Source organism: Cryptomeria japonica, chromosome 2, assembly GCF_030272615.1.
Source record: "Cryptomeria japonica chromosome 2, Sugi_1.0, whole genome shotgun sequence".
Taxonomy (NCBI): domain Eukaryota; kingdom Viridiplantae; phylum Streptophyta; class Pinopsida; order Cupressales; family Cupressaceae; genus Cryptomeria; species Cryptomeria japonica.
Genome location: NC_081406.1, coordinates 94353895 through 94425983, shown reverse-complemented (window position 1 = coordinate 94425983; position 72089 = coordinate 94353895). Strand labels below are relative to the sequence as shown.

Sequence of the window (72089 nt, the reverse complement as noted above, 5' to 3'; positions counted from 1 at the left end):
TTTTAAGAGTGGTCTGGATTTTTGATCACCCAGTTAAGGGGAGAGCATATTCCTTCCACTTTCGAGACAAGGCAAACAATTTTTCTTTTTAGCCTTTTAAGATAAATGATTTGCTAACCTCTATTGGGAGATGTTGCTCCAAAAAAGCATGGTGTTAATTTTACTTCCCCAATCTAAGAAAATAACCGAGTCAACAAAGCAAAAGGTTCGATTTGGTCAACTAAAGAAAAATCGGTAAACAAAAGGGGAATAACTTCCCTCTTTGATTGCAACAAAACTTTTTAGGTGAGGTTCTTTCTTTTGCACCAAAATTGAAGATGAATCCTTTTATACACCAAAGGATGGTGAGGTTCCTTTTATAGCTTTATTTTTGCAAAAAAAGAAATGTTTGTCTTGTTATTTTAGAGCCCAAAAATAGGTTTTCTCTTATGAAAGCAAGAAATGTTCGGTTTAGTGATTCTTTTTATAGCCCAAAAGAAATAAGTGAGTTCAATTTTTAAGAATAGAAGAAGTTTAAAAATTTAAACTAACTTAACTAAGTTAGTGAAAATCCTAACTATCTTAATATTTTTAAAATTTTAAGCTCCCATCTGCAACAGATTTGTTAGAATCCTGTAAGAAAACAAGTTGAAAATGTTAGATGGTTGGTGGACTTCAACAAGTCTATTTTTTTATTCTCGGTTACAGATTTTGAAACTTTGATTTCTGTCTGTTTTTTATGCACTACAGAACAAACTGTACGCGCTACACAATAGTCGTCATGCGCTAAAAGAAGGTGGTGACGCGCTACACTGTTGTTGGGATGCGCTACTCTTTGTGCCAAAAGCGCTGCTCTGTTTTTCTCCCACGCCAAGACCTACAGGAAAATTTTAATATTCTTATGTGCTAATAAACGGACTTTACGCGCTAGATGATAGACCCCACGCGCTGAACAGTGAACTGGATGTGCTAGGTTGTTGACCAGATGCGCTAGGGAATGATTCCCACGGTTGATTATCGTTTTTCACGGACCTGCAAAAGTGGTTATAATTCAAAACCGATTAGATATATGGGGTAATGCCCCACGGTGGGCGCCAGAAATGTATGCGGGAAGAGCGGGACGATAGAACTCGAAATGTGAAAAACGAAGCTCTATGGAGCCTTGCTCACACACCCACAGGACTTCTTGGTGCAAGCTATAGAGTTATGAAGTATAACTCAACTTCCCAAGGATGGTTCCATGGTTCTCTATCTTGCATGGTCCCTCAAACCAATGTTTTTGCTCTTAGATCACTGAGCAAAATGGTTTAGGGATGGAAAATGCAAGAACGAGGGATTTTTTTGTTGATTTAATATGAGATGCCTCCTAAGCTATGCATGATGCTACAAATGCAATAAACTAACTATAAGATGACAAGGTTAGTAAACAAAACTATCCTAGCATACTATACTAGTTCATGATTTAAGCTATATGATAAGGAACATACTCTAAATTAGCATATTTAGATTAATTCCTGATTTAAAAGAGAAGCTAAATGATGAGCATATAAAATATGAAAGCTTGAATGGATTTGAGTATAAGTGAGATGCTAAAGTCTTGGATCCTTTTTAAAATGGAGGAATGAGAGCTCTATTTATAGCAAAAATAGGGCAATGGATGGTTAGGATTGAAAGGTTCAATCAAGGGTTGAGTTTGAAAGTTGTCAATCCATGTTTGCAATTTGCACCAATGAAATGGTGACAATTGTCAACATAAGGTTGGTTCAGAGGAGATGTAAGAAGCATTAAATGTTTGAGAAGACCTCATGGTTACCCTAGGGGTTAAGGGTTAAGGTTAGGTTAAGTTTATCCATTGGATAAAGCTTTTACCCAAAGGATAAACTCTTGTGCAAAGGTTTAAGGATAACCATGGTCAAAGCAATAAATACTGGATGAGACCCTTGGGTTAGATGGAGGTTGAGTTTATGGAAATTCTTTAACCATGTAAGAGGGTTTGAGTTAACCATTAATGGTTATGAAGACTTTGTGGACAACTTTGTAAGAGTCCTTCCAAATTTGGGGGCATTAAAGGCTTTAATGCATTTTGAAGACTTTACTCCAAATTTGAGAAGTGACCTCCTCAAATTTAGGGGAAAGGGATAATGGATGGGTTTTGGGTTAATTGATTAGGTTTAGAAGAATTAGGAATAGGATTTAGGATGCAATTGGGAGGTGTAGGATTTTGCAAGTGGGTGAGGGAAAACAGGTTTTATTAAAATAAATTGCTTTATTTTAATTTGGTTGTAATTAAATAAATTAGATTTATTTAATTATTTTAATTAAATTTGAATTTAATTAAAAAGTGGATAGGGGCTTTAATTGAATAAAATGAATTATCCTATTAAATGGTATAGTGAATTTAATTGAGTAATTTACTTAATTAAATAAAGGAATGCGGATAATTTAATTAAATTGGATTTAATTAAACATAGAAATGAACATAAAATATTCATTTAGGAATATGGTCATTTTTATACGTCTACAGAAGCTATTGGTGATGTGAATGTTCCTAATGGGAAATTACATGATGTTCTTTATGTTCCTGAATTAAAATCAAATTTGATTTTAGTTCCTAAACTTTGTCAAGATTATAAGATAAACTTTTATAGGGGCATGTGTTCTATCATTGATCCAAAAACTAATCATGTTATTGCTACTACTAAAATGGATAGTGATAACTTATTCAAGTTCTATGAATTTGCTCCTCCAAAGTATTCTTTGCTTACTACCGTTGATTTTACTATATGGCATGAAAGACTTGGCCATCTCAATTCTGATTATATTTCATTGATGCAAAATGCAAATATGGTTGATGGGTTGCCTACTATTGTTCCTTCTCAAATTGTTTGCAATGGTTGCATGAGTGGTAAGATGCATAGGGAACCCTTTCCTCATGATCAATCTTGGAGGGCATATACTAAATTGCATTTAGTTCATAGTGATCTCTTCGGTCCCATGGAGAATCCCTCCATCCAAGTTTCAAGGTATGCACTTACCTTTGTTGATGATTTTTCAAGGAGAACATGGATATATTTCCTTCATAGTAAGGATCAAGTGCTTGATGTGTTTACTGAATTTCATATGTTTGTAGAAAGGCAATCTGGTTCTAAAATTAAGATTCTTCGTACTGACAATGGAAGAGAATATGTCAATAATGCATTTAATGCTTATTTGAAATCTTTTGGAATTAAACATGAGCTTACCGTTCCTTATACACCACAACAAAATGGTGTGGTGGAATGGAAGCATAGGACAATTGTTGCAATGGCTAGATGTTTATTCATGCAAAAAATATGGATTACAAGTTTTGGGTTGAAGCTATGGCTTGTGCAACTTATTTAATTAATAGAACACCTACCAAAGCCTTAAAGGATAAAACTCCTGAAGAAGCTTGGTCTGGTAGAAAGCCCAATTTGCAGAATTTAAGAATTTTTGGTTCCATAGCTTATGTTCACAAACCTAAGGAGAAAAGAAAAAAATTAGATGCTAAATCTTCTCATTTTATTTTTGTTGGTTATGATGAAAATACTAAAGGTTATAAAGTTTACAATCCTATTACTAACAAGGTAAAAGTTGCAAGAGAGGTTTGTATTGCAGAAAAAGGCATTCATGATTGTTCTAAATTGGAGGATGATGAACTTGCTCAAAGCAAAGTTGTGCTTGTGGAGGACCAACCTCCTTCTCTTAACCCTACTCCTAATGCATCTCTTTCTATTCCTTCTAGTGATAGTGATGACGATAATAATAACTCTACTCCTCATGACTCTTCTTCTAGTGATGAATCCATTACTTCTAAAAGAAGACCTAAATGGTTTAAATCTTTAATTCAAGATAGTGTTGAATACTTAGCTAGAATGGATAGACTTCAAGCTAGAAGAGTTAATTATTGTAATTATGCTTTAATGACTACTATTATGAATTCTAATGATCCTAAGACATTTGATCAAGATAAAAATCAACCACATTGGCAAAAAGCAATGAAGGAAGAATATGATACTTTAATTTCTAACCAAACTTGAGATTTAGGTTCCTTGCCTCATGGTAAAAATCTTGTTTCTTGCAAGTGGCTTTATAAAACTAAATTGAATGCTAATAATCAAGTTAGTAAATTTAAAGCTAGATTAGTTGCTAGAGGTTTTTCTCAAATTGAAGGCTTAGATTATACTGAAACTTTTGCTCCTGTTGCTAAAATGCCTACAATTAAACTTGTGCTTGCTTTAGCTTCTAGAATGAATTGGCCTATTCACCAAATGGATGTTAAAAGTGCTTTTCTTAATGGTGATTTACATGAGGAAATTTATATGTCTCAACCTCCTGGTGTTATTAAAGAAGGTAATGCACACTTAGTTTGTAAATTAAAGAAATCAATCTATGGATTAAAGCAATCTCCTAGGGAGTGGTATTCAAAGATTAATGCATTATTTCTTTCTCAAGGCTTTATTAGAAGTAAAAATGATCCTAACTTGTATATTAAACATAGTGAAGATGATATTATCATTATTATCTTGTATGTAGATGATTTGATTCTTACTTCAAGTTCCAGTACTTTGATTTTTGATATTAAGTTTCAACTTAATCAAAAATTTCAAATGACTGATTTAGGTCTTTTACATTATTTCTTAGGAATGCAAATTTGGCAAACCTCTAAAGGAATTTTCTTATCTCAAAGTAAATATGCTCAAGATCTCATAGATAAGTTTAACATGAATGATGCTCACCATGTTTCAATTCCTATTGAATTAGGCACTAAGTTAATGCTTGATATGCAAACTCCTCTTGTTGATCCTACTTTGTATAGACAATTAGTTGGAAGTTTGAATTATTTAACTCTTACTAGGCCAGATATTGCTTATAGTGTTGGTTTGGTTTCAAGATTCATGTTTAAACCTCAACAAACACACTTTAAAGTTGCTAAGAGAATTTTAAGATATATTAAAGGAACTATTAATGTAGGTTTGTTTTATGATGCAAATTCTGATTTTACTTTAAAAGGTTTTACTGGTTCCGATCTAGGTGGAGATCCCAATGATGGGAAATCTACTTGTGGTTATTGTTTTTTTGTTGGTTCGGGAGCAATTTCCTGGAATAGTAAAAAGCAACAATCTACCTCTCTTGGATCCACTAAAGCTGAGTACAAAGGATGCACTAATGCTTCCAAAGAAGTCTTGTGGCTTAGAAGACTACTTGAAGATTTGGGTCTACCTCAACACGAACCAATTCAATTGTATTGTGACAACCAAAGTGTCATTGCCTTGGCTAAAAATCCAGTTTTTCATGCAAGAACAAAACACATTTCTCTCCAACACCACTTTATAAGAGAACAAATTGAAGACAAGCAAGTTTCACTCCTCTATTGCAAGGGGGAAGACCAAGTTGCAGATATTTTTACCAAGCCACTTTGTAAAGAAAAGTTCCAATTTCAGTGTAAAAATCTTGGATTGCAACCCATTGAAGGGTTTGATGTAAACTCCCCAAGTAAAGCTTAAGGGGGGGTGTTAGAATATATAATATTTACTTAGCTTAGGTTTATTTGTATTTAGTTTAGGATATTCCTTTGGAATTCCTACATGTAATTTGTCCTCTAGTACATGTGTGAAGACAAGTCATTTCTTTTTATTTTCCTTTATTAAGGAATATTAGATTTCCTCCATAAGAGGATGTGGACACATGGCACACACATTTTATGAATGGTGGGATTCATAGATTTGGAAGTTACCTTGTAACTTTTCTCCTCATCTCTATTTAAAAGATGTCTCCTCTCTCATTTCTCCTTAATGACAATATTGTAAAGAGCCTCTCTCTCTCTCTCTCTCTCTCTCTCTCTCTCTCTCTCTAGGCATTGCCTCATTCATAATATCACAAGGGGTTTTTCTTTGTTTTTCCCCTTTCAAAAGTTCTTGTGCCTCCTTCTTCACATTTGGATGATTGCTCCAAGGTTTTTGCATTTCTCTTGGTAACATTTACTTCATCAATAAACTTACTTGGATTTCATTTTTCTTTCCTTGCTCTTGTATTTCCTTTCATAATGTGTCTTCTTTAAAATAGATCTATGTACTTTGTTTCATTCATAGATGACTATTCTAGAAGGACATTTGTTTATTTCCTCAAAAGTAAATTTGAAGTTTTCAGTCGATTTAAGGAATTTAAGTCCTTGGTTGAAAATCAAACTGGTAGGAAAACCAAGTGTTTGAGGACGGATAATGGTGGTGAGTTTTGTTTTGCTGATTTCGATAGGTTCTGTAAGGACCATGAGATTGAAAGGCATAAGACAACTTCATATACACCACAACAAAATGGATTTGCGGAGAGGATGAACAGAACGTTGATGGAGAGGGTTAGGAGCATGATGAGTGGTGTTGACCGTGAACAAAACTTTTGGGGTGAGGTGATAGCCAATTAATGTTATCTAATAAATAGATCTCCTACTTCGGCACTTGTTGAAAAGACCCCCATGGAAGTATGGTCTAGTAAAAATCCCTCGATGAGACATCTTAGAGTCTTTAGATGTGAGCCATATGTTCATGTGCCTAATGAAAAGAGATCTAAATTGGAGAACAAGGTGGTTAAGTGTATCTTCATTGGTTATGGTATCAATGTGAAGGGGTACAAGCTTTGGGATCCAGTTGTAGAGAAGGTGCTCTATAGTAGGAGTGTAATCTTTTTAAAGTTGAAACCTTCCACAGTATATTTGTAGCCAAAGAAGGAAGAGAAACAAAAGGAGGTAGTTCAAATTCCACCCACTCGAGAGAGAGTTGAACTACGTATTCATGCAGAACCTGATAATGATGAGAGCTCTAGCAGCTCAGAGAGTTTAAAAGAGGAACAAGATCCTCAACCTCATAATGTGAGGAGGTCTACGCGTGATAAGCGGCAACCTGAAAGATACGAATATTCACCATAAAGGTTTGGTTATTCATTGTTAGATTCTAGTTGTATTTTTGCTTTGATTGCTAACGTTGATGAGCCTAGGACTGTCAAAGAGGTAATGGGTATGCATGATGCAGATTCCTGGATGGAAGCCATGAATGAAGAGGGCCGCATTGAAGAAGAATGTGACATGGGATTTGGTACCTATGCCTGAGGGAAGTAAACCCGTTGGTTGTAAATGGGTGTATAAGAAGAAATTGGGTTCAGATGGCAGTGTTGAGAAGTACAAGGCATGGTTGGTCGCAAAAGGATATTCCCAGGTGGAGGGAATTGATTATGGGGAGATATTCTCTCCTGTAGCTAAACTGACATCCATTCGTCTTTTGTTATCTCTCGCAGTAGCTCATAATTTGGAAGTCAAGCAAATGGATGTGAAAACAACTTTCCTTCATGGTGATTTGGAGGAGAAGATTTACATGTCACAACCAAAGCACTTTGTGGAGAAAGGTAAAGAGAATCTAGTATGCAAGCTGAAGAAATCTCTTTATGGTCTTAAGCAATCTCTTATGATGTGGTACCAGAAATTTGACACCTATGTGTTCTCACTGGGATTTTTAAGATCTAAATCTAACCATTGTGTTTATTATAAAGCTAAGAATGGTCATATTCTCATTATTGTCCTATACGTTGATGATATGGTGTTCATTGGGAATAGGAAGAGAATGATTTCAGATTTGAAGTCTCAGTTGTCAGCACAGTTTGAGACAAAAGATCTAGGTGCAGCAAGGTATATTATGGGAATGGAGATCACAAGAGATAGAGCTCACAGAAAGCTTTGGATCAGCTAGAGAAAACATATGAACTCTGTGTTGGAGAGATTCAACATGACAGATTGCAAACAATTAGTTGTTCTTGTTCTACAAGGAAAGAAGCTTTCTATGGAAGACTGTCCAAAGTCTCCTGCTGAGATGGAGGACATGACCAAAGTTCCTTATGCAAGTGTTGTTGGTAGTCTGATGTATGCTATGGTCTGTACAAGGCCAGACATTGCACAAGCAGCGAGAGTCCTTGGTCGATTTATGGTAAATCCTGGACAAGTGAATTGGGATGCGATGAAGAGAGTGTTTAGATATTTGCGGGGTACTTCTGAGTATTCCTTATGTTTCCATGGGAATCCTACTGGACCTCGACATTCCTTGAGTATTCGTGGATATGTTGACTCTAATTGGGCTAGTGACATTGATAGTAGAAGATCCACCAGTGGATATGTTTTAACGATGTTTGGTGGTGCAGTGAGTTGGATGAGCAAGTGGTAAGTTGTGGTCGCTTTATCTATAACAGAAGCTGAGTACATGGCATCTACTCATGCTTGCAAAGAGGCCATTTGGCTTAAGAGACTATTTGGCCATTGGTTTTGATGCGGTTAAGAGCACTATCTGTTGCGACAGCCAGAGTGCCATTTGCTTGGCAAAGAATTCTACTTTCCATGCCAAAACAAAGCACATTGATGTGCAGTTCCATTTTGCTTGTGATATGGTGGAAGAAGGAAAGGTGGAATTGGAAAAGGTAGACACTTTGAAAAATGTTGTTGATGCATTGACAAGGTCAATGAGCACTGAGAAGTTCAAGTGGTGTGTCGATTCAATGGGCCTTGGGGCCTAAGTTGTGATATGATGACTCTTGTAAGGTCTTCGTCAAGTGGGAGATAGTTGGGATTAAGGTGCCTCAACCTAAGGAGTCCCATGTGGTTTTTAATTAATTATTTAATTGGTCCTATGTGTTGAAATTAATTAATTTAATGTTTTAACATAATATTTCCAAAATGCAAGCAACAAACATTGAGGAGGAAGCAGAATTGTGACACTTGTCACAAGGAGAGAACTTTGAGAAGAAAAAAAATTTGGAGCTCTTTAAACCTTTGCTCTTGCGACAAGTGGTTGCGTAGTTTTCTTTTCTTTTCTTGTGCACGTTTTTGGAAAGATTTTTAGCGGGACCAAATCTTCCACATGGATATACTCGGAGCAAAATAGAAAGTTCTTGTTTTTTGGCAGAAAGGCTTGATTTTTTTGGACACCTTGCATTTGTGAAATAAATAATGTTTGTATTAAATACTATTTATGAGAGTTGTGCAAAAAGGAAGTTTCTATAAATATGTTGTAGATACATTGAATGAGTTTCCTTTTGCATTGTAAACTCTATAAATACAATGTGTTGTAGAAGAGAAGTAGAGTGAAATATTTTTTAAAGACGTCGTTATGCTGTCGGAATTATTTTGGAATTAGATATCATAGTTAATGACACCTGCAAGAACATAGACTCTGCATATTGTTTGTAATAGCTTTTTACTATACTACAATTGATCTATGCTTTCGTGTGGTGGGTTTTTTCTGGAAAAGGTTTTCCTACGTTAAATCTTGTATCATGTGTTTATGCAAAATCTGAAATTTATTTGTGTGTTTTTCTTTAATCTGTAATGCTATTCAGAGGTTTGCAAAGAAATTTGCATTCACTCTCTTTGGGGATTTGCATTAGGAAGGTTGTTTCCACTCCTCTGCTTTCCTTTCAAAAATGATATCTGGAAAGAAATTACTTTGTATTTTTGTTTCCCCCATTTTGGCTGCTCATATCAACCAAGACCTTAATGTCTACCTTTATAATTTCTACTGCAAGTTTGATTGCCTCATTACTCTCAAATGAGCGATCAATTTGGCTCTTGAAATCAATGTTGATTATGGTCTCAACTTCAATCTCTACCTTTTCCTCCTTATCTCGTGCAAAGATGGTTCATACCGCAATATCTTTTAGCATCATTTTCAAAATTATTGACCATATATTTTTCCAACTTGTTCCTCAATCTTTTTGATGATTCATCACTTGATCTCAAGAAGAAAAGAAAAAATAGTTCTAAAATCCACAAACCTATTATTCTTGTTAGGAAATAAAGTTTACATTTAATAATCTAATTAGTTAATTAGTTGGGTGGGTGGGAAAATATTATGTAACCGAAAAATAATGACTTTGTAAAGCCAATCTATTGAATGTAAATCTTTTATTCTTCTGTTTTTGTTGCACTACAATTTCTCTAAAGGTGGTTGTCTTATCTGATTGTGACCATGTGGTGTAACTTAATCAGAAGTTGATGATTGTGTGGTTGCAAAGCCAAACAAAGATTTTACTTTAGATTCTTAAATTTGTGATTCCTTTAGGACCGCTTTGTCCATACTTCATCTATATTAATATGATGATAACAATTCCCAAAATATCTTAAAATGACTTCTCTTGTATTCCTTTCCAAAGTTATCTCCTCCACAATAGAATCACTTAACTCAATATTGTGTTGTTCCAAGTCGGGTTGAGGAATTGAAGTCTGCTTAAAGCATCCTCTAATCATCTCTTTTCAATTATGTTTGTCATTTTGCCTTCTTTGTAGGAGGATTTTGTAGGGAAGACAAAATGACACTGGAATTGATACAAGATGGCTAATTAGCTTTTCTAAATGAATTCTCCAAGAAACCTGGTACATCGTTCTTATACTAGTGAAACTTATTTATCTAAATAAGAATCTTATTACCTAGATATTGCACCTACTAATTGAGTAAGACAGATTTAATGTTGGTGAAGTGAAAATCGAAACATGATATGGGATTGTTTTGGTGTTCTAATTGATATGGTAGCATTGGTGTTAAGAGATTTGAAATTGTTTTCTATAAGGGAACTAATTATCAGGGGAGGACGAAATTTTGTTTTTCCCTTGATACAAACTTGAATCTTCTAGACCATGGAAAGTTTGGGCCATTAACCTATCTAGATCCTTCTCCTTAGTCTACTCCTTAAGACTACCTATAGACCTATCCAGATCCAAGGATTGTGTTATCAGTGGAACTAATTGAATCATAAAGTCTTGTTATGAAGAGATGTAAGTAGTTAATGAAAAATAAATTGAATGAATGATTCAATAATCGGATGATTACATTGAACGATATATACATGTATATATAGAGGTTACAAGACGAAGTTCTATAAATAGAACATAACGTTAAAGTAATTGATTAAAGAGCTAAAAGCTAAATTAAGCTTAAAAGCTAATTAACTAAAAAGAAAAAGTTAAATGCTAAATAAAGCTTAAAAGCTAATTAACTAAAAAGCTAAATGACCATTAAACAAGGAACTAAATATAGGTGACTAAAATATAATTAAATATTCTAATACCCTCGCTTAATGGTCATGCTATCTATCACACCAAGCTGCCCTCTAAATTTGAGAAACTTTGTCGGGCTCAAGGACTTGGTGAGGATATCTGCAGTCTGATCTTCTGTAGGAATGTACTGTAGTATCACTGATCCATCTTCAACATGCTGGCGGATGAAATAACAATGAAGCTCCACATGCTTTGTCCGCTCATGGAAGACTGGATTTTTGGCTAATTTTAGAACCCCTTGATTATCACAAAACAAGGGAGTAGGTCCTGGTTGAGACATTTGCATGTTTGCAAGCATCCTACGTAGCCAAATTGCCTCACATGTTGCCTTAACAGTTCCCCTATACTCTGCTTCGGTCGAGGAAAGAGCTATTGCCTGTTGCTTCTTGTTGGTCCATGTGACTGCACCTATACCCAAGTTGAAAACATACCCAGAAGTTGACTTTCTGTCATCAACACAACCTGCCCAATCTGAGTCTGTAAAACCAACCAGCCTAGGATCTTTGCTTCTGTTGTAGAGAATGCCAAAATCAGGAGTGCCCTTCACATATCTAAGCACACGCTTCGCTGCAACCCAATGTTCAACTTTTGGGGCTGACATGAAGCGAGAAATATAGCTCACAGCATAACTGATGTCAGGTCTAGTGGCGGTGAGATAGATGAGGCTGCCCACTAGTTGCCTGAATGAAGACTCATCCACTACAGGTGAATCTGATTTGGCTGACAATTTGAGCCCTATCTCCATAGGTGTAGATGCAAGTTTACAATCTTGCATTCGAAACTTATCTAGTAGGCTCTTGGCATACTTTGATTGAGAAATGAATATGTGGCTATCAATCTGCCAAACCTCTACACCGAGACAATAATGGAGAAGTCCCAAATCTGTCATATCAAAATGCTGACACAAATTCTGTTTGACTTGCATGATCAGATGTACTGCATTGCCAGTAATGATGAGATCATCAACATAGACTACTAGAAATAGAATATCATCACTATTATGTTTGACATACAAATTGGGATCTGAAGGACTCCTCTGAAAGCCTTGATCAATCAAGTACTTATCAATTTTGATGTACCATGCACGAGGAGCCTGTTTGAGGCCATAGAGTGCTTTGACTATTCTACATACCTGGTGTTCCTTACCGGCAACCTTGAAACCTGGAGGTTGCGTCATGTAGGCTTCTTCTTGCAAATCACCATTGAGAAAGGCACTCTTGACGTCCATTTGATGGACTTTCCATCCAAATTGAGCTGAGAGAGCGAGGACAAGCCTAATGGTACTCATCTTGGCTGTGGGAGCAAATGTCTCTTCATAGTCGATGCCCTCCTTCTGTGAAAACCCTTTTGCCACCAATCGAGCCTTGTACTTATCAAGACTTCCATCAGCTTTATACTTGACTTTAAACACCCATTTGCAGCCAATGGGCTTCTTTCCTGGAGGAAGATCAGACAATACCCAAGTGTTATTTTTCAGAAGACTATGTTACTCCGTTGCCATAGCCTTTTCCCATTCAGGTACAACTTTAACCTCTGTATATGTTTGAGGCTCATAAATATTGTGAATGTTGGCCATAAGAGCAAAATTAATTGTGTTGTTGGCTCTTACCTCTAACGGATCTACCCTCAATGAGTTCATCATCATGAAGATCACCAATGGTCCTGGCCCACCACTTAGGCCGAAGAGTAGAAGTACCAACATCTGCTGCAGGATGAAGAGTGCTTGGAATATCTGGAGCAAGCTCCTCTGGATGTGGATCGAGAAGATCTTGAGGAAAGTCAGGGGGTGCAATGTTATGCCTGGGAGACCCCACAACTTCAGAGTCAACTAAATCCCTCCCATCAAGTGGAGCTAAGGGAAGACGGACACCCATAGTTACAGCCTTTGGAGGGTGATCCTCAGTGCTCAAATCAGGAGAGGAAGGCTGAAAAGGCCCTCTTTCTTCATCAAATACTACATCTCGACTGAATATGAGGTGATTAGTGTCTATATCAACCAGCCGATAAGCCTTGTGGTTGTCACTGTAGCCGATGACCATCAATTTCTGACTCTTTGGATCCAGTTTGGTGCGCATGGCATCTGGAATCCAAACATAAGCTGTAAAGCCAAAAACTTTCAAATGATTGATTTTGGGCTTCCTACCAGACCAAGCTTCCTCTGGAATCATCTTCTTAACGGCCTTTGTGGGAGACCGGTTCAGAAGGTAGACTGCAGTGAAGACCGCTTCCGCCCAAAAGTGTTTTGGAACATTTCTATGCTCCAACATAGACCGAGCCATCTCAGTGACTGTACGGTTCCTGCGCTCAACAACACCGTTCTGCTGTGGGGTGTAAGGTGTGGTAAGCTGATGCTTAATGCCATGTGATGCACAAAAGTTGGTGAACTCTGTAGAACAAAATTCCCCTCCATTGTCGGACTGAAGAGTGACTATCTGACAGCTAAACTCTTTTACCACTAAGGCCTTAAACGTTTGAAACATGGTGAACACCTCTGATTTCTGCTTAAGAAAATAAACCCACATGCGTATGCTGAAATCATCAACAAATAATAGAAAATACCTACATCCAGTGACTGATGGAGTGTTCATGGGACCACAGATGTCTGCATGAACGAGTTGCAAGACCTTGGATGCTCTCCAAGCGTCTCCATCTGAAAACGGAATCCTATGTTGCTTTCCAGCTTGACACGCTCTGCAAACTCCATGATTCTGAGTTTGAATCTCAGGTAATCCTACGACTAGATCCTCTCGAACCAACTGAGAGAGATAGTGGACATTGAGATGCCCATATCGTTGATGCCAAAGAGTGCTGATGGAAGTACTCCTAGCTGCCATGGCGAGCTCCTAAGAACCAGTAGAATCAACAAGTCTATAAAGACCATTATCCTCAATACCAACTGCAACTATAGTGTGAGTCTCCCTGTCAACAATGTTGCACTTGTGCAACCCGAAGACGACATCCAGTTGTGGTGAATGCTGCATAATCTGACTGACTGACAGTAGATTGAGCTTCATACCAGGTACAAAGTATACATTGAGGAATATTAAAACCCTCCCATTAGATAAAATTTGAACGTTGCCCTTGCCGACAACAGTATATCTTCACCTCCACCAAAAATCACTGAATCAGTGAAAGGCATGTACTCTGTAAACCAATCCCGACGATGTGTGAAATGTCAAGAGGCTCCAGAGTCAATGTACCAGGCTGATGATTGAACATCATCAGAGGAGGTTTGGGCCATGAACGCATAGAAAGAAGAGTCCTTCTGATCAGGATGCGTGGCAGAATTGGCTTTCTGCTTGGACCCTCCCTGCTTGGATTGTTGGGTTGTTATCAATTTCCGGCAATCTTTCACCAAATGGCCATATATATGACAGTAGGAACACTGTAAGCTCTTCTTTTTGGAAGACTGCTGAGGTTGACCTTGACCTTGTCATTTCTGCTGGAAGGACGGAGCTTTACCCTTGTACTTATGTGAAGTTGAGGTTGTGAAAGCCTGTTCAGTGGATGAACTAGCGCTGCTTCCAAACTGTTGCTTCCATCGATCCTGTTGGAGCAACTTGTTGCAAAGATCAGGAAACTTCAAATCAACACTAGTAGAGGAATATTGAGTGTATCAATGAAATGCTCGTAGGATCTGGGAAGGCTCTTCAGCGTGATCACTACCATATCCTCTTCCACCATGGTTCAGCCTATAGCTTCTGACTGATCACAGATGTCCTTGATCTTCGTAAGATGTGCCTGGATAGATGACTTCTCATCCATCATGATAAAAAACAACATATTCTTCAGAAAGAAAGCTCTGCTCTTGTCGAACGTTTCATGAAGATCCTTCAAAAGATCCCAGATTTCTTTTGATGTTTTACCTAAAGGCACCTGTGGGAGTTGATCATTTGTGACGGAGAGTTTGATAAGCATGACAACCTCTCGATTCTTCACATCATGTTTGTCTTGATCATCGCCTGTTGTTGTAGGACGAGATTCCTTGCCCAAAACAAGTTGATCAAGGCAATGATACTCAAAGATGGTAAGCATACGTTGTTTCCAGGTATTGTAGTTGCGACCGTTGAACTTCTGACTGTGTTCCAACATGATGTTTGATGATGTCATCACGGAAATCGAGGTTGATCGAGGTCAACTAAGTGAAAGCAAGAGACAGAAGAATCTATTTTTTAAAAAAAAATCAGAATAGAAACAGCTGCTGAAAAAACTGAAACCCTATAGGAGAATTCTGGCACGAATTTCGAGGTTTGGAAGAAACCCAAAAATTAAAATTTTCTGCACTTAAAACAACATAAATGGTGCCAAAAAAACAGCAAAAATCCCAACGTCCACAGAAATAGTAGAAAACGAGGCACCCAGAAAAATCTGAGACCTACCCAGAAAAGCTCTCGAAAAACCCACCAAGAATCTAAAAACGGAATGAAATTTCGACTTGAACAGAAGGGTCAAAAACCTAGTCGAAAACTACATAAACCCTAGGAAGATTTTCAACCTACAAAAAAAAGCTGCCCAAGAAGAGAAAAAAATCTATTTTTTTTTTTTTTTTTAAATAGTTTTTAAAAAAATCTCTTCAATAAAAAACTTGGAAAAATTTTAATAACAAAAATTTTCGAAATTTTTAATTTCCATGCTCTGATACCATGAAAAATAAATTGAATGAATGATTCAATAATCGAATGATTACATTGAACGATATACACATGTATATATAGAGGTTACAAGACGATGTTCTATAAATAGAACATAACGTTAAAGTAAAAGATTAAAGAGCTAAAAGCTAAATTAAGCTTAAAAGCTAATTAACTAAAAAGAAAAAGCTAAATGTTAAATAAAGCTTAAAAGCTAATTAACTAAAAAGCTAAATGACCATTAAACAAGGAACTAAATATAGGTGACTAAAATATAATTAAATATTCTAATAGTTCCCATGTCATTATAGATCTTTTCTTTTGTGGAATATTTATTTGTATTTCCTAATCCCCACCATAATGATTTTTTCCTTTACCATCCAACTAATCTTTGAACTAAAACCCTTGTTTTCTCCTCCATTGATAAATTTGCCTTTTCAAACTAGTAGATGAACGGAAGGGCTTAGAAAACGCTCAAATTTATTCCAAAAAGAGGATTGCAGATCCTCTGTCATCCTCTAAGTCCTCGAGTACTTTGGCAATATTTAAATTAAGTATTTCTTAATTGCAATTCTCTCATTTCATATTCATCTATACAACACACACTCCTTTTGGATCATCGGAGGGACTAAGTTCAAAGAATTTTATATTAAAATTTGACAATTCTTTATCTGAAAATTTGGTATCTTCCGTTAACTTACGTGTATTATTGCTGTTGGATATGTGAAGCCCAACGGACAGCCTTTTGACTTCTCTCTTTACCTCCAATTGCTTGTCCATTCGACTTCTTTTGAAGATGGATATATTTGTGGATGATGTAATCATTTTGTATTTTATTGCTGAAGCATACTATGCTTTTGTATGTGTAAACCGAAAACAGAGACATCAATAACAAAGGTTTCCCCTTCTCCCTGTGGATGTAGCCAATTTGGCGAACCACATAAATCCTGGTGTTGTGTGTGTTCATCGATTGTTTCTCTTGCATCTTTAATTCTGCAATTATTAATTATTTATCTGCACTTCTATTCAACAATTGCCAATCCTAGTGGAAAATTTATCCCTTGCCTTATGCATTAATCAACAGCATAGATAACCACGGAGAGATGCTTGTAACACTCTTCAACGAAATTATTGTCACTGTGATATTGAGAAAGCATGCATGGTTCTCGTTCATGCCTAAGATCCAAATATTGTTGTCAGTAAAAACAATAGTTTAAATAGATGAATCAATCCTTCCATTCAATGATGATCCCTCTAGCTTCCTGTGAAATTCTCTACATAGATGTTCTGTCCATATCCTTAAACAAGCGAAATAAAAATGCATCCTCAACCCACATGACCCTCTTCATGAAGGTGAATGATACTTTATATTGCAACTCGGGAAGGTACTTATAGATTTGATAAGTTGCACCTAATTCATCTCCCTTCTAAAGATCTGGTAAGACCCTTATCTTGGCAAGGCAATATCTGCAGTACAATGTCATGTAAACTTCTCGTATCTTCCCATTCACACAATTGTTGATGTGACAATTACTGATCATGGTCCCCTAGCCAATATTCCACTTCGATAGTATAAATCAAGTTTAGAATAAAGAACATCCAAGGGTAGAATGTTCTAGCCTCAGGCTGGCCGGTTACTGTATTTAGCAGCGTAATCATGTCACCCAAAAATATGCCTAAATTTCTCTCTTTCAAAGTCCTAGGCATTCCGCTGGTTTGTTTTCTCCCCAAAAGCCAATTCCAACAGCTTTGCTTATGGCACTTTTACAATTTTCATTTCATTGTTTCATGCAATTATCAAGGTCTATCTGCACAATCGTCCAAGTCTATGGGTTAAGCAAAGGGGTCTTTTTCATAAACACTTTTAGATACAAGACATACTATGGAGAACCAAGAAAGCTATGAACACCAAAAAAACTAATATTAGCAAGTAAAATGATCCGAGTACATAATATTCCTGACAAATAGATAGGCCTTCCTTTACGTATTAAAAGAATTACCACAGGTGCTGCTCATTTTGATTTGCTATCTGGGACTCTAACAAGAAGTCTGACATTAACCTTAAGAGAATTACAAAAAAAGATCCGTTAGCTTCAAATTAAATTGCTTTACTCTTCTAGCCCAGGAAATCTTTGGGTCAGGTTTTGTAATGCCCCAACCTTAAAGAAGAAAAATAATAATAAATATAATAATTTTATGTATCGCTTAAATTTACAAGGGAAGGTACCTGCAATTTCATTGAGGAGTGATTAAGTTATAACAAATTATAAGTTTAATTTTATCAAAAGTCAAGGGGCATTGTGAAAAGTTATGTTTATAAGGAAAAGAAGATATGTAAAAGAAATCAAATGGGAGAAGGAAGAGTGTTAAATACATTTTATATATCTAATTATCGCAACTTGTGAGGCATGTTCTGTGATTCGGCAACCTGAGCACGAAAACCCTCAAGGTATGAAATTAGAGGACGAAAACCCCTGATTCATGCATGTAGAGACACTTAAAAGAAATTTTAGTGAAGATAGATCACTGCAGATTCAGGATAATTAACAGTAGACACAAAGGATAAGTTTCCTCTTTTCTGAATTATATTCTAAATATTATATCTAAATAAAAATGAGCTGTTAAAAACTGCAGTTTCTGAAGTTGACATCATATTTATAATTAAAGCTGCTGCAGTAATTGTGAGTTAAAAGTTATTATTTTAAAGAAAAATAAAGAAAATTTAAAGGGAACATTACAGGTTTTGAAAAGTTGATGGTAATACCCAATTTTTATTCAACCATTAAGCCAGGGAAATCAACCTAAAGAATTCACAGTTTCTTTGAAACAAAATGTTTCAATATTTCTTCACAAACTTTTATTGTACACAAAGATTGCCATCAATGTATAAATGATAGGCATGCAATTTTTGTTGGTATTTACAGTCATAATATGGTACTACCTAAGCTGGCAACAAGTACACATTAAAAGTTAAGGTTAGTAATAATAAAATTTATAAAGAAGGACCAATCTATCCACACTGTGGATCACCTGAACTATTGCATGATGGGGAGTCAACAGTTCATGAATCAAACAAGTTAAAGAGTTATGATAAGACACGAGCTGCTAAATGTTGCTGAACTTCTTGCCAACAATGAACTTTTTTTATCAAGGGATGTAAAGAAATGTCATCTGTTTTGCACCATGGGTAGCCATTTTGATAGTCAAAAAGAAGAACCTCAATACCATTTTCTGCACAATCCAATGCATATCTTGGATTGTCATCTATTAAAATTTGTGCTCCAAATGACCTGCATCAAGAGCAGCAAACAGATTAAGTCTAAGCACAAATAATAATGAAACATCTCGAGGACGCCCAGGCAATCAAGACCAAATTGGAATTTAAAAAATTCACTTATAACGATGTCAAACAAACTGTGAAGTAAATTATGCATAGAAGTAAAGAATCTGGTTCTGCTCCACACAAAATAAAAATGAACAGCCAAAATCAATATCTAATTAAAAGTTGACAATTAAAAAACGAGAAAAGTGCTTGGTTGTGATTACCCCACATTGTTAATCTAAGTTGCCGAATCAGGTACAGGGACGGGACGGGTACATGGGTATGAAACACAGGTATGGCAGAAACTTTTTAGGGGGTTAGGTACATCCATACAAAAATAATACACACACACGTGTGTGTGTGTGTGTGTATGTATATGTATGTAGCTAGAAATAGAATTAAGTTTAGAATACCATATACCAATAGATATGCTAAACAAAACCATTACAAATTTCAAATTTTGAAACATAACATACTAATTTAAATTCAGTTTTCAATATCAAAAAGATCAAACTAGAATCTCATGATAGATAAGTTCTGAGTACACTAATCAGCACTGTAGGTCTTAAGAATATTAAAAAGATCAAACTAGAATCACTAAACATTTTGGATATGTTTCGGCATCAAAAAACACAAACCCCGGACGCACCCACAGGAGATTTGTTTCAGAATCTGATTCCGGTATGTTTAGTACCCAGAATTGCCCAAAAATCCCACAATTGCACGAGGTCTAAGAAATTACATGCACCAAAAGTTCAGCCGATCCAGAACATGCTTTGGGCTGAAATTCCCCAGGTTAATGTGTTACTAACTTCCTTGAATCTGGTACAAACATCAACTAGAGGTCCTTATGAGCTTCGTGGGTCCCATTGGCTTGTGATTATTACAAATATTTATGACAGAAAGGTAAAACAAATGACTCGGTGTAAATGGGTCATCAAAGATAGGTGTCAATGCACAGTATAAAATCCCACAGAAATAAATATCTAACATTCATATAACAAAATTGGTCATCAACGATATATGAGCCAATACACAGAACAATATCGCACGGAAATAAATATCTAACATTCAGATCAACAAACAAATTTTGCAAATATGGTCATTAAAATCTTTAATTGTTTATCCTTAATCCTCAAGAAGTATTTGCAATAATCAAGGCAACACATCGGGTCATTTAATTGGACCCCTTTACAAGTGCAGGGATAATGACCGCCTTAATGAGTGAGAACCATAGGCAAACTCCCTCGCTACTGTCATTCAATATGAAAGATTTTAAAAAAATTTAACTATGATGCATATAATTTTCCATCTAGGCTAATGTTAGACTTTTTATTTCTACTACATTTTCACACTGAAATCATGCCTTCTAAGCCTATAGATCTAACCTGAGTTAGTAATCCTGGTAGTTGTTCATATTTATGTTCAAGGGTTCAATTCATGGATTCATTCAAAAAATAATTTGAGGTTGGGTTCGTTTCGGCTTCTTTCATAAATAAAATATATACATATTTGCAGTAGAAATTAAGTTCAGAATACCACATAGCTTTGCAGTAGAAATTAAGTTCAGAATACCACATAGCTTTATATGATAAACAAAACCACCATAAAAGTCAAAAAAATACGATGTCAATTAGTCAAACTCATATGTCATGATATATATTCATTTATCAAAGTTTCAATACTAAAATAAAAAATTAATTATGTCAACAATCAGCCATCAAGCTTCAATGACATATGGGTCTTCAAAAATATCATCACCACCATTGATATTAGATGATGTAAATATTGGTAGATTAGAAGAACCACAATCTGTGCCACTAACACTCAAATGCTCACTAATTGGCTCATCCTTAACTTCAAGTGCAGCAAGCTCAGCAAATCTTATATTGAAAATTATCTAAACATGCCCTACGACATGCAGTGGTTGGTAATGAACATTTGGATCTATTCAGCCTCAACATACACCTCTTTGATCCAATCAATTTTGGTGCCAAACTTTTGTAGCATAAAGAAGTGAACAGCACAAACTCAAAGTATCCCAAAGACATATGAATGACACTTTTCAACTAATAAACTAATTGCTCTACAATTTTTGGCAAAGTCCCCTTTGAACAATGTTTTGAGATGCCATTTCCTCAATAGCCAATTAAATGTCCCTTCCCAAATTTTTCAATGAAAACAAGTTTGCAACATAAACAACTGCCTTCACCACATTACATCCAAACAGCAGCAATTAATCATCGTTAAACAGCACCCATAATTAGCTAGACAATCACATATATTTGAACAAAATGAATTCAACTCTAGCAACAAGTTGTATTGATTTAAGTTCTGGTTTCTACAGTAGATAGGACTATTATGACAGTCATTACAACAGAGACAAAGCAAGTACACTGTGCAACAAACATTATCAAATGAACAAATTAACTTCCTTGTAACTCGTTGAAGCTGTAATGCACTCCTTGAGTGAGAATGCCCTCAAGAATCAAAGGGTTTTTGTCCTCTGATTCTAGCAGTCGAGTGGTTTTCGTCCATTGATCAGTCTTCTACGGATTTCCATCCAGAAAAGATCATTTGAACACTACATGCCAAAAAAATATAATAACATGACATGATTACAATTGAAATGTCTTCCTAGATGCTACCCACCCAAAGATCAAACTAGTCGATCTAGACCCAAATTGGTGCCACGACCCAAATTTGAAGTTTATACACTACAAATTAAGTTTATACGCTACAAATTAGGTCAACCTTATAGAATTTCAAGTTTAAGGTTCATAGTCTCTCCTTCCTTCCGACTTGGCACAAGTTAGGTGGAAGCTCTAACCCTCAATCTTGATGTGTTGTTCAGTCTGTTCCCTCACGCTCTAGTATGAGTCGGGTGGTATTACCGAAACCTGATCCTTGACAACCATCTAGCATGTGTTAAGCCTTGGCCCCGAGCTTTGATCTTCAATGTCTCCCTAGCATGAGCCAAGAAGCAATCCTGACCTTTTAATCTTTGACATCTTCCTAGCATGGTCCAAGTGGCAATCGCAACCCTTGATCTTCGACATCCCCCTAAGCAAGGAGTCATTCAACTGATTTTTGGAAAGAGGACATAATAGCCATTGTGAGGATGTTAGCAATAAACACACCATCCTTCACCTCCTCCTCACAATCCACTACTCTTAAAAATTGCCCCTTTAGGTGATATTCCAATGACATTCATCAATTGTGGTATTTTTACAACTTTCAATCCATCAAAAACAATGGACATCCCTATCTCAGCCCATAAATCCATTATGGACAATGAATTTTCTACAAAATTCACCTCCTTTTCCAAGAAGATGTTATGCATCTTCTCAAAATACAAGCCTAAACCTTTTCAAAGCCTCATCAATTGTTATCAACACTTGTTGCCAAGATGATGAGCGAACAACATAGAAAGCCAATCCATTTGCATAGATCAATCTTGCAATGCGTTTATCAACAATCTCTTGTGACTCACTATGAAATGACATTTCAACAATCACTTTGGTCTCTTATGTCTAACGACCGCAGGTTGTACTTTGCATGTAAGCAAAAATGGGTGGCTCTCTACCGCAAGTCCGGGATTAGATGGAATGGGTGGCCCTTGTACCTGCTACTTCATCTACTTTATGTTGCTCACTAATATATGCTAGGACTTGCTCTAATTGAATGGATCACCATTTGCTCATTGGAAATATTTGCTGTCCTATCCAAAAATGCCACACAAATCAAATTTCACTTAACCATATGAGCTTGAATATCTGACAACACACCCATTGCAAATCCAAACATAACCCCACAACCTAGAACCTTCTATACTATTTCAACACATTTCCAAAGGGAAGAATTCCGGTCTATTTTGAAGCAAATTTGGCCCATGGAGGTAGAATTAACTGCCATTGTAATACCTATGGCAACAAATTTGATAAACAATACAATTAAAACAAATGAAAATAAAAAATATACATATAAAACATAACTGATTTTTAAAAAATTAAGGTATGCCATAGATTTACAGAAGAATAAAAATGAAACAAGAATTACAAAACAAAACAAGAGAGCTCGTTTGTAAAACAAAAATGCAGTAAAAGGAAAACCAAGAAGACTTACCCTTCTTGCAAAATCTTCCTCTAGAATCTCCTTGGAAAAAAATCGGCTCTTGCACATGCATAGAAATAGCAAACCAACTACTTTGGAACCTTTATTGATTAATCTTCAACTCTATTTGTGTAATGGCAAGCAATGATGAATAGATTTTCTGTTTTACATTTACAATGAGGTAAACTATTTTGTTTGTCTTTCAAATGCTTTATTCCTCTTCCTTTTCAACTTCTTTCTATTTTTATTTAAATTTGTGCACTTCCTTGACAAGGTATAAAATTCTATTTTTCATAAAGGTAATCTCTACTTCCTTCTTGTTCATTCTTTGTTGAATATAAAAATTGTGCATAATTATCTTCAGTAGCTCATCATGGGGTGAGACTTTTATTCTTCAAATCGGATAGCTCAACATCTTTATTTGTCAACTTCCCATTTTAGATTTCTTCGTCTATACAGATCAAAAGATGTTAATTCCACTCTTTACAACTTCATTAAAATTAAGTACTATACTTCAAATAGGATATCTCAACTATATTTTGTAGATCTTTTGTTCCTTCTAGCATAAGAATTCTCTCATGTTCACATCCTATTTAGCTATGTAACCTTGTTCCACATCTTCCCGAGTGAAATTCATTCTCTTCCTGCAAATGCCATTTGATCAAGAAAAAGCTTCACCTCAAGTGGAGAGATACCACTAAGCATTATGAAAATACCAATTTTAAACTTAAATGGAAACCACAAATCTCTAGGACTTGTCCACAAGGAACATAGGTTATTTTTGTTGGTGATGGATTACACCAACCAAATCTCTGCGAAGGAAAGAGATAGAAAACACTTCAATGAAATGCATCAAAGTTTGCAAGAAAATCATAAATTAAGGGTGACGCACATTGGGTGTGACTAAACCATTGCATTTTTCAGCCACAACATCAAGAACATGGCTAAACTATTAATGAATCTCATTTGTCATAAAATAGCGTGCAAGTTTGTTACGTACCTAGGGATGTAAGATTATAATGTTTTTAGGTGGATGGAGATGCCAACATGTGGCAAACATCCCTTAAGTTAGTTATGTTGGGTCATGTGGACAACTTGTCTAATTAATTATAGTAGATGACAAGTAGGCCTTCATTGGGATTACCCCTCCATGTTAGTAGGAGGACGTCTATATAAGGAGGTGATTATCATGGTAAGGATATGCATTGAGTACGATATTTTATTTGGGATCTCTTGAAGATATAGCACGGAGTGGCTTCTTCCATAAGAAATATTGTATAATGTTACCTACCTCAAGGGTTTATTCTATTTTTACATGTATTGGATATTAAAGCATCCTAGGCCATGAACATCTCTTGTTGTATGTATAATCTCTATTATACATTACATTATTGCAATTATTACGCTGAAGGCATACTACAATCACTTATGGATGCGACGACCTCCATCAATAAAAACTAGAAGCATTTAATTTGACGTTTTTGTGACACTTAAATGCATGAAAAATAAAAAAGCATATTATTATTATTTTTAATTTTATATTATTTTTATTACAAGATTATTATGTTAAATTCTTAATAAATATATATAAAACAAAAAAACATTTCTACATTGTTTTAAATATATAATATACTAAAATAGTAGTATAATAAATTAAGAATAGTTTAAAAAATATATTATAAAATAACAATATAATGATATGATAATATAATAATAATGCAGTCTTAATAGATTTTTTGCTCTTGTCAAGAGTTTAATAGAAATATAAAAATAGAATAATAGAATAAGAATAATTTGGTACTTGTTGTGACGTTTCCACACATCATCCCATTGCAAATGGGTACCCCCACTTTTTCGCTTTCTAGGTTTGTTGTCTTAGCTTAGTTGTTGGTAGTTTTAGTCTTTAGCTGTTAGCCTTTCACTTGGAAGAGGTGTGGTATCTTAGGTGGCCAGGAAGTAATCAAGTCATGTCTCTCTCTTTAGGATGTGGAGAGGTCAATTAGTTCTCAAGGCTTACGAAGTGAACGATTCTTGATGATCATTCCATTTGATCATCTTTTGCTTGCAAATTCAGAGTTGAAGTGCTAAAATTTGGCTAAGGCAAATTGTTTTCAATGCTTGAAAGGTAGGCTAGAAATATAAATCATCATGAAAAGGCTCAAGGAAATGATTAAGTTAACAAAGTTGACATCTTGAAATCACTTCCAGTCGGGCCTCCAAAGTGCGACAACTTCTAGTCGGGCCTCCAATGTGCGACATAAGACTTTCAGTACCCAAGCAAAAGCATGAGATTCCTATCTCTCCCAGCATTGCTAGTAGGTGCTCAAACCCAATCACTCCCATTTCCATCCCCTGTCCTTTCCACCCTTCTATCCACCCTCACCTTTCATTTCCATTTCCTTCCATCTTTTCTTCACCTTCTTTCCTCTCATCCATCCATCCTTTGGCATTCATCCTTCCACTTCTCCCTCATTTCGCCACCTTTCCTTCCTTCCACCCTTAGCACATGCTTCCTTTTCCCTCTCTTCCACTCCCATCTCCTTCAACTACCTTTATTCACCTTCACCTACCATTACCACCTCACCTACATCTTCTATCCCTTCACCCCTCCATTACTTTATCCATCACCTTCCACCCATCCATCTATCTTTCATCCCTTATCCCTCCATCTTCCTTCATCTTTCTTCCTTTATCACCTCCTACCCATGGCCTTCATCCTCCCACTTCCTAACTGTTGATTTTAGTCTTTCAGATTAATCTAAAAGACTAAAATAATCACAGAATAAAAGCCATCTACACAACACCAAGATTTGTACATGGAAAACCCGAAACTGTACTCAGGCATAGGAGATGTTCTCTTTTGCAGTTCAACACTTCTCCGGATTGTAGTCTGGATTTGTATGTAGTCAATGAGACTCCTTTTGTGATGAGCAGTGTTCTCTACGCTATTGGCCTTCCTGCAAGTGCAGGCCCCTTCATTGTAAATTCACATACTTATTGCACTCTCTTCCACTCCCATCTCCTTCAACTACCTTTATTCACCTTCACCTACCATTACCACCTCACCTACATCTTCTATCCCTTCACCCCTCCATTACTTTATCCTTCACCTTCCACCCATCCCTCTATCTTTCATCCCTTATCCCTCCATCTTCCTTCATCTTTCTTCCTTTATCACCTCCTACCCATGGCCTTCATCCTCCCACTTTCTAACTGTTGATTTTAGTCTTTTAGATTAATCTAAAAGACTAAAATAATCACAGAATAAAAGCCATCTACACAACACCAAGATTTGTACATGGAAAACACGGAACTGAACTCAGGCATAGGAGATGGAAAACCCGGAACTATTGATTTTAGTCTTTTAGATTACAAGATTTGTACATCGAAACAAGGGACATCACACAGATAATTGTCAACGGTTGAAACATGTAATCCAATATTTGATTGATAATGAGGTAATAATTGTGGATGGACATACGACAAACAAATCTCATACAACTTTTAAAACTCTTCTTCCAAACTATGAGAAGGGTGAATCATCAACAACAAATAATGGTAAAGGTAAAGCAAAGGAAAACTACGCTCATACATATGATAATATGGTAAATGTGATTGTAGTTAAAGAAAAGCAAAATCAAGAACTTGCTCATGCTATCACAAGAAGCAAAGCTAAAGTTGTTTTGTCGGTTCCTACCACTAACATGTCATCCATTGCAAAACAATATAATCTAGTGGAGCAATCGCAGAAAACGCCCGTGCAAATATCCATCTTAGAACTTTTAAAGCTTTCACCTGCACACAAAGAAATTCTTGAATGAGCATTAGTAGATACAACAGTGTCTAAAGATCTGGATATAGATCAATTCCAAACCATGGTGGGACACCTCACAACCCCTCACTGCGGTCTGCCCTATTTTATGTTGGCGTGAGAGAGAGGGCCCAGCCCTAAGAGTGGCGTGTGGGAGGAGAAGGGCCCAGCCCTAAGAGTGGCGTGTGAGAAGGGAGAGAAGGGCCCAGCCCTTGGCGGATTCCAATGTTGCCTTAAGGCAATTGGAATCCGCATTCTACCTAGTTACAATCAACAATAACTTCCCTTCCCTACACCCTTCCTTTCATCTTTACTTTCTTCCTCTCACCCCCTTCCCCACACTTCCTACCTTTCTTCCATCCCTTGTATCTTCAATTACAAGATTTGTACATGGAAAACCCGGAACTGTACTCAAGCATAGGAGATGGAAAACCCGGAACTTCCTTTGATGCCTCCAAAGCACGAACTAAGCATTAACATTTCCGATGCCTAGCCAAATCAGCAAACTAAGCATTTCCTTTGACCTATCAAATGTGCGGACTTCCTTTGCCTAGGTGAAAGTACGATATTCCTGGGCTGACCGAATTCCATGATGGAGAGGCATGATATGAGCTAGCGCCAATAAAGAGAGGAAATGCTGACACTTAAGGAGGCATTTCATTTAAAAATGTGATCGATAAACAAAATGAAGCATTGCAATAACAAGTCGGCCCTCTTCCCCTTGCATTGAAAATTGAAATAAATAAATCAATAAAAGAAAATGGAAATCATCGAGTCGTCCCTATAATGAAGAAATACAACCTTAAATAGGAAATGCATATATAAGAGGTGGATCAAATCTCAGTTCAATAACATCAGGTTACAATTTGATTCCCAGCCGACTAAGAGCAGAGCAAACATCAGGAGCAGCATACACTGAGGCGATTTTGATTGACTTTACAAGCAGTTTCCTTACATATTCAAACCGAATTTCTTATTAGATTTGCAGTGAATTTTAGAGGCAGACTTGATGCGAGCCTAATTCTGATTTTTTTCAATGAAGACCTACAGGCGAATTTTTAATCAGACCTGATTTTGATGAATTTCCCCAGCCAAGATATTCTAATTTGAGAATAATTTGATCAGATTACAAGTTAGATGACGTCAGCTCCAGCTTTGAGATCAATGACCAGATTCGAAAACACTTTAGGAAGTAAATTTTGGGTAATATTGTTCCTATTTCTGACGTTTTGATTAAAGTTATGTTCTTTTCAGATCTGATGCAGGGAGTCAGCATGAGGAATAATGGAAGAAAGGTCTCTAAAGCATAAAGGAGAGATCACACTCAGCAATGCAAAGGAGGAGATAACATAACTTCATCATTGTATCAAGCAGAACAAGGGAGAAGGCTGCTCCACCTAATTAACACTCCCAACATTCATCAATGTTACATCCCACTTGTGCCCCAGACATTTCTATGCCATATTTACACAATGTTAGTTGTGCCCTAGATGTTCCATGTTATATTTGAGTAATGCTATTTGTGCCCAATACGATTAAATGATGATTCACAACTTTAATGTTGATGATTTGATATTATACATGAAGGTATTAAGATGTTTAATTTTGTTGCTAAATAATGCAATGACAAGATTTCAGGCTAATTACTTGAACTGGCCAAGTGTGTGTAGGAGATCGTCATCCTCCAAGAAGGGAGGGGAAATATCATCGGGTTGGGAGATAGCGAAAGAGGAACTCAATGCCATCTGAAAACCCTAATCGTAAGTTGAGTCAGGTTGTCTCATGTTGACCTTGTTTTTGTCAACCTGTTGTATCAGGTAACCCTATTTCGGTTTGAATAGGTATTTAAGGTTTCTCCGCTCTTGTTTTGGAATAGGTTTTTCAAGCTAAATTATTATTATAATTATTGATATTATTATTAGTAATAATGGTTTTTTATTCTATTTTAAAGAAAATCATAATTGGCACATGCTTATATATGTAAATATATGTAAACGAATGTTATTCCCTTGCAACATAAAGTCTATTCATGGGAATACTTAACCCGATTCTTATTATGGTTAAACTTATTATGGTTAAAATATAATAACCATATGCAGGAGGCTTTGATTTTTAACAGGAGCTTATGTTATTATTTTATCAAGCACCGAATAATGTTTATTTGGCTTGGGTATAAAGGCCATATATCGAATGGTTGTTTGTATATAAATGATTTTAAAGGCAAGTTAGAAACACGGCATGCATTTCATTTTTATTTATTTGAAATTCACTCAAATTGGAGTGAAATAAAGCGAAATGAAAACAACAGACTCTTCTGGAAGATTAAAAAGGAGAAGTCATTTGGAATGACTATTATTTTCTCCTTCACGGAAAGGGCGTTTTTGGAAGGAAGGGTTTGGCCTTAATATTTTTGGGCACGATAGCATTTAGCATGGAAAAAGAAGAATACTATCGAACCTTCTCATTCTGGCAGAAACAATTACTGAGACATATGCGTTCATTTGATGAAAGATTTCTCCTGGCTACATGAGAAGTAAACTGCAATAGGAGGAGGTGTTTGCTTAGCTTGTAGTGCAAGCTGGAATTTTTGCAAGGAAGCCATAAGAGAGTCAAATTCATCAACAATTCCAGGTCATGTTCCTTATGATTAAAACGGCAATGAACAAATTCTTGCCTTAGTTTTTTAGATTTGAAAAGGAAGAAATTATGATTCTTGTATTTTGCAAATGCCAAATGTCAGGCTTAAGTTCGTAGAAATTTAAATAGCTTAAAGAGAGAAGGAAATTTTGATGTCTTTAACCCTGAATATGTGTTTAATAAGCTGGAATTTACATTTAAACCCAAGAAATGTTAAGGGTTAATATTGCTATTCTAGCCGTAGTTTATTCCAGCCAAGCTAGAAGTTAATCTGAACAAACCCTATTAATTGGGCTAATTCGATAGTACAGAATGAAAATAAGTGAGCTATTAGGCAAGCTTTGGCAAAAATTAAAAAACTCAGTGTTAAGTACAGTTTGCTGAATATGACTGAGTCATATAATATTTGCTCAGCCAACCAAGAAATTTATACACACTCTATAGTTACACAGTATGGCTGTAGCTTATGTTAGTTTATAAGGAAAATAAAATCACACCGTACCTTATTATGTTTGGCTGTGATTATTTTCTTCTGTGGTAGAAGAATACATCACACTACACTGTGAAAATCAGAGATGATTCACTGGTAAAAACTTATTTTATTAACTGAGGGAAGAGATACATTTATAGGAATTACAAAATATCTTAGCTATTAAAGAAGTTACCTACTTCTAACCACCTGCTACTGTAGACATTTAAGATGTCTAACAGTCAGTTACATTATTGACCATTAACACTACTAATATAAAATATTATTCTAACACCCTCCCTTAATGGTCAATGATCAATCTATCAAAAACACCAAGTTGCCCCCTGAATTTTGCAAACTTATCCGGGCTCAGAGACTTGGTGAGAATATCCGCAGTCTGATCCGTTGTCAGAACATATTGGAACTGAACTGATTCGTCTTCTACCAGCTGGAGGATGTAGTGACAATGAAGTTCGACATTCTTGGTACGTTCATGGAAGACTGGATCTTTGGCCAGTTTGAGCACCCCTTGATTATCAGTATACAAGGGAGAAGGACATGCTTGTGGCATCTGCATGTCAGAAAGCATCCTTTGAAGCCAAACTGCCTCAGATGCGGCCTTGACTGTTCCCCGGTATTCAGCTTCGGTCAAGGAAAGAGCCATGGCCTGTTGCTTCTTGCTACTCCAAGTGACGGCACCAGTACCCAAAGTGAATATGTACCCAAAAGTGGATTTTTTGTCATCCACTGATCCTACCCAATCTGAGTCAGTATAACCAATCAGCTTTGGATTGTTGCACCTGCTATATAGAATGCCATAGTCGGAAGTGCTTTTCACATATCGCAGCACTCACTTCGCTACAATCCAATGATCGGCTTTTGGGGCTGTCATGAAGCGAGAGATGTAGCTAACAGCAAAACTAATGTCAGGTCTAGTGGCAGTGAGATAGATGAGGCTGCCAACTAGTTGCCTGAATTCGGTCCCATCTATGGCAGGTGAATTAGACTTGGCTGATAACTTCAGCGCTTTCTCCATAGGTGGGGAAGCAGGTTTACAATCCTGCATTCGAAACTTGTCAAGCAAACTGTGGGCATACTTGGACTGTGAAATAAAGATATTGTCATCAATCTGCCACACTTCGACACCTAAGCAATAATGGAGAAGCCCCAAATCTATCATGTCAAAAGCTTGGCACAAGTCCTGTTTGATGGCTGTAATCAAATGTGTTGAATTGCCAGTAATGATCAAGTCATCCACGTAGACAACAAGAAAAAGGATATCATCACCAGAGAGTTTGACATACAAATTAGTGTCAAAGGGACTACATTGAAAACCATGTTCAACCAAATATTGATCAATCTTGAAGTACCAAGCCCGAGGGGCTTGCTTCGGGCCATAGAGAGCTTTTACCAATCTGCAAACCTAATGTTCCTTACCAAGAACCTTGAAGCCAAGAGGTTGAGTCATATAAACTTCTTCCTGCAAGTCACCATTGAGGAATGCACTCTTCACATCCATCTGATGAAGTTTCCATCCAAACTGAGTTGCAATGGCGGGAAGAAGACGAATTGTACTCATCTTGGCAGTAGGAGCAAAAGTCTCCTCGTAGTCAATGCCCTCCCACTGTGTAAAACCTCGAGCAACCAATCTGGCCTTGTGCTTGTCCAAAGTACCATCTACATGATACTTGACTTTGTAAACCCATTTGCAGCTGATAGGTTTCTTCCCAGAAGGCAAATCAGAAAGAACCCAAGTGCTATTCTTCAGAAGACTATGGTATTCTGTCTTCATAGCCTTTTCCCACTCAGGAATGCCTTTAGCCTCAGAATATATCTGGGGCTCAGAGATGTTGTGGATGTTGGCCATAAGTGCAAGGTTGACTGTATTCTACTACTTTCTCTTGCGGCAAACTGATCTATCCTTAAGAAGCTCATCATCACGAAGATCTCCTATAGTCTTGGCCCACCATTTAGGCCTAAGGGTAGAAGTACCAACATCTGGCATTGGAGGAACAACATCCCCTAAAGTTGCTGGAACAAAGTCATCTGGATGCAAATCCTGTGAAAAATCAGGTGGTGTTGGATCAGTAGATTCCTCATCTTCAGAGTCAGAATGCTCTGAAGCCCTCCCATCATGGGAACCAAGAGGAAGACGAACACCAACATCAATAGTCTGCATAGACGGAATCGCATGACTAGGAGTAGTAGAAGGCATAAATGGACCAGTAGTCTCATCAACCACAACATCAGAGCTGAAAATGAGACGATCTGTCTCCACATCAATCAACTGTAGGACTTGTGGTTGTCCCCGTAACCTGTAAACATAAGCGTTTGTCTCTTTGAATCTAGCTTAGCACACTTAGCGTCTGGAATCCATACATGAGCCATAGAACCGAAGACTTTCAATGGCCCACTTTAGGCTTGCGTCCTGACCAGGCTTCTTCAGGAGTCATCTTCTGAACGGCATGTGTAGGTGACCGATTTAGCAGATAGACTGCAGAGTAAACTGCTTCAGCCCAATATTTCTTAGGAACATTTCTATGTTCTATGATAGAACGATCCATTTCAGTAATGGTGCGATTTCTTCGTTCAACTACACCATTCTGTTGAGAGTTGAATGGTGTGGTGAGTTGGCGCTTAATTCCATGTGTAGCACAAAAGGTAGAGAAGTCATTGGAACAAAATTCCCCCCCATTATCTGACCTTAGAGTAAATTTAAGAACCGGATTCTTTCTCAACTAAGGCCTTAAACTGCTGAAATGTACTAAACACGTCTGATTTATTTTTTAGAAAATACACCCACATTTTACGACTGAAATCATCAACAAATAACAAGAAGTACCTGCAACCAGTAACAGATGGAGTGTTCATTGGACCACATACATCAGTGTGGACCTACTGTAGTACCTTAGATGCTCACCATGAGTCACCATCCTTGAACGGTGTCCTGTGCTGCTTCCTAGCTTGACAGGTGGCACAAACTCTATGATTTTGAGGTTGGATCTCAGGTAGACCAGCAACCAAACCCTCCCAATATAACTGAGAGAGATAGTGCACGTTTCAGTGCCCATAACGTTGATGCCAAAGTGTTCTGATGGATGTACTCCTAGCAACCAAAGCATGCTCTTGAGAATCACCAGAATTAGCAAGTCTATACAAACTATGATCCTCAAGTCCCATAGCGATTGTAGTACAAGTCTCCCTATCAACAATGTTGCAGATGAAGAACTGAAGACAACATCTAATTGAGGAGAATGCCTCATTACCTGACTGACGGAGAGGAGATTATGTTCCATGCCTGGAACATAGTAGACATCAAGAAAAATTAAATTTCTACCTCCTAAGTGAATCTGGACAGTGCCCTTACCAGCAACTATGTACTCTTCTCCTCCTCCGAAGATGACTGAATCTGAGAATGGTTCAAATTTCGTAAACCAATCCTGACGATGAGTAAAATGTCGCGAAGCCCCTAAATCAATATATCAGGCAGAAGAGTGTATTGGATATGCTGGCAGAAGAGTGTATTGGATATGCTGTTCTCTTGGCCATAAAAGCATAGAAAGCAGATTCTCTCTACTCAGAGTGTTCGGCGACATTTGCTTTCTCTTGAGACCCTCCCTGCTTCTTTTGTTCAGAAGCCAATCGAATTCGACACTCGGCCTTCATGTGACCAAACTTATGACAATAATTGCACTGAACGTTCTTCTTCTTCTTGTCCTGAGAAGAACTAGAGTCTTTCGGCTGAGAAGATTGAGCCTTCCCTTTGTTCTGAGCAGAAAATTTGGTAGAGAACATTTGCTCGGTGGAGGTGGAACGGGTACTGCTAGCGCCATCAATCTTGCTGTAAAAGCTTGTTACAAAGATCGGAAAACTTCAAATCAACATCAATGGAAGTGATATTCACCGTTTCAATGAAATGCTCATAAGATTTGGGCAAAATTTTTAGTGTGATGACAACAATGTCCTCTTCCTCCATTGTACGACCAATCGCCTCAAGTTGGTCACGGATGTCCTTGATCTTGGTCAGATGCTCCTGAAGAGATGTTTTCTCATCCATCATGATCGTGAAGAGCATATTCTTGAGGAAGAATGCTCTGCTCTTGTCAAAGGTTTCATGGAGACTCTTCAAATGATCCCATATCTCCTTCGTTGTTTTGTCAGACGGTACCTGAGGTAACTGCTCATCGGTGACGAGAGTTTAATGAGCATGACAGCTTTGCGGCTGCGCTCATCCCATTTGTCCTGATCTTTTCCGGCTGTGTCTGGACGTTGAGATGTGCCTAGAACAACTGCATCAAGACATCGGTACTCAAAAATTGTCAGCATACGTTGCTTCCAGGTATTGTAGTTGCGGCCATCAAACTTTTGGCTGCTTTCAAGCATAATGTTTGCCAGAGATGCCATCACATACCCTTAGGTCGAACTAGTGAAGGCACAAATTCCAATGCACGAAAACCAGCAGATGAAAACCGAGGGTTTTTATCCAAAAATTTTGCAAGTCAAATTTTTAAGGCAGAAACTAAAACCCTAGCACAGTTTTCGAGGCAGAAATTTTTCAGAAGACCCAAAAGAGCACTCGAAAAACCCACAAGGAATCTATAATCAGAATTTTTTCTAACCAAAAACGAAGGAGATAATTACAAAACCCTAGCACAATTTTCGAGGTAAAAAATTTTGAAGACCCAAAAAAATCCATCGACAACCCAGTTCAAATCTCGAAAAACCCACCAAGAATCTGAAATTAAAAAAACATTGAGTTCAAACAGAGGGTCAAAACCCTAGGCGAATGTGCAAAAACCCTTGCCACGAAAAAAAAGGACCCAAAGAAGCTTACGAAAAACCCAGGTGATAGTTTTCTAAGAACACAAACCCGTCACGCGCAGACACACAGAGGAGTGAAAAATCGCGCGGGTCGCGACAACACAAAAAAACGTGAAAATCGCGGTTTTTTCAAACGCGAATATCGCATTAAAGCCGCCTAGCAAAGCGTCTCTGAGAAAGAAATCGCGAAATTTCCACGCAATTTTAAAAATCGCAAATTACAGAAAAGAAAAAAAAACTCAACAAACAAACACGGGCTAATAGAAACCAAATGCGAGTAGGGCAAAAAAAAAACCTCAAACAGACCCACGAAAACAAACAGCTTCCACGAAGAACAGAAACCCTAGATGGGCTTGAGGAAAAATTCAAAAAAATTAAACTACGCAAACTTTTTCGAAAAATTTCCTAACCTAGGGCTCTGATACCATGTGAAAATCAGAGATGATTCACTGGTAAAAACTTATTTTATTAACTTAGGGAAGAGATACATTTATAGGAATTACAAAATATCTTAGCTATTAAAGAAGTTACCTACTTCTAACCACCTATTACTGTAGACATTTAAGATGTCTAACAGTCAATTACATTATTGACCATTAACACTAATAATATAAAATATTATTCTAACATACACATTATAAAGTATGGTTGTGAATGATTCCTTGGAACAGTGGAAAGATTATATACACTTTGTAATTTTCAGTAGGGATGTGTTTAATTTGAAATGGGGAAAATATATGCCTGAATTGCTTACCAGTCATTATAGTCTTGTAATATAAACCCAGAGTTGGGACTGCAATTAAACCCTTATAATCCTTGAGGTGCATTTACACTTAAGTTTATTGAAGAAGAAAATAGAAGAGCTGTTGAGACTGCACTTTCAACTCAAACATTAAGATATACATGAGATGGGTACTATCTTCTAGCTGTGGAAGCTGCTCAAGTGACTTGAGATTAACCCCGTCATTCAAGATAGTTAACTTATCTTTAGTTTGATAAGAAACGACAGGCAAAGAGTAGTTTTTCAGTACTCTATAATGCGGTTTAGCATATCAAATTATCAAAACAATTAAGTACTTAGATACTATAGTGACAGTAGAATCATGTAAGTATGTTGAATACGGAAACATTATGAGTACATGAGAGCTAGCAGCTCTATCACCTGTCTTATCTTTTCAAACTAAGGCAATGAATTAAAATCAAATCCATGATACAAAGAATTTAGAGAAGAACTAGTTAGAACACCTCAATTGAGAATTATTGACTATTGTTTATTAAAATTCATTCATGTGTGAGAAAGGTCACTATGTACTTGTCTTAATGGACATCCATCAATAGGTCTTCTCAAAAATAGAACCTATGTCCTAAAAGTTCAAGATGCAGCCATGAAGGGTTAAAATCATATGCAACTCAATGGCAGATACCAGCTAATAAAGGCAAAGTATGGGCTACTTCTCATGAGTAAACAGTATTGGGACTGTGTGAAATGTGAAATATTCAATTGTTGTAATTTAGGACTGGCAAATTTGACTAGAACATTGGCTCATTACAAGAGGGACAGTGAATTTTGCATATCCATTAAGCATAGATTCATTCTTGTACTCGTGAGAGAGCAAGTTGCTAGCTCAAGGGCACAAGTATGAACTTCGTATTTAATTGATCTAGGGTTTTGTCAAAAGAAAGGTTACATTATAAGAGTATAAGTCATCTTGAGTTTGTTGACCAGCATGTGAAACTTGCGTCCAAACATAAATGACAGCCAATGAGCCTCATAGAGTCAGTATGTAGTTAGCATAGAGACAGACATGATGACTTGGACACCTTCGGGAATTTAATTCGACTGAGTAGAGTGATGAACAATGACTTCAAGAATAAGTGTGATTGCAATTATAATAAAACTTTCAGCCAAAATGATTTTACTTCTGTAAGCGTCAACTAATTTGATAATCCAGATATACAACCCGGTTAGAGGTCATACTAGTTAGGGGTAGCCTGTGGTGTATGGCTGAATAGGGATCTGTGTAGGATTATACACCAATCTCAAATGGCATGAGTTCAACTTCCTGTTACCTCCCTGCGAAGCATCAGGCCAATCCAGTTGGATATGACACCGGGGACTAGTAAGTCCGTAGTTGGGCGGAAAAGCACCCTAATGATACTTTCCCTCCTTCGAAACATTGGTAAAGTTATGTTAAATATCATAATGTACTTCAAGAAAAACTATAATCTCTGAACCTCTCTACTCTCTTAAATTGAAAAGATAGAAATTTTCATTTGTACCAAACCATATATATATTTGTAGAATAGATCACTGATTTATTTCAAGTTTTTGTTTCAGTTCAATATTCTAAAAAGAAAAGTTGTTGCAAGTTTCTATTTCCTTTTCTGTTTTCAAAAAGTTGTAATTTTAATTTGCATAGTAAGTACATGTTATAATCAACATCATAAGATGAAGACCAACCTCATCAATGAGCTAACACAAGGGAAAGAATTGTATTTCAAGGATGAATTATCAAACACGTCCAAAGATGTCGTTGAATGAAAAATGGAGAGAACTTCCATCACAACAAAATGCAATATATGACAATTAAAAGGATCAAGTATCAAAGGGAGGAACTTGTCACGATAGTGAGCATTTAAATCAAGACTAGAGTTCAAGGTGATAGAACTCGGGAGCAACACAAGTGTAATGGGTGAAATCCAAACATCCTAAGGAATGAGTTTCCACGCATGAGAAGGAAGACAAAATGGTGCAAGTTTGATAAAGGAGATAGTTTCAAAAGAGATAATCAAAGTTAGAAGATAACGCAATTTGGGAGTATCTCCCACCATCATGCCATTCTTCGCTACAAGCGCTTGGAAATGTTGAGTATCAAGAGATTGCCTCATTCATTTACAACTTGCGATGAATTACAAAGATCAATCAAGCTTAGGTGGTGTCTGGTCATCACTTATCCAATCACATCATTCCAAGTCAACATGTCCAGATTCAATTTACCTGACTCATCCATCAAAGAAGATTACTACCATATGGGCACAATATTAGAATATCTTTATTCAATTAATTTAATGGTCAATTTTGTAATATATTGTAAATATTAGCTAAGTTACCGGTCCTTCCCCTTTTGGCCTGGGTTCGGGTTCTGGTTCTTGCCCGGTCCTGGTTCTCCCCGGGTTCTCCTTGGGTTCCTCCCGGGTCCTTCCCAGGTGGCCGGGTTCCCTGTGGGTCCTGCCACAGGGAACTTGGCCACCTGAGAAGGACCCGAGTGGAACCCAAGAGGACCCTCGTGAACCCAGGCCCGTGGTTTCCAAAAGACAGGGCCACGGGTCAAAGAAACAATAAAAAAAGACTTTTTAAAATAGTTTTTTAATAATAAAACTCTAATTCGCCCCTTTATGACTTTTTAAAAAAGACTTGAAACTTGAATATTATCTTTTTTGCAAATTATGAATATGATATTAGACTTTAGTTATTAGTTTACTGATTACATTTGCGATATATGAATATTTATTGGCATTGGCAATTAATAATTATGGATTTATCATTTATGTATGGAAAGTCACATTGTATATTTTATTTTTGTATGGATTGTATATATTGAACATATATATAATATATGGGTATATATATATAATTAAAATATATATATATATATATATATGTACGAACGCACCCGCACCCGCACCCATACCCAAGATTTTTTTTTTTTTGTCGAATCCGCGAATCCGAACCCGAACCGGTAACTTAGAATATTAGGAGTTTCTATTTTTTGCATCTGTTATCAATTGTTTCTTATTAGAAACCATGATCTCTTTGTAATCTATTTAATGATCGTCTAATCATTCTTTAATTCAATTATTTTTTTACCAAATACTTTTGTATTACACAAAGTGCGATGTACCTACCCCTACCATCTATTGGTCAAATATTCAAGTAAAGACATGTGTCCCATCAAATGTAGTTTTGTCATTGGTCAAGCATTAAATGCTTTGTAATGGGTGTAACAAACCCTAATTAGGGTTTCTATCCTTCAATCTTGGCCATTGATTGTGAATCAATTTGAGCCCTTCATTGTAATGAGAGCACTATTTAAGGCTCCACTCTTTCATTTGTAGAGGTTAATAGAAAATAGTCAATAGTTAAGAGTTCAATAGCAAATAGCAATTAGAGTAGAGTAGGAGAAGGCAAAGATTGTTGCCAAGACTTTGTTGTAACAAGCATGTAAATTTCATTGAAGATATGGTGAAATTCGTATGTTGATTCAGCAATTTGCATGGTCTCCACTTCTCTTTTTATTTTCATGTTGTTTAGATGAATGGAAGAACTTTGTGTATGATCAATGGTGAAATTTGTACATCCATACTACTAACACCTTGCTGATTGTAAGGTATCTTGCATAGTCAACTGGATCGATCTTAGCCAAGCTTAACTTCAATTATCACTCCTTCACTGATTTGTTTCACCTTGAGGGTATCTATGCTTGTAGTGGTGATTTGAAAATCATAAAGCTATACCTAGAAGATCGCACTAGCCTTGTGGAGATGTTCACTGCATGTCAAAGCAAAGATTAGTTGAGTTTCAGCAAAGATTGTCCATTGCTCTTACATTCCTAAAGTTAGATCAGCTTTCTCAATCCTCATCCCTTTTTATATTTTTTAAGTTAAGTGAAATTCCACATTCCAGCAATATTCAAGCATTCGAGTTCAACGTAAGTCCACCTTGTGATTCCAGCACTATCACATCATATACACTGAGTAAGAGTTTAATGGAAATATAAAAAATATATTAAAACATAACAATATAATAATATCTTAATAATAATTTAATATTAATTACCATATCATAATATAATAACAATTTAATATTAATTACAATATAATGATATAATAATTTTTTAAGTGGAATAATGAACAATATGATATCCTTTGATGTACTTTACCTATTATCCTCTAAAGATAGGCATGCTAATCATATGTATGGATCTTATCAAGTGGCATCAGAGCTATGATTTGGGCAAAGGTAAGGATGAAACCCTAATTTTGAAGATTCGCCTATATCTTTTAAATGACTACAAATTTTTAACTTTAGTTGGAGGATGATATAAACAAGTGACAATTCAAAAAAAACACTTTTGATCATCAATATTGAGTGAGTTATTGCAATTTGATGATTTTTCATAAGCTGGCTTTCTAGGCCACAAATCAAAAAAGCATTCTAATACTTTTGCATTTCTAGAAAGCCCATGAAGATTCGTCAAGTGTCTATTATTTGTATTTTTATTTTTAAGACTGAAAACATACAAAATAATATGAACAAAGTTGGGTATGTGGTGGAAATTTAGAAATCTGGTTTCAATAGGGGTTCCTATAATTGATGGAAGTGCAATAGTAGAAAATGATGGTTCCAACTCAATAAGGCTTAATGTCATCATGAATGTTAGAGATCACTTCATTGTAAATTGATAGGTGTAGCTTATATATGGATTTTGTCATTGCGTACTATGCATAAGTTCTGAGGAGGAAATTGTAAAATGTTTTTTAGATTGACGGGCTCCAAATGAGTGTGGAAGAAGAGGGAGGGAGAAGAAGGAGAAGAAGAACAAGAAAAAGAAAAAAGAGATGGAGAAGAAGAGAAGGAGATGAACAGAAAAAGGATACAAGTATATGCACTTTAGCTCCACAAAAGGAAGACTCAATCCTTCAAGTTTATGGAAGTATTCAAAAGACAAAGGTTACTATTTCCATAAACCCTAGTGTTGAGTGGTGTTTCGTGACCACACCAACACAAAATAAAGTTTTCCAACGGCTACCTTAACTCTCTCTTGATCAAAGTCAAATCTATGTTAAGATTGCAAGAAGACCATACGATGACTCCAAGGTTCCGACTGCGTACTAGCGACTTTATGTGGATATAGGCTCGTGTGGTGATGTTGTTGGTAATCCAAGGGGACTTATGTTTGGAAAATTCTTTCACTTCTTTGTTGTGGCTGGAATTTCATCATTGGATATAGCAATTTTGTGATGCTTCTGCTTCTGACGAACTAAACTAGAATCAACTGAAATTAAAGGGGAAAGGGTTTAGGAAGACTAAGCTAAAACTAAGAACTCAATAGATAGCAATGATTCAGATGAGATCTACCACACTTCACTTCACCACTAAAAGACAACTACATGAAGCGGATGCAATCTTCAGGGGTTGAGTTTGAAAGATTTTAAATTATTGATGAACACAATCAGAGAACAATGTTCATCCAACAATTTAAATTAAGCGCACACATAAGATAGCTCAGTCCAACTTTGGACTGTCAATAAAAATCATCTATCAACAAAAGGTATGAGCAAGTGATCTTCACCTTAAAACACTGTAATCAACCTTGTACATCTAAATGCTTGAAAATAAATTTCTACTCTAAGTGAGGAAGGTGAAACCATGCAAGTTTTGAAAAATAACTTAAGTGAACACCATCAAAGAACAATGTATCATTCTTATTACCTCAATAACTTATCGCAACAATTTCATACAAATGTCTCCTTTACAAATGAAGGGGTGAACCCCTTATATAGGCCTCCAAGAGGAAAATGGACGGCCTTGATTACAAACCGATCAACAACTAAGATTCAACATGCAAACCCTAATTAGGGTTTGACCTATAAATTCCCAAATACATGATGCCAAGTAGTGGGGAGAGTCATAAATGAGGAATCTCACCCACTTTACATTAATTATCCATTACATTCAAAAAATCGCCCATTATGTAATTAATGCACATCACCTCCAAATTCACCCAATGTGCATTAAATGCACCATCACAAGTCTAAAACCACCCAATGTGCAATAAATGAGCCATCACTTCTTGGAATATGGTAGCCGAAATGCAAGTATGCCACTACTCAGTCAAGATGTCCCTAGCAATAAATGCGCCATCATGTCGCGGTGCACTCAATAGATTCTCGCCATGCGAATGGACCCTTCCATCATAGGAACCTTTATAATTTTTCGGGTTGTGCTTCATTAATACGGAATATTCTCTTTGCATGTCGCCAACTCATCCTTTACAAGAATCTTTCCATTCCGGGCTCACAAAAGACATTTTGGAAGATTTTCCTACCTTAACAATCTTTTCTACTTCTGAAGGATTCATGTACGTCTGGAATTCTAGAAGAGAGAAAATCCTCTCTTAGCCAATTTTTGCCAATTTTTCTTGTGACCTGAAATTCATCATCTTGGGTGCAATTCCACCTTGAAGAAGAATTTTTTTGAATTTTGAAACTTTTCTTCTTGAACCTTGATTTTCACATCTTGCTTCCAACCTTGGGCACATTTTGAACTGGAGAATAAAGTTTGGAAATTTTGGAAATTTGTTCCTTGAGGAAGGAATGTCTTCGTGCCTAAGACAAATTTTACATTTGTCATGAGGGAAGAAAAAAAAATTCTTGCCTGGAAATTTCTTCTGCTTGGGCGCCAATTTATGGTGAAGAATTTTTGAAAAAACTTGAAATTTCTCCTCCACCAACTTCTAGTGCCCATTCTTCTCCTTGAGCGCCATTTCTTCATGGAGGAGGAATATTTGGCATGATGGAAAATTCCTCCATAACCCTTTTCTAGTGCTCTAGCTCAACCTTGGGTGCAAATCCTAGCTAGAGGAGGAATTTTGGACGTTTGGACTTTTTCCTGCTTGACTCCATTTTGGCGCCTATCTCCTATCTTGGGTGGAATTTCTCTATGGAGGAGGAAATTCTTGCTTGGCAGGAAATTCCTTCCTTACCCTTGTTTGGCACCCTTCTTCAGTCTTGGGCACTATTTCACCATGATACAGAAATTTTCAGCATGGAAGAAAATTCCTCCACACCCCCATTTTGGCACTCCACACCTAGGTTGGGCGCTACTTTGCCTTGAGGGAGGAAATTTGCTCTTGGAAGGAAATTCCTTCCTTCCCATGTTTTGGTGCACATTCTTCAACTTGAGCGCTAATTCATCATGCAAGGGGAATTTTGAAAAAATTGATCTTTCCTCTACTTCATTATTTTGGTGCCCTCAACTCAACTTGGGCGGATTTTTATCAAGGGAGAGGAATTTTTTGACTTTGGAGGAAATCACTTCTGCTCATCATACATATGGTGCCCTCTTCCTAACTTGAGCGCCATTTTTGTTAATCACCTGGATTTGGATGTCATTTCTGGATTGAAGTGGATTTCTCTCGCCTTAGAAGGATTCTTGTGCTTTTTCCACTTCAGGAAGGAATTCCATACTTGGCCTTTTTTTTTTATTGCCGACCTACTTTTTCAACTTTTCGGATTTAGACAAGGATTTCCAGGAATGCTCTGCCTTCAGTGTTGTGACCACTGCTTGAGATGGACTTGCCAAACATAGACTTACTAAAAATAGTAAGTACCTCAAAACATCAAACAAACTAGGGTAAACTAGGATAGGGGAAAACTTACTAAAAATAGTAAGTTTGATTTTTGGCAAAATTAGACCAAGCTGGGATGTAGTGTAACTTACTAAAAATAGTAAGTGCTCAAAATTTGCTTAAATTTCACTGATAGCTTCCTTAAAGGGCTCTGATTTCATGGCAATGCTCAAATTTTTCCAAAACCCTAAGGAAAAGATTTCAAACCTAAGTTTGAAGAGCAAAACCCTAAAATAGACAAAACAAGTTCCAAACTTGGTCAAATTCACTCAAACAACTTGAACTTGCAGACCAGGGGAGACTGAAGGAATTGCTGCGAAAAGACCCAAAGTACTACAAACAAAAGACCAAGAGGACCAAAAAAGCAGGGGGTCCCCATTTGCAATGGGGCGATGTGTGAAAAGGTCACAACACCTAGCAACAAGTAACTTTGTCAACATGGAATCAGCCAAGAAACTACAAGTACAAGAAAAATGTGTCAAGAACAATCAAATATCGAGTAAGGATATTCAATTTTTTTAAGATTTGAACAATATGAATAAATATGTTTCAAATTCAAACTTTCATACATTGGATATGGATTGCCTAGTTATTATTCTTGGTTATCATTGGTTAGAATCTTTGGGAAAATAAACATCAATGTGCAAAAAATCTTCATGGAACTGTGATATAAAAGAAAAAAAGTTACATTATAGGATGAAGAGAAAATTTAGGAATTTACGGAAGATTGCATATATGAATCGAAAGGACAAACAAGAGTAAGATGTAAAGAAAAAAGTGGAGAAAAGTAATTCTCTTCATGAGCCAACAAAACAAGTGCAAAAAATGGTGAAGAACTAGAGTAGGTTCCAATGATAGCAAAAGGTGCAATGTATAGGCATCCACATCATTGTGAGAAGCAAGAATCATGGAGGCATGATAATATAGAGAATCAAAGAACCAATCACATGGATACCTTTCAGAAAATTAACACAAGTAAAAATCTTAGCTTAGTTGAATTTGATCATTAAATGTCCCCTGAAACTGACCTTGCCTCAGATCTATCAAAAAAAGGATTATAATTGAATTAGTTATCTCTATACAGGTCCTCTACAAGTATGAGTAACAACATGGTTGGATGAAATGGAAAAAAAAAGAGTAACAAAACTTAACATATCAAAAAACAGATCTTCATCATAAACATGGAGCAATACGTGATTGAAGATATTTGTTACATAAAGCCAAAACAAAATATATTTCTTTAGATATGCAAAGTCAAATAGAGATTTATAACTTAAACTACAAGCAATAGCTAGTTTGAAGGTTTCAACACATAAATCGGATATTGATGAAAAGATGAGACTTTGACGCAATTAAACACAATGCCAGTACACTTCAAGTTAAGCAAATTCCCAAGAGGCCATATAACTAAGCAGTTAAACTTAAGAAATTAACTAAAATTTGGACAAAAAACATTTTATTTTATAATCTAATTGAAAACATTTAGAGCATTCAATCTTTGCCTACAATAATATCAGGGCTACATGATACAAGCATAAAATGCACAAAAAAAGGCATTTGTTGAAATAGATGGATACTTAAACTCACTTGCAAATTTCTGATTTTGACCTTGCTACTCCATCAATGGCAAAGTGATTTCCAAAATGAATTTCTCTGAACAAACCTGGATAATGCCTCTCAATCCATTCAATTGTATGCTCCCTGATTATATTTTGTCGTGACCTGTACATACACCATTCAATATGGTGGACCTTGACAAAAATCAAATATTCAAGATATTATTCAGACACTTACGTTACAACTGAGAAATGACACAATGGTGCCAGTTGAATGAGTGTTTGGTATGCACCCGGAATCGGTTGGATCCCCTTTCTGAAATGGCCAGATTTAAAGAACTCATGTACACGAGTACTAGCTGCCAAAATTCAGTAAAGCTTTTTCAGAAGATTGCACTCAACAATAAAAACATTGAGTCTAAAAGGGTCAAAGTCTAAATAAAGTATAAACCTCACATTTGCTAAACAATGATTATCATTACTACTATCTTGAATGACCAACATGGCTGTGTTGATCTCAACTGAAAATCATTAGATCGTGATCACAGGGAAGGCATGAAAATTAAATAGACAACTTGAAGCAAACATTAGAATATGTAGCATTGCCCTCAACCCTTGATATAATAAGATGAAAGAAACAAGCATTGAACTAAAAGGCCTAGTGAAAATCCATTAAGCCACCCTGCAGCCCACAAGTGGACTTCAAGGGTCTTTAAATAAATAAAAAACTTAAATTCAGAGCAACAAAATTGGGAAAGAGTGATAGCATTAGAAAATATGTTTTGGACGGTTACATGGTTGAAATTTCTTTTAATCAGTTTTATCTTTCTGTAACATTCAGTAATGCTTCCTAGTTTTTTCTGCAATAGATAATACAGAAAACTTTAAATTACATGGGACTATTATCATGCAAAAAGGCCCAAAAATTATCTCAGCGGCACCTACTGAGTAAATTCTAAAATCTGTTGGCCCCCTTTCATGGGACCAAGGCCCCTCCACCCCAATACAACTCCACAAACACCAGAGCACTCTTGAACCAACTAGTGTTTGAGTGTTATCATGCCTCAAACCCTAGTTCTGCTCAACTACCAGTCTAGGTTTAGCATCTCCATCAGCAGCCAGACGATAAAGCCAACTAGATCCACCATCCTATCTATTTCCACTCAGCTAGGCAATTCAGAGTAGAGATACACCAGATCTGGGCAGCAACCAGAGCTTCTGAGTGATAATCTGCCATATTCAATGCAATTTAATTGCTACTGGCAGGACTGCGTTGCAACATAAACTATTTTGTAAGGAGGCTAACAACCAGATTTTTGATGGCTGGTAATTCTTCATGTATTAAAGTTATATTCTGAGTGTATTTGATAAATGATATTGCCATAGAACTAAACATTTCTTCCCAGATCTGCAATTCCTGTCATTATATGCAAGGGTTTTAACAATGGTATGTAGAACATTAAAACTTGTTCTGATTTTATTTAACTTGAAATCCTAGAACAAAACCCTAAGTACATTACAAGTAGCTCTAATTATAACCATGGACCCTTAAACATTTCACAGGTTTAGAGTAAGGATTAGGGAGCACATAACTAATAAAAAACCCTAATACTTAGCAATTGTGTATCACCATAAATGTTTATTTTGTTGTAAAGTATTAAAAGCATTTGTAGGAGATTTGATAAATGTAATTGTTGATTTTATGGTAGTGCTCATTAACCACAAGCAAACATCAGATCTGTTGCCTTCCCAACCATAGACGATAAGCTCTTATCGTCACCCCCGAGCACACTACATGTCCTTCATGTTATTGAATTCATGTCATTGATGCAATCATGACCTTGTATATATATGAATCAATACTTCCTAATAGACCTCAAGTCGGCCATATACTTTTGGCGCCAAGGATAGGGTCAGATCTATATATTACAAGTTACAAATGAGTCTCCCTTAGTTGCAAGTTACATTTAACTTAATCACAAGTTACCCATAATTGGTTTGCCCAAATAGGGCCCGCCCCAAATTAGACTCATACAACTGAGATATCCAAATGCCAAGGTCGACAGGCCACTTGGCATTTTGTGCACTAGGTCGGCCCTAGAAGGGATCCAACCTAGCTACACAACAACAATAACAACAAATATTTGGTGCTTAAGCCCCTCTATAGTGCATCGAACACAACTTTCCATAAGATTACCTCTCACACCAGAGGAAGTGATGCCCCAAAGGTGTATTTGAGGGCTAGAGAGGTTAATGTGTGATAAGGAGACTCCAGATACTTTTCCCTATAGTAATCTTCTCTCACATTATTTGGCTAAGCTAGATTCCCCATTAGGGTCTAACGAAATGAGAGGTGCTACTACTCCAATACCCGAGCCCCATACAGACCCAGGACCTTTCATACCATTTCTTCTAGTGCCACTCTACTCTTCCTTTCCACTTTGCTCTCCCATACATCTCTGCTTCCACATACCTTTGGGTATTTGGGGAGCTGTGGTATTTCAAACAGTTTAGCATGGTAAAAAAACCCATGGTTAACCGTAAGCACCAGCCACCTAACAATTGCCACCTTTCTCATGTCAATCAGAACCATTTTGCCCGAATTATTTAATAAATAGGTCGACACCAATGAAAACCAAGTCAAACTAAGTAAAAATGTCAATAAACCAAAAAAATTGAAGTGGTTTTTTTTTTCTTATAAACCACTCAAAATTCATTTTTTTTTTTGTCATTTTTCCACTTGCAGGCATCAAGTAAAATATTTTTCCTAACTTTCCAAGACGATCATAAACATCAAACTAGATCGTGCTTATGCTCATTTGGAGCAAATGGTTCCAAGCACAAGGGCATCAACTTCTACTTCACATATCTAGTCACGGTTGTCTCAGAGACCTTTTGAAATTTGTATGAGTAGAAGGTCTATCACAATATATACTCTAAGACTAGAAAATTGATACTTAAGGAGAATTCAAGACTAATTGTCACATTCCATTATTAATCACCTATTTTAGACTTTTTTTAAATTATTAAATAATTGTATAGGGTGACCAAAATCAATATTTTAAATCAATGTCAGTAGATTTCCACAATCCATTAGTCTGTCTGTATATGCTTCTGATTTGATTGTGTGAGTTTTTTTGCATCACACAATCAAATCCAGAAGCATATACAGACAATATTTTAAATGTTGCACTATGTGTTGCATAATATTGCAACAATGAATAATCCTTATCTCTACAAAACCTTGATTTGTTAGCTTGATTGATTTGGGAATTATGATTTTAATAACAGAGTAACTACCATTTGTAACAATCTGGTGTGGGTGCAGAATAGTGCTTTCTGCATCTGAAATGCTGAAGGAAAGTATCATCCAGGAGAGGATGGTAGATGGTGACGACATGGCAGTCAAACCAAGCTAACCAAGAAAACATGAAATCGCAATTTTAACAAGTTATGTGTTAAGCTGCATTTTAGTTATTTTCTAAGTGTCATAAAGAAAAATTGTTATTTGTTTGCTTGGCAGATGGTTGCAGGTGACTATCGCATTCATTTATTCAAATTAAGTTTTATCCTGATTTAAAGCTTGTATGTGTTTTTTATTTGAGAGATTAAATAAAATTCTAATTTTATTCCAAAAGACTCATTCATTTTACACTTCGCTAAATTAATATGCAAATTATTTCAATTAATAAGCAATTTTAAAAATTGATGAGGTAGAAAAATATGGAATAAGGGCAATGAAGGGCACCCTAGTTTGCAAGATTGTTTCAGTTCATGGAGGGACCATGCAAAGAGAATCTCACCACTATGCTGGATGTTGGGGTAATATGTGGGAAGAAAATGAGATTTGACAGCCATGAAGAAATTTCTGGGCTTGATAACCACCTAGTTTGGGAATTTTTATAGTTTTGATTAAAAAAAATGAAGGTATACAAAAGAAGAAGAGGGTCATGAGTAGAGCAGAAGGAAAATAGAGAAGAGTTTGAAGTGAAATGAAGAGAAAACAAGGCAAGTGGAAACACTTATCCACGGGTATGTCTGGTTAACCCTGGCAAGAAGATTGGCTCTATGCAACTGTTTAATTGTTATTGGTTGCAATAAAATATTATTTCAATATATTCTTTAACCCCTTGGACTTTAAATTTCTTTAAAGGCATTTTGTCAAGCAGATCATGATCTCTATGTATATGTTCCTCATTAGTATGAAGCATTGGAAACCATAACTTGTTATACTATACACTTGTCAAATAGGGTCATAGTTGTTTAACACGAAACCAAGTCTGTAATTGTTTTTTTGATGGTTGATATTGTTAATTTTAGACTTTCAGATTAATACAATGTTCAGAAAATAGAAATCTATCTAAATTTTTAGATTAATGTTGTATGCTGTTAGGATTTTCCAGAATTAAGCATAAGTAGAGAAATAAACAAAATGAACTCACAACACACAAGTACCCTGGGAAAACCTCCGAGGAGGAAAAACCCAGCCAGAAAGATCCTCGGATCTGATTATGTATTAAGCATAATTTTCTGATTACAACTTATCTCTTAGGGCTTTGATGAAGGAGTTCACTTAGCAAATAGGTCAGCACACAAGTTGCTTCTTAGGTTGTCTCCAATAGGTCTGTAGTCTTCTGTTCAGGTCTGCACTTCCCCTTAGTGGGTGAATCAACAATCAGATCTGTTCTTTCAATATTCACGGGTCTGCTACAGTTCTGAGATTATATGCAGGGCCAGCACCTCTACTTGAATGGAGATCACACTTTCAGCAGCAGAGATGACAATGAAGGAGGAGCTACAAAGTTCGCAGTTGACTGGAGATAAATTCGCACCTTTCTGATGTATTTCGCATTAGCTGATAGCAGACTGAATTTCACAATTGATGTGTATTTTGCAAGTGCGTAATATTTCACTTTGCATCTTTATTTATACCCATCTTATACTTAATTAGGTCGGCCTTTGAATGAGGTATTTTGGCGCCAAGGATATTAGTGTAGTGTGTCCTTTTAGGAGACTGGCCCTATTTGAGAGTGGCATGTGAGAAGGGGCTCAGCCCTATTTGAGGATGGCGTGTAGGAAAAGGGCCCAGCCCTAGAGAGTGGCGTGTGAGGAAAAGGGCCCAGCCCTAAAGGGCGGATTCCAATGTTGCCTTAGGCAAATGGAATCCGCTCTACAATTGGAATCCGCTCTTCACCCTAATTAAAAACCAACACTCCCTCTTAATTAGGGAGAAGAGAATATAATCAGAAAATCGCTATCTTCCATCTTGCACACAAGCAAAGAATGGATTACATAATCAGAACATAGTAGACTTCCATCTTGCACACAAGCATAGAATGGAATTACATAATCAAAGGTCTTCCATCTTGCACACAAGCAAAGATTTGGAATTACATAACAAAAGATCTTTTCATCTTGCACACAAGCAAAGACTGAAGCCACCTTACATTGCCCGCAAAGGGTGGTGAGGATCTTTTCTACCATCTTACATTGCCCGCAGAGGATGGTAACAATTATTCTTCTCCCTGAGAAGACTACCACCTTACATTGCCCTTAGAGGGTGGTTGATGCAACACAATGCATCACTGGGGATGAGACTCCCTCTCAACCAAGGTCTCATTTTCTGAATCCCAAGCCTATTTCTGAAGTACACAAACTTCACCTTGGATAGAGGCTTGGTGAGGATATCTGCAGTCTGATCATCAGTGCTGACATACTTCAGCTAAATAGCACCTCTTTACACCATATCTCGAATGAAGTGATAATGAGTTTCCACATGTTTTGACCTGTCATGAAACTCTAGATTGACAAATATCTTGATACAACTCTAATTATCACAATGTATAACTGTAGGTGCCCAAGGTTGTCCAAACAACCCAGCAAGAAGCTTACGAAGCCACACTGCTTCTCTAGAAGCAACCCTTGCTGCAATATACTCAGCTTCAGCAGTACTTAGTGCAACAGAGGATTGTTTTCTGCAAGCCCAAGAGATCACTGCGGATCCTAAGCTGAAACAAATACCAAAAGTGTTTTTCCTGTCTTTGACACTTCCAGCCCAATCTGCATCTGAATAACCTTCCAATGTTATTGAAATGTTAAGTGGATACTTCAGCCCATAACCAACTGTGCCTCGCAAGTATCTTAGGATGTGCTTGGCTGCAACAAGATGAACATGTTTGGGCATGCTCATGAACTGGCTGAGAGAATTCATTGCATAGCATATGTCTGGTCTAGTGTTAACTAGATACATCAATGATTCAATCAACTACTTGTACTTCGATGGATCTGCAGAATCGGAGTTAACTGCAGAAACACTCAACTTCTTTAAGTTGGATTCCATAGGGGTAGACATAGGTTTACAATCCATCATTCTAAATCTTTTCAAAATATCAATAGTATACTTTCCTTGACTTAGAAAAATTTCGTTAGATCTTTGCCATACTTCTAGACCTAGAAAATAATGCATTAGACCTAAGTCCTTCATTTCAAATTCTGAAGCTAATTCTTTCTTACATCTAATGATAAGTTCATCTTTACCAGTAAGAAATAAATCGTCCACATATAGAACTAGAATTAGCATTTCATCATTAGATATCTTAAAGTAAATGTTAGAGTCAACATCATTTTTACAAAACCCTAAACTTAACAAGTACTTATCAATTCTTTCATACCAAGCACGAGGGGCCTGTTTGAGGCCATATAGAGCTTTCTTCAATCTGCACTCATGAGTTTCTCTATCTTGAATCTCATAACCATCAAGTTGTTCAATATAGACTTCTTCCTCAATGACACCATTAAGGAAGGCAGTCTTCACATCCATTTGATGTAGCTTCCAACCTCTAGCTACAGCAATAGCTATTATAGTTCTAATAGAGGTATATCTAACAACAAGAGCAAATGTTTCTTCATAGTCTATGCCTTCCTTTTGAGAAAAACCACGAGCTACAAATCTAGCTTTATATTTTTCAATACTACCATCAGCATTGTGTTTAATTTTAAATAACAATTTAGAGGAAACAACAGATTTACCTTTGGGTCTAGGCACAATGTCCCAAACATAATTCTTGATGATTGACTGATACTCTTTATCCATAGCTAGCTTCCACGCATGATGGTTCAAGGCTTCTTCAACATTGCATGGCTTAGACTCAATGAGATTGCACATCAATGCAACGTAGTTGGAGAATACTTGAGGTCTCTTGGTTTCACGGAAAGTGCCACTGGGAGCTGCAAATCTTTCAACTTCTTGAATGGTGTTTCTCACCCAAAGTGGTCTCTTTTTGCTAACAACAATGTCACTAGGTATATCAGTGGGATTCATAGCCTCGGGTGGATCATTATGCTCTTCTTGAGGTGGCGGTTCAACAAGCTCCCTCTGAATCTCAGGGTTAGTATCAACATTCATATCTTGATTGTCATTAACTTCATCAATAACAAGAGAACCTTTTGATTTCTTAAAGGCAATATCTTCTTCAAAAGTAACATCCCTACTTACCTCAACATACCTTTGACCTGAAATATAGATCCTGAAGGCCTTGGAGGATTCACTGTATCCAACCAGCATGCCTTTCTTCCCAGAGGGCTCCAACTTGGTTCGCTTTTCCTTGGGCACATGAACATATACAGGACTTCCAAAAATTCTTAAGTGACTGATGTCAGGTTTGGATCCTATGAAGGCTTCTTCAGGAGTCATATTCTTTAGAACACAGTGAGGACATCTATTCTGAATATATATTGTTGTTCTGGAAGCCTCAGCCAATAGAAAGGTCTGCAAATCCTAATCATGAATCATAGCCTTTGCAGCCTCAACAATTGTTCTATTCTTCCTTTCAGCAACTCCATTTTGCTGAGGATTGTATGGAACACAGAACTCCCTCTTAATTCCTCTCTCAACACAAAAATCATGAAAGTTACCAGAGGTATACTCACCTCCATTGTCAGATCTTAAACATTTAATTCTTTTACCAGAGGTGTTTTCAACCAATGCCTTAAACTCGTTAAATATACTTAAAACTTCAACAAATTCTTTAGATTTCAAGAAGTAGATCCAAGTTTTCCTAGAGAAATCATCTATGAAGATTACATAATAAAGAAATCCACTAGGAGATGCTATAGATATAGAACCACATAAATCAGAGTGAACAAGTTCTAGTTTATCTTTAGCTCTATTTTCACTTTTATGAAAAGGGCTTTTAACATTTTACCTATAGCACAACCTTTGCATGTATCATCATGAATTTGACTGAGTTTAGGCATACCTTTGACCAACTTTCCAAGGGAGGGAAGTACTTGATAGTGTAAGTGTCCAAGTCTTCTATGTTATAGCTCACACGATTCAGAAGCCTCATTAATGAGGGCTTGAATAGGGTTAGCAGAAAGCTTATATAAACTATCGTATCTATTTTCAATAACACGAGCAGATTTAAAACTAGATTTCTTAGGCCAAGCAAGTACTTTACCCTCAGAAAATACAATTTGATAACCTTTATCTTCTAGAGCAGAAATGGAAATTAAGTTTCTTTTAATTCTGGAAACAAATAAGATATCACTAAGGTGAAGTGAAATACCAGAGTCTAAATTTAAAGAAGTAGTGTCAGAACCTCTTACCGAATATCGAGCATCGTCACCAATTACCACATGTAGACTGGTATCCTTTTCTACTAAGTCTGAAAGGTGATCACAGTAGCCTGTGATGTGTCTGGAAGCACCACTGTCAATCAGCCATGTGTTACTGTCTGTGGGTATGCTGCTTGACAGGGCAGAGATGAATAAGAAGTCATCATTTTGTTCTAAGACTTCATTTAGGTTGGCTTCTCTTTGCCTATGATCATTCTGACATTCTTTAGCATAGTGACCAAATTTGTCACATCTAAAACATCGAACACGAGAGATATCTCTTGGCTTCTTCCAAGAATGCTGAGAACTAGGTGGTCTGAAATCTCTATTCCTCTTGGGAGAATACTTCTTCCAATTACCACCTTTCTTGCATTGGGCTGCGAGCATGTGTTGATCATCTACTTGAGGACTTTTGAGTTGCCCCCTTGTGATAAGACGCGACTCTTCTTGAATGCAATCATTCTTAAGGCGATCAAGGGTAGGTAACTCAGTTCTTCCACTTATGGTTTGAATAAAGGACTCCCATGAGTGTGGTAGACCATTTAGGGCAATCATAAAAAGATCCTTGTCTTCCATGTTATGTCTAATTGTACTTAGCTGATTCTTTAGTTCTGAAATTCTCATAAAATAAGACATAAAAGAATCTTCTTTTGACATCTTGATATTAAATAATTGTTGTCTTAAAGTAATTGCCCTACTGAGATTGTTAATTTCATAAGTACCTTGTAGATGACTGAATATTTCTCTTGCAGTAGTGAATGAGGCAATGGAGGTGACTAGGTGGTCTTTAACTGGATCAATAAGGAGCTTTATGGCCTTGACAACATTCTTTTTGAATTGCTTTAGCTCAGCTGCATCTGTAGGTTCAGTTAGCTCTTTCTCTTCTATGAAATGAATAAGATCTTCTTCCTCAAGGGCAATCATGATGTGAACCTTCCATGCAGCAAAGTTGAGATTTCCATCAAGCCTATCTTCAACTTTCAACCCCATTGAACTGACCTGTGAATGAGACAACAATCTGGAAATAAAGGAGTACTAAATTCTGAAATCTGAAAGTTGATCTAGCCTATAGCTCCGATACCATGTTAATTTTAGACTTTCAGATTAATACAATGTTCAGAAAATAGAAATCTATCTAAATTTTCAGATTAATGTTGTATGCTGTTAGGAATTTCCAGAATTAAGCATAAGTAGAGAAATAAACAAAATGAACTCACAACACACAAGTACCCTGGGAAAACCTCCTAGGAGGAAAAACCTAGCCAAAAAGATCCTCGGATCTGATTATGTATTAAGCATAATTTTCTAATTACAACTTATCTCTTAGGGCTTGGATGAAGGAGTTCACTTAGCAAATAGGTCAGCACACAAGCTGCCTCTTAGGTTGTCTCCAATAGGTCTGTAGTCTGTTGTTCAGGTCTGCACTTCCCCTTAGTGGGTGAATCAACAATCAGATCTGTTCTTTCAATATTCACAAGTCTGCTACAGTTCTGAGATTATATGCAAGGCCAGCACCTCTACTTGAATGGAGACCACACTTTCAGCAGCAGAGATGACAATGAAGGAGGAGCTACAAAGTTCACAGTTGACTGGAGATAAATTCGCACCTTTCTGATGTATTTCCCATTAGCTGATAGCAGACTGAATTTCCCAATTGATGTGTATTTTGCAAGTGTGTAATGTTTCACTTTGCATCTTTATTTATACCCATCTTATACTTAATTAGGCCAGCCTTTGAATGAGGTATTTTGGTGCCAAGGATATTAGTGTAGCGTGTCCTTTTAGGAGGCTGGCCCTATTTGAGAGTGGTGTGTGAGAAGGGTTGCAAGTGTGTAATGTTTCACTTTGCATCTTTATTTATACCCATCTTATACTTAATTAGGCCAGCCTTTGAATGAGGTATTTTGGTGCCAAGGATATTAGTGTAGCGTGTCCTTTTAGGAGGCTGGCCCTATTTGAGAGTGGTGTGTGAGAAGGGGCCCAGCCCTATTTAAGGATGGCGTGTAGGAAAAGGGCCCAACCCTAGAGAGTGGCGTGTGAGGAAAAGGGCCCAGCCCTAAAGGGCGGATTCCAATGTTGCCTTAGGCAATTGGAATCCGCTCTTCACCCTAATTAAAAACCAACAAATATACATTCATACCTTGTTTTTGTTAATGTTTTAGCAACACAGAAATCTGAAACAAAATACACAGAATTTATCCTGGGAAAATCCTCTACTTGAGGGTGAAAAACCCAGCCCACTCAAAAAAGAACTTTGTTATATCTCTGAAAATGAATACAACTGTTGATAGTTTTAGATTACTATCAATCCCAATAAGATAAGTTTGATTCTCCACAAACCAATCTTGACAATGAAGTCAAATGATACATCTCTTATACATTCTATAAACCTTCATAAGTCTGAAAATTCAGAACACAGAAAACATATAATATATCTGATCTGACAGACTACATACACAATATTCTCAACTTGCTACAGACAAACGAGAGAAGCCAGAGGGTGGAACAAGGGATTTCACCTCAAACTTCTCTCGCAGAGAAGAACTCATTAACAAGGAATTTCACCTCGAACTTCTCTCTCGGAGAAGAACTCGTTAACCAAGGGATTTCACCTCGAACTTCTCTTGCAGAGAAGAACTCATTAACAAGGAATTTCACCTCGAACTTCTCCCTCACAGAGAAGAACTCATTAGCAAGGGCTTTCACCTCAAATTTCTCCATCACAGAGAAAAATGCATTAACCAAATTTTCATGATAACGTGGCTCCCTCTAAAGCTGAAATGTTAGGCTCTCTCTGAAGCTAAAATGCCAAGCTCCCTCTGAAGTTGAAATCAATCTTCTGACCTCTTCGTCCAAGGTTACTTCTGACGATATGTCAGACTCCCTCTGAAGCACAAGATCTACCTTCAAGCGGCTAGGCTCTATAGAAGGAACCTTGCTCTAATACCATGTTAATGTTTTAGCAACACAAAAATCTGAAACAAAATACACAGAATTTATCCTGGGAAAACCCTCCACTTGAGGGTGAAAAACCCAGACCACTCAAAAATGAACTTTTATTATATCTCTGAAAATGAATACAACTGTTGATAGTTTCAGATTACTATCAATCTCAATAAGATAAGTTTGATTCTCCACAAATCAGTCTTGACAATGAAGTCAAATGATACATCTCTTATACATTCTATAAACCTTCATAAGTCTGAAAATTCAGAACACAAAAAACATATAATATATCTGATCTGATAGACTACATACACAATATTCTCAACTTGCTACAGACAAATGAGAAAAGCCAGCAATATATATCTATCCATCTGCCAAGGAAGAAGAGCAATGAATATAAAGAATCGGAATTGCTAGTGAAGAGACACCACGAAGGAAGAAGAAAAGACACCAACAGTTATATCTTCACCGACAGCCATATGGACATGAAGAGTCACCGACAGCCACAACTAGACCGTCAGCCACATAGACATGAAGAGTCACTGGCAGAGAAGTGAAGAGACTCCATGGTGGAGAGGAAGAATCACCGACAGGAAAGTGAAGAGACTCCACGGTGAAGAGGAGTAGTCACCGACAGGAAAGTGAAGAGACTTCACGATGGAGAGGAGTAAGATATTATCTTAGATCTCTATCGCAACTATAAATCTTCAACAGTTCTAAAGCTCCCACTATGGCATGACGTAGGATGCTCACAAGGGTTGTCTAATCAGGTTTTATACCTGACAATAGCACTAATTTGAAAGATTTAAAATTTTTCTTTTTAGCAAATCCATTTTGAGTGTAAGCTACAAACATTGAATTTCATGAGGGCATCTCTTTGAGGCATTTTGTCCAAAAATTCTCTCACTTTGTCCATACTTGTGCATTCTGTATACAAAATTTCTCTATCCTTTATGATATGATAGATGTTCACACTCTGTTTCAATCTAGAACCGGCTTGGTTTAGAAAATGAATAAACTGGCAGGACAGTAGTCCTGATTCGGATTGTATCTTATTTGCAAACTTGATTCATGGTGATCTATGAAATGTTGTATTGTTAGTATCTTTAATATGAAATGAGAATCTAAATGTTTACTGATTTATGTTTTGAAAAAGAGATTCAAAGAAAAAAGTCAAGGCATTTCCATGTTAATAAATTTAAAATTATTCTTTAACTATATTATTATTTTTGGGTGGCTCATTACACTAATTGACAGCATTGAACTTTATTTATGTCTTAAAATTGAAGTTTGGACTTTGTTTCTCTTTCTATGCACTCTATTTGGCATTTAAAAACATTTGCAATTTTTCTTTGTGTTTTTATTAGTATTTTAGCATATTTTAATTGGCTGAGTTTTTCCTATTTTAAACCTATGTAATTAAATTCCATTTACACTTTCAGTTTTTTATGTGGTTTACATGTAAGCATATTGCTACTATGATCAAGAGAATTGGTATATTGAGGATTGGTATATTGGCTGAGTTTTTCCTATTTTAAACCTATGTAATTAAATTCCATTTACACTTTCAGTTTTTTATGTGGTTTTGTAATGTCCCCTAATTATACTCTGCCAATTATCAAACAATATCTATGTTACTACCTTAATTAGGCATAATTAACCGCAACTTATAAGAGAACTTCTTAAAAAATCATCCTCTAATTTCCTACTGTTCCGTCCCTATTCCCAGAAGAGGGTTTGGCTGTCTAGGGCGCTTGAAACCAACTCTCAAGTTAGCCCAGATTACTGAACTCGGTCCATTCACCCTTGGGGCATGCAGCCCAGATTTCAGGAGGAGTCTTTCACCCTTGGGGCCTCCTATCGGATGGAACTACTCTGCCCCTCCCTAGCAGTCCCCATCTCCCTTGAGGATGTGGAGAAATACGGAATTAGTTTGAAGATTAGATTAGTTTTAAGAAATTCTATTACAAGACTCCATGGACTGACTTTTCAGTCTTATCTCAGAATGTTATAGTTAATTACTGTAGTCACATTTCAGGTATTTTAATCTTTTGTATTTATTAGATTGGTGAATCTTTAATTCTGTTTATTTGCTGTGCAGAACAGATCTCTAATTTGTTTACATATACATATATTTGCTCAGATTTCCATTGTTCTTCCCAATATTCTTATATATATACATATACATATTATTATTATCATTATTATTGCTTTGTTTTCATTATTAATATTATTAATAAGAAAATCTTCACAAAGAATAGAATCGTATTTAATGAAAGTACTGAGTTAAGTTGCTATTGAATACAGTCAGCAACTGAGGAAGGGATACTCACCAATAAGATCGCTCCAGCCTGTCACCCTTTGTGCCCAGTCCCGCGATCTTCTTCTCTTATCTTTCCTCCCCCTCCTTGGTTGGAAATTTGCCCATCTTAATATACCCGTCGGTATTTGAAAAGTCACACCTTCCTTTTTGAATATGGGTGTGACTTCTTTGAGGAAAGAACACATCTTAAAAATAGATACTAATGTGCCGTTTCGTGTATGACCATTATTAATATTTCTTTCTCTTTTTATTTTTCTATGTTATTTCTTAGTACAAGGTTTATATATGTTGAATGATAATATTTTTAATATCATTTCTTAGTTCAATGTAGATATGGTAATATTATTAATATTGTTAGTTCACATACATTAATGTTAATATTAAGATTAATAAATATTAATATTAGTATTGATATGAATACCTAATGTTATAATCATTTTGTAGTCACATAAATCTGTCCATTTTAATTAAATGAATATTTCGTATTTATTTGATTAAAAATCCACTAACCATCAATTAATTAAATTAATATTTAATTAATTCATCCCCAAACATTCTTCTATTAATTAAATAAATTATTCAATTTATTTTAATTAATTCATTAAACCAAATACAAATCAATTAAATAAATAAAATCAATTTATTTAATTAAAATCCCCTTTTCCTCTTTTAAATAAATTAAATAAAACATTTATTTAAATCATTATCCCCACCCCACTTGCATTTTCCTACAAATGCAACTTGCACATATTTATTGAAATAAATGAATTTTTATTTTAATAAAATCCTATTTTCCCTCACCCACCAAATCCACTTGCAAAATCTAATCCCCTTCTAGATTCTTCTAACCCCTTCCTAATTAGCCTAATCCATCCCCTAAATATTGTCACATTCCTAAGCAAAATGGAGTCACTTCTCAAATGGCCCAAAGTCTTGGATAACCATTGAAGGTTTTCAACCTTCAACCACCAAAAACCCCAAAGTCTTTGAAAACCATTAAAGGCTTCCAACTTTCAACCACTTAATCCCCAAAGTCTCCAATAACCATTAATGGTTAATTCAACTCTCCCACATGGTTAAAACATTTGTTTTGACTCAACCTCTACCCAACCCAAGGGTCTCATCAGGCCATTAATGCTTTGACCATGATTATCTCTTAATCATTTGCACAAAGGTTTATCCTTGGATTAACTCTTAATCCAATGGGTAATCTTAATTTAGACTTGACCCTTACCTTTTAGATAACCATGACGTCTTCTCAGGCCTTTAATGCCTCCAACCTCTTCTCTCAACCCAATCCTGTGTTGACACTTGTCACTATTTTATTGGTGCAAATTGTGCACATGGATCCCCAACTTTCAAGCTTAACCCTTGATTAAACCTTTCAATCCTGGCCATCCATTGCTCCATTTTTCCTATAAATAGAGCCCATTCCTTCATAATCCAGATCCTGAAAACTTGTAAGCATTTAGACTATAACCATTTTAGAGAGCATTTAGCATAGCATAACTAAATCTTTTCTTTTGGTTAAAATACATCATTTTAGCATAAAAATTAGCTTTTCATTTCATATGTGGAGCTATACTACAATCTCAATCCTCCATAAGCATCCATAGTGCAAAAAGCTGCTGAGAGCTACACTATTTTGGAACTTGGAGAGGAGAGGAACAAGGGAGAAGAAGCTAAGGCCATGCTAAGAGGCAGTTGGAGATGTCTCATGATCATTTGTTCTATTTATTAGATATATTTAGCATGTCTCTTTTAGTGTCTCTTTTGGAATGCCTTCATGTTTTAGTTTTTGATTGATTAACTCTAACATCTTGTGTGTTTTGTGTTGTTTGATCTTAGACTAACCTTGTGCCATTTAGGAGGGCATCACATTTCATATACAATAATAGTAATAATTCATTTATAACCTATTGAATCATTAATACATATATTAAGTGCAAGGGGAAAGAAATGGTAATAATGGTATCATTAATGTAGGGATATTACAGGTTTCCATGTAAGCATATTGCTACTGTGATCAAGAGAATTGGTATATTGAGGATTTTTTTTCGTACTTACTCTTCCACATACTATTGGGCATATATGGAGGTGTAGCATATTTGACAATTTGGGATTGGAGATATAGGTATATCAAAAAGTGGGACTGATGAGGTTGGAGCAGTAAGGATTTCTTCTAGAGTGATAAGGGAAATTTGTAAACCTTGAAACATTTGAAATCTAAATCCAAATGTTTTTGGACATTTGATCATGTTGTGTGAGACTTTGCATGGGTATACAACATGTTGATTAAGGGTACAAAGTGAAATGCATACTTTACAAGCTTGTATGAAAGGGAGGCATTTTCCACTTCAAATGGTGTTTGTTGTAGCAACTGGATTATGATACCAAGCCTTGCAAAAAGTACCCTTCAAATGTTATACATCAAGCCAAAAAGGCAAGGATAGTCACAAAAGTTGGACCAAATTCTTCAAAGACTAGGGTCAATTTTTTTGATAGCAAAAACTATTACAATAAACTGCAAGAGTGTCCCAATCTACGCCTGGTTTTGCAACTAGCAAACCAAATACAACGGTGGAAATATTAACACCTTCATTACACCTTGTACTATAGTAAGAACACAACTCGATTTAGAGACAATAGGGTGGAGGAATGTTCATGAATAAGAAAAGAAGGCCGGCCATCGGCAATTTTTGACTTATTCTAACATGCCATTCAATGTTCTCAAGTCTCCATACTAGCAAGATATGTTGGATGCCATTGTAATTGTAGGTCAGAGGTTGAAAATCCCATCAAATGCAATTTTGAGGGTTAACACATTGGCAGAGCAATACAATTTGTAAGTAATGTTGCCAAACATAGAAAAGAGTGAGCTAAGATTGGATGCACTATCATGTCAAGTGGGTGGACATATAGAAGAAATTATACTCTCATCAACTTCCTTGGTACACCTAACATTGGCATAATCTTTCTAGTTTCTATCATTCAAGGATGCACCAAACAAGATGAAATCATTAGAGACTCTTTTTAAACTATTTGATGAGGTGATCATTGACGTAAAGCCACAAAATGTGGTCCAATTAATTATAGAAAATGTTCTTGCTTATGTTGTTATTGGGCTAAGTTGCTGAATCGGGTACGGTTATGGGAATAGGTACATGGGTACAAAACACTGGTACAGCAAAAATTGTTTTGGAGGTTGGGTACGTTTTCGGTATGTTTCATATGTATGCATGTATGTATGTATGCATGTATGTATGGATGGATGTATGTATGTATGTATGTATGTATGCATGTATGTATGTATGGATGGATGTATGTATGTATGGATGTATGTATGTATGTATACACACACACACATATACATACATAGATACATACATACATGTATATATATAGCTAGAAAAGAGAATTAAGTTTAGAATGTCATATACCAATACATATGCTAAACAAAACCATAACATAACATACTAATTTAAATTCAGTTTTCAATATCAAAAAAGATCAAACTAGAATCATTAAACATTTCAGAAACATTTCAGCATCTAAAAACACGAACCCCAGATGTACCCACAGGAGATCCATTTCAGAATCCAATTCCCGTACGTTTTGTACCCGGAAATTGGAATCGCCCGAAAAAATCCCACGATTCAGCAACTTAGTTATTGGGAGACTTATGATAGAGAAATATCCTGCTATGTTTTTGAGCCCATGCACAGTATTGCATGGAAAGATTGTACCCTACTCTAGAGGAGCTATTTGCGGCCATGGCAAAGTTTTCAAATTTGCCAGAAAGAAAGGGATTTTACCTCCAATTTATCTATGGTAGAAGGTGGAACCACATTTACACCAAGTAGACTCCATAAAATTTTGACAATTTCTCTATTTTGTACATATGTACATTATAGGTATTGAGTTTTGACTATATTGTATATCAGAACCTTGAAAAAAATCATATTTTTTCTATATAATGGTGAGATTTTCTTGGCAAGGAAGCAAAAAATCTGCAATGGATGGTAATATACATGTTTTGTCAGCCATGCAATTCACCCACTTGTGAGTGTACTCAGAGTATGTTTGAATTCCTAAATTCCAAGAAACACAATCATTTGACTCAAAAACAGATGAATGATTGGGCATTTGTTCACCACAGCCTTCAGCTTAAGCTAACAAAACCTTGTGGTTAGAAAAACTTACAATTTTAGTTCTAAATTGTAAGTATGTTTTGCTTCATTTTCCAAAGTTGATTTCTCTTTTTCAAAAACTTATTCTATCTACCTCACTAATGTATGCATTTAGTTTGATAATATATGGTAGCATCAAGGAAGATCAGCCAATTGACCTTGACAAGATCCATCCAAAATTCATAATGGATTGTAAATTAAGGCAAGAGGCCATTTATTGATGAAGTAGAGCTTTTTATCTTGGGGAATGCCAATTTGTTTCCTGAAACACCAGGTTTTTTCTTCATTTCTAAGTTATGTTTCATTATCCGAAGTTGATTTCTCTTTTTCAAAAACTTATTCCATCTCACTCACTAATGTGTGCATTTGATTTTATAATATATGGTAGCATCAAGGAAGATCAGCCAATCGACCTTGACAAGATCCATCCAAAATTCATAATGGATTGTAAATGATGGTAAGGCGACGTTTTTTTATGAAGAGCTTTTTATCTTGGGGGATGCAATTTTGTTTCCTAAAATAGAAGGTTTTTTCTCTCTTTCTTTTTTTTTTTCTTTTTTTTCATATTTTGGATTCCTGATTTCAGTTTTTCAATTTATTGCCCAGAAAGATTTATGCTACTATGGTGCAAGTAGTCACAGATGCAACATATGTGTGCAAGAAAGCAGAGAAGTTGGCTGAAACTCCCTATAGGCACATCTACTAGACCCCTTGTGTGTGTGTGCATGCAATCAACAATGCACTATATGAACACAGGGAAAATTGAACAGGTCACATAGGTGATGATAAGTACTAAGGAGGTGCAGCTATTCACATGCAATCACCATGCCTTGTTAGCATTGTTTCAGTCCTTTATGAGAAATAGATTCCTCAAACTAGTAAGGACCAACTTTGCATTGTATTTCATTATATTGGAGACGATACTTGAATTTTGGAAGCCCGTGATGACACAAAATTGAACTGGGTGACAAGGTCCAAAACAAAACAGGAAAAGAGAGAAAAAGATAGGACCATAAGAGATCATTTTGGTCAGACATGAGGTATATCTTATCCTTTGTATCCCTAATTTTTATCATCATTGAATATGGAGAATCTAACAGTACAAACCTTAGAGACATCTGAGTGCAGTGATAGCATGATTGATCAGATGGCAATTATGATTCGTGAAAAGGACCCCATATTGGCATTCATGATAGCAAAGGTGGGAAATCTAAAAGGTGGGAAATCTGAACACCCCTTCACAACTACCTGCATATGCAATGGTCCCAAAAAATTGTGGATAGGCATGGGAGAGTCATTCCTATTAATGACAAGGACATGAAGAATGGGGCCATAAAGGTCCATAAGAAAAATGTAATGTGTGGAGGATGCTAAAACAATTAGGGATCAATGGACCAAATTTGCTACTTTTCAAGGTTACAATACTTTGGTTAAGATAAATAGTCTCACTATGATGCAAGAAAACCCAATTAACTGGTGACAGCTATAAGGGAATCTAAACAAACACTTTCTGTCCACCTCCTTTCACAGGATCAGAGGTATTGGTCAAAATAGAGCTTTTATCCACTCTGCTAAGAGAAGCAGGCTTACCCCTATGAAAGCAAAGAAGATAGTTGTTGTGCATAATGCCTTGCATCTTATAGATTGCAAGACAACTGATTAAAAGAAAGTCCAATAGCAAAGTGGGATGTACAGCCCAAGGAGCAGAGATGGGTAGATGAGAACATGGATTTGCATCCAAGGTTGAAGCAGCTGAACGAGTACAGCAGTTCCAACAATAGGGAGCTATTCAGGTGATCTGTATTTGATGATGACCACCATTTTAGGGCATGCCGCAAAACATACCTAAGCATTTTCATTTTGATACTTCTACTTTTAATGTTCAAGTTATATCTTTAGACTTGCAGTTGATAATGACATAAGATAATGATTCATCATTGATCAATGAGATCATAATCCAACTCTAATTTTGATTTCCGAAGTTCAATATCATGTATGGTCATTGGTTTATGATGCTATAATGGCATTGTATTTAAAATTTGACTTATCGTTATCAGTTTTCAATTCCTTTTGGCAATTTTCTAATAATTTTATATCTATTTTTACTTTTAGTATCCTAAAATTGGAAAAAAGTCTCACTCTCCATGGGAAATGTCCCTTGTCCTATAAACTTGGAGAAATGTAGCTAGAAACTGAATTGAAAGCAATTAAAAGGCAATATTAATTGTTAATGTGACTATACAGTAGTGAAAAAAAATATAAGGGAATATGAAATATCTATAAAAGCAGATTAAACGTAAGTAAATGAAGAACTGATAGCATGCCTAAAAGTCACAAATACTGAAATGTTTTATTAAATGCTAGTTTAGAAAAGTACCTTCTGAAAGAGAACACTTCCAAACCTGCAATTCAATAAGATAGAAACAATCATAATCTATTGAAGTTAGCTGTAGCATACAGCAAAAATAATTTCAATTACAAAAAAATGTGAAGGTAAGGCACACCTTATCAAAATTATAGATGTGGTATTCTGCAACTGTGCAATTTAGAGAGTAGCGTTCAGCTATGAATGTGTTCAAAGCTAAGAGAAAACTGCCAAGAACTGCATAAACAAAGACACTAGATCTGAACAAAACTCAAGAGATAAATGCAAGATTCAGCTTTTCTGGACAAATAGCAAAAAGGGATGTCATGGGCCACGAATATGAATCAGGACAAACTTTTCGCGACAAACCATAGAGTTTCAACCACATTACTAGCGTCCAGCAAACAAAATGAAAATCTCTACAAATTTTCTCATCGGATAATAAAATGATTTCAACCATCCCAATAATACTGGTAAAGGGGACATATGATTCTTTGGCAGAAACCTACATACAAGATTCAAGTTCAAGCTTGAATTCACCCCACTTTAAAATTCATAAAAAACAATTACGAGAAATAATTTGATAAAATTCAGCTTAGTTCAAGAAATTTAAACTAATCAAAGTTATCAAACAAGAAATTAATTAGAGATAACTTTAAAGCAATAAAAATTAGCAAACATATAATTTTACCTAGCTATAATAAAATTGAAAGCTATAGTGAAAGCTGAAGAAAATTTCCATGCACTACGGAAAATTGTGGATTTCTAACTTTCGTGGATGAAGTTGGTAAAATGAAGGCAAAAAATATCAAGAAAACACCATCCAATTAATCAAAAAAAACTGTTTTTCCATGCACTATAAAAAACGATGGATTTCCAACCCTTACGGATGAAGTTGATATAACAATAATTGAAAGAAACATTATGCACTTAATCATAGAACTTTGCCTTTCTTTAAAAACTAAATTTAAAAACTATTTGGAATCCACATGCAACTTGGATCAAGTTATTTTGTAAATATTTTGTTTGCAAAACCTAGAGAATGGAATGTAAATAGCTTTTCTTAGTTGTAGAATTAGCCATCCACAATGATTGTACAGAGTTCCTTTGGATTTACAGATAATCAAGAGAATGCTTGTTCAAAATGCTCACCACATTCTTAGATCTAGTTGTATGCATATAAAATTATGTCTATAAATTTGTTCATGTTTACATGTTATTTCTTGGTGCATAAGAACTTTTTATACATGAAACAAAATTCAAAAAAAAAGGGTTTACTAAAATGTTCTCAACAAGAAATAAGCAAGGCTTACAAAACGAAATCGAAAGCTCTGTGATAAAATTCCTGCATACCTTCATCAATGTCAACAGCAACAACAAGCTTTCCGGACTGCAGCCGATTGCTTTGATATCCCACAGGAGTCCCAGTACTGAATCTATCTGTAGATATGGCAAGCTCGTCTTCATTGGCCTCCGATGCAATGATACTAGAACTTTCGAAAGCAGTAATATGATCGGCTGCTGTTGTGTGTATCGATTCTCCAACTAGGGAAACCCTACTATGCTTATGCCCAAGCAACGATTCAATTGACTTATTATTCTCCAAACAAGGCCGTGAAATTTTAGAGGTCCATATTTTATGATTGTGGGTAGTATTATTTACAGAATGCAGGCCTCTATGGAATATACACATTGAGTTAGTAGTAGAGCCCCATATTTCTTGAAGGTGGGTTTTATGATTTACAGAAAGAATTTTTTTATTGATGATACCCAGAAAAGTTGATTTTATTCCCAGCAGTGGGTGATGTAAAGCCATTTGCATATACAGTGAGGATTTCAGGGCACCGAAACCCTTCAAATTGGATTGAAAAATTCTCAATATCATTTTATGCTAACGCCATTAAATATACTGAATCAATGGACAAACGAGTTTGGGGCTGAATCAGATTCCAACTCAAAAAGACAGTAGGCTTATTCGCAATCCAATATTGATATTGACAAAACGCTAAGAGTAGGGCCTCGTATATTCTCTTTCACCCAGCTGGAATCTGATACACGAGCAGGAATCGCATTATCAATGAAATGAAAGAGAAGTTTTTAATAATGTTCACAAAATGGAGCAGTTTATAGGAACAGGAAAAAAAATCATAGTCGTTTTTGTGGAGCTGGGAGAGAGAGCCTGTAAAGGGCTGGGGACCTATACCTACTGTGTATGGTTATTGATCAAGATGGAGCTACCACTCTAGTAGTTTTATAAGTCAACAAGTAATCAAAATATTTTTAAAATTGATTTTTTATTGAGATGATATGAAATCTAGTTAATGATTACAGTATTTTTGTTTATTATTTAATTTTTATTTATTTAAGATGTATGTCAAAGTTAAGATGTACAAATTTTTTTGTCAATATTTCAAATTGACGTACATTTTATATATTATTTGTTGAAAAGATTTTAAATTATTTTTGTAATATTAAGTTTCTAGATGGAAAAGATACAGTCAAATCATTTCAGATACACATGACACTTTAAAACATAGATCTCTTAATTATCTTGGGTACAAATGAAGTGATGAACCGCAATATAATAGTGTTTTCCTAATATAAGGTATGTCCCATCAAACAAATAGATGTATCTCATTTCTTCTCATGAGCTTGATTTTGTCAAGAAATATCTACCTAGCTATTGGTCACTTCTTCCATAAATATCTACAACCAACACACTAAAATGTGTAAGGCTCACCAACCAAGTCGTCAAAACAAGAGGACAAAAATTTAATACTTGAAATTTAACAAACAGTCAGCCAAATCAATCAACTAGCAAACTTATTACCAAATTCAAATTTTTAAATATCCATCAAATCCATTTGTTTATCTCAATGAATCGATCCACAAAATTCGAATTCAACCAATCAAATGAAAGTGCACAAATCAACATGTATCCTCTCACATGTTTTCCTACAAATACATTCATTTTTCATAGTCTAATTCTCTTATAGCTCTCTTCAATAAAAAACCCTACACAATTCAAATTGCTCATTGTTGTCTACTCAATCAACTATAAGTTCACACTACAATATAAATTCTTATCTACCTTATATGCTTTGTAAAATTATGACTTCAAACCAAACAAAAATTTAACCAAAACAATTTCAGGTTTTGATTCAATGTAAACAACTTTACTGTTGATATTTTCCAATATAGGACTTCCATTTTTCAATATTATTTCATTGTCAAATGATGGACATAAATTTGCAAAATCTATTTAAATTCTAAACCTTACATCACAAAACATGATAGAGTAAATATTATACAACACAAAATGTAACTACTATAGCTAACATATTAATAAGATGCTACTATTTGTAGGTTGAAAGGAGAAATATATGTATCATCTTCCTTGTCAGACCTATTTGAACTATAAACACTACATCACAAAACATGATTGTGAAAATATTATACAAAATAAATTGTAACTATTATAGCTAATATAGTAATAAGATGCTACTATCCATAGTTGTGAATGAGAAAGATGCATATCATCTTCTATGGTCAAAACTATTTAAAGTATAAGCTCTACATCAAAAAACATAATACAAAAAATATTATACAAGACAAACTATAACTAGTATAAGCTCTATTAGGATTAAGGAACCATTGACCTTGTAGATCCTTTTACATGGTTCCAACATCCTTGGAAAGTGTTCTAAGGCACTTAGGATGTATTGAAAAATAATTTGTAATATTTAATTTTCACCATTGTTTGTAATATATTCATAAGGGGTGATGGGTTCCATTAGCAATAGTTAAAGTGGGTTGTGAACGCAATTATTTAATATTATTTCCTCACTTATTGATGTCTAGAATAAGATATTTAATGACTTAAAAAGTGGAAAAAGAATGACCAATGGGATTCTTCGAGTGGATTATGGAAGAGGCAATAGGTGTCTCTTGGTTTTCAATAATGTTTATCTTGCAAGTATAGGTGTCCATGTTGGAGGGAAGGTATTAGAATCTAAACTGATATTTTTTTGAGTTTCATGGAGGAATTCCAAGAGTTGTGGTCATGAGGAGAAAAGAGTCTTCTTTGGGTGTAGATTTTATGGAGTGATGAAATGTGCACCAGTTGAATGTAGATTTCTATACAAGAACAAATGACAAATGGGAGGCATAAGGAGGTTGTTCACATGTACATAAGTGTTGCTATAGTCGAGACAAAGAGGATAGTGGAAGTGATTGTACTATAAACACTTCTATTGTTGTTAATACAAGTTTGCCCTCTCTTCTTGGTGGATTTTTTTTCCTTCAAGGGTTTCTTCATGTAAAACATGTGTTATGTGTGGATGTTATGTTGTTGATTTATGCCTTAATGCTACTATCTTATGCTAATGTTAATAATTATTTATTGTTGTTATAAGTTTACATAAGATGAGTTTTTTAAGAATGGTTAACATGCTAATTTTTTGCATCATGAAGAAAAAGGATCTAATCATGGGTTTTTCACAATTAAGGCAACTTAATTTTCAAATTTGCATATGGATTTCAAATTTTCATGTTGCTACTATACAAGCCTTTAATCTCGCCCTTTTATTAATTTATTGGATGGAGATTTATCTTCACATTCTTTGGTATTGAACCTATTTATTTCCCAACATTTGGTGTCAGAGATGAAGGTTATGAGTTTTGGGTATTCCTCTATATTTTATTTCTTAGCTTGGCAAGCTTGTCAGAAACTTTTAGAAGGAATTAAAATTTATTGGAAGGTTGTTGTGGCTACAATGAATGTTCTATGAGTCAACTTTGTTTTGCAAATTTGTGAGATTGGAAACCATGGATATTATCAATATGACCTATGTTGGGCGTTTGAAGCTCATGTTTATGGATCTTCATGGAGTTGGTTATGGTTTAGTAGCCTGGAGCTCTTGTTTGACATGTATGTATCCTCTTGTTTGATGGTTTTGTTCCTTTACCTTGTATTCATGTGTAGTGAGAAGGTGCTCGTGCTGGATGGGTATAGACATCTTGGTCACGTGGAGACACGCTAACTATTTAGACTAGAAAAAGGAGTTCTTAATATGTTGTGTTCGTGATTTTAGCCCATCGTTACTCGAAATTACTAGAAGATAAAGCCACTAACCTCTTTTTGAGTTGTAGAGTTGATATGTTTCGTATGGTTTAAGCTCTCAAACAACTTTCCTTTGTTGGGTTGCAGTGATTTCTTGTTTTTAGTTGTTGGGTTTTGTAGATATGTGATATTTCCAATGTTTAGATGACATGTATAATATGAATGTCTAGATGTTTAAATGGTTTTTAGATTTATAAAATTAGTTTTTTAGTTTTTACCTGTTAACTAAAATCTATGATATGTAGATTTGTGGTAAGATTGCATTCAAGGTGTTCTTGATAGAGACAGTTGCAGGTTTGCATGTCTACTTGGAAGGTTCTTATTGATCTATGGTTACTCCTATGTGGGTTTGTTTGGAAAATCAGATCTAGAGTTGATTTTGGTTTTCTATTCTTCGAAATCCATGTGTTATGTCTGATTATCTTTGTTATGCATAATATTAATGTTGGGTTGAATCTTTCAGTTGTTTGAGATCAAAGCACTAATCATGTGTTACTTTTTTAATATGTTGCATATGTGTTAATCTTGTAAATTGTCTAATCAGAATTTAATTTGATAGGCCTTGTTGTTGGTCACCACTATTGTATTGGCATGTTGATTGCAGTGAGAAAAGGATTATTTAGAGTACCTGATATAGTTGATCATTTAAATCTTAGCAGTAGATCGTGGTGCATGAGAAGCTCTATTCACTTTAAGTGGAGTTTTGGCAATGATGTTATTCATGATGCCACGTATAACTCGTTATCAATTTTAGTGGGAGCTTTATGCAGTCACATAATGTGTTCTATCTTCTTTGTTTTAAGATTTTGATTCTAAGTTGTTGTCGTTGTAGTGTATTATGAGCATGGACAATATTCGTTCAGAAGATGGATTATCTTTTGCAATGGGTGTTGGTGTCACGTGGAGCTCTTGGATTTTGCATTTAGATTGTAGTGATATTTTGACATGTTTGGTTCTATTGACAAAGGATGTGCATTTGTCTATTCTTGGTTTGACTCTTTCTTTTGGGAGCTCTTAGTTGAGTTCTTTGATTGTGTTGAGGCCATGGAGAATCTTCAATTAGGAGGTGTTTATCATGATGCCTATAGTGCTTGGTTATACAATTCAATGGAATCTTTGACAATGATGTTGGATTCACCATTTGATGATGGATGGTTATGGTGATATCTTGGTGCCATGGAGTAATCTTGAGTCTTTGGTGAGGTGTTGTTGTTTCACTTTGGTTGAGTATTAATCATTTGCTTGGAGCTTTGTGATTTTGTAGGATCGCATTTGAAGTTAGCATGGATTGATTGGTATATGCTCGTGGATACTAGAGAGACTTGGGCGAGGCTATGAGATCTCATTTTCTTTTGGGATCATGTGTTGAGATGGTTACTCTTTGATGAGGAATTGAGTAGAAAGACCAAGGAGCCTACACCTGGTTGTGAATGGGAATCCATTATGGACCTGAAGAAAAGATTTTCATTTATTATAATCTTTATTTCTTGGTGTTGTGAGCACATGACAATCTTGTTTCTCACTCTTTCTCTACTCGACAGGTTAATGATCTAAGAGGTATTGTCTACCTAGTCATTAGATGTATTCTCTATTTTGTATCTTGTTTTCTCATGTGAGTAAGTCTTGAACATTGAAGTTTTGAGGACTCGTTGAGAAGAAAATACATGGTTTTA

At 36.0% G+C, this 72089-nt stretch overlaps 1 protein-coding gene across 1 annotated transcript; it reads right to left on the bottom strand.

Moving 5' to 3' along the window:
* Positions 1–18644: 18644 nt before the first annotated feature.
* LOC131028218 (uncharacterized) lies at positions 18645–67524 on the bottom strand. The gene is made up of 6 exons (XM_057958466.2): positions 66648–67524; positions 65434–65531; positions 65307–65331; positions 45093–45213; positions 44886–45020; positions 18645–19004 (listed from the first exon to the last, which is right to left on the bottom strand). The coding sequence occupies exons 1-6, from the start codon at positions 67177–67179 to the stop codon at positions 18800–18802; spliced, it is 1116 nt and encodes a 371-aa protein (XP_057814449.1). The 5' UTR covers positions 67180–67524; the 3' UTR covers positions 18645–18799.
* Positions 67525–72089: the final 4565 nt, after the last annotated feature.

What these genes read in the sequence shown, in the direction of transcription:
- LOC131028218 (XM_057958466.2), bottom strand. Translation starts at nt 67,179, where the DNA reads ATGATATTGAGAATTTTTCAATCCAATTTGAAGGGTTTCGGTGCCCTG. An exon ending in TGCTGTTGACATTGATGAAG is followed by an intron (nt 65,532 to 66,647) that starts GTATGCAGGAAT and finishes TTGTTTATGCAG; the next exon opens with TTCTTGGCAGTTTTCTCTTA. An exon ending in TCAAAATCAGAAATTTGCAA is followed by an intron (nt 19,005 to 44,885) that starts GTGAGTTTAAGT and finishes CTCTTGATGCAG; the next exon opens with GTCATTTGGAGCACAAATTT.